The sequence below is a fragment of the Sprattus sprattus genome (genome assembly GCF_963457725.1).
Source record: "Sprattus sprattus genome assembly, chromosome: 8".
NCBI classification, from domain to species: Eukaryota; Metazoa; Chordata; class Actinopteri; order Clupeiformes; family Clupeidae; genus Sprattus; species Sprattus sprattus.
In genome coordinates this window covers 20132564-20204652 of record NC_137927.1, presented here as the reverse complement: position 1 = coordinate 20204652, position 72089 = coordinate 20132564, and the positions used below count along the sequence as shown (strand labels likewise).

Below are 72089 nucleotides of genomic sequence, written 5' to 3'. Positions count from 1 at the left end.
GGCTTATCACTCAAAAGGCGTCTTGTCATAACACCTTCTTTTTGGCACCAATTATAATTGGAAGGATACTTTCCACCAGTTTCATATATTAGTCCTCTTTCCAGACTGGCCTGACTTCCACAGCTTCCACTTCGACAGGAGCTCCAGGACAAATGATTCTGGCTGCAAGAATCAAAAATGCTCTTGTAGCGGAAATCAACCTAAAGTAAAATGGGATGTTATCTCTGTCAGTGAAAGGCACACATTTATTGTTACATGTGTTTACAGATACATATTTTAAAACACAAAATTATTATTTGCAAAACAAGTAAGGCTAAAATGCATGCTTCTAACCTATGCGTAGACTATTTGTATTTGGCAGAGAAAGTGAGACAAGCTCAGATTAGCTACTACCTGTTCCCTCCATTGCTACAAATAGACATTGCGGTTAAAGGGTGTCAGAGTGGTATTGTTCTTTGTAGTTCCTATATATATAATTTCTGCTTGCTTGTTCATCTTGCCACTCGCCATTTTCAGGCCAGTGCCCCCAACCAGTTTCTCTAACAGCACAGGTTCACCAGCCTACATCCTGTGTATGCACAGTTAAAAGTGATCTAGTGACAGAAGGACTAGCTACTTTCTTTTCCTTATTTTAAAAGGAAGCAACTCGATGTCGGAAATGTAAGGAATACATATAGACTGGATTTGAAACTACATTTAAAAGAAATTATGTAGCTGCATTTAAATCAATGGAGAGGGTGAATGGGTACGGTTAAAACTCTTAATATTCCTCTACTCTATTGAAAAAATGTATGCAGATATGCACAAGGAACTACTACCAATAGCAAATTACATGAACTCTCTCCTTTAACCTAAACAAAGCTTTAACCGCTTGGTTTGATTAAAACAAAAAACAATAAGCAACAACAACAAAAAAGTTAACTAATTAATATTAAATAAATACAAATTACTTAACAAATACATTTGATATAGAATTAGAAATGCAATAGAGGTTAGAATAAGTACATGCAAGGAGCTATAGTTTACGGATGTAGCAGCTGTACACTAATATGGTTTTGGGTGTTGAGACCTGTCTAGTGAATATGAGGATGAGTGAGACTTAACAGATATATTCTCTTGCAAAATTTGAGCATTTTATGAAATCGACTGGTATACCGGTAAGCAACAATACATGAATCTTCATTGTATAACTGTTTTGAAAACTATGTATGTACATTTAATACAATAAATAAATACAATACTAAATGAAGAGTATATGCCACATATAGGCCTACAAGTATTGACCATTTAGAACTGGAATGGTGAGTATACACTACACTAAGTATTGTAAGATTGAATGATTTGAAAGCTTCAGCATGTAAAAGAGGACCATTTGAATTTTGTAAATAATACATTATGAATGAGCCTACAAAATTCCTTTAAGATTTGCCATTCACACAAGCATGTATTTGCTGGTGAATTTGTATTGGCCATTGGCTGCCATTTTGTTGAGAGAGACTAATTTAACTGTACAGCAAATGTAGCCACGTATAAGCATACCAAATTTAAAATATAGCTGCAAGCAGCGATGGCGGTTTCCTCCTCCAGACATTGCGAACCAGGGAAAAATGTATTTTTGTGACAATTTGTCACTGTATAGAAAAATCCATGCTGCAGACTTGCCAATGGGATATTACATTTCAAATGCATTACTTTGAAGATCCTCAAGGGCCATGGCTTCAAGCTAAGAGTGAGAAGGGGTGTGGTCATCCCTAAATCTCCTTAAATGATGTGTGTGTGTGCTTGCGCGTGTCAAAGGAGCCTGTCCCTGTCCCTGTGTGTGTGTGTGTGTGTGTGTGTGTGTGTGTGTGTGTGAGAGAATCTGGAGCTCACACGCGCGCAAGACCAGAGGGGCAGGGGCAGAGAGGCAGACTTGAGAAACACCCTAGCAATTAGCCAAGCATGCGTATTTCAAATATTCACCAAAAATCTACTTTTCATCTTACAGTCAAATTTTGTTCAGATTTGTGTTCTAAACATTCTCAAGTGTCTTCACATGAACTTGTGATTCAATCAGAGTATCACTTTTTGACCTGTTGATGTGTAAAGCATTGTTTTAGCGTTAACAATCTATCCAATTTGCTTTATATCAATCATTTTTCAAGATATAAAGTTGCCTTTGCACATGGCAACATGTTGTAGTGTCTTCCAGTGACATATCAAGTTTGGTGTTGATTTGTCAAAGATTTGCCATGATATGACCTCACTTCATGTTTGGCGACTTTTCTGCTGAATTTGAGTGGCTGTACCGGACAAACGGTTGTGAGGATCAAAATTCTAAAAAGTACAAACAGGAAGTGAGGTCATATGTCAGCAAATATTTGAGTGAAATTTACGCCACATGGTGTGTTTAATTCGTCTTGATCCAGGGAATCCAATGGTACCTCATTTTTGAAAATCGGTCATACGGTTCAAAAGTTGCGTGTGTTACAAAAGTCCAACTTTGACCTGTTGGTGGCGCTAGAGTGGTCTAATGAGAGCCATGAAAATTGGTGTGAATGAAGAAGGGACTGTCCTTAATGAGTGTGCCAAATTTCACAAAAAGTTACCATATGGTTCTAGGGGCTGCCATTGACTCCCATTGCAGCAACATAAGAAAGGCTACAATAACAATAGGTTACCTCCTACCGGAGGAAACCTAAATATAGCTGCAAGCAGCGATGGCGGTTTCCTCCTCCAAACATTGCGAACCAGGGGAAAATGTAATTTTGTGACAATTTGTCACTGTATAGAAAAATCCATGCTGCAGACTTGCCAATGGGATATTACATTTCAAATCCAACATTTACAATGCTTTTGCCCTGAAGTTTAGACTGAGTGGAGGTTGTGTGTGTGCGCTTACCCTGTGTGTCTGTGAGAATGTATGTGTGTGACACCAAGCTGTGTCTGTGAGAATGTGTGTGCGTAAAACAAAGCCTGCGCGTGTGTTAAGGGGAGACTGAGTGTGTGAGATTTAGGAGCCGCGCGGATGAGGAGACAGAGAGACATTCTATAGAGAACCACCCTAGCAAGTGGTCAAGCATGCATGTTTCAAATATTCACCAAAAATCTACTTTTCATCTTACAGTCAACTTTTTTTCAGATTTGTGTACTAAACACTCTCAAGTGTCTTCATATGAACTTGTGATTGAATCAGAGTTTCACTTTTTGACCTGCAGATGTGTAAAGCATTATTTTAGCATTAACAATGTATCCAATTTGCTTTATATCAATCATTTTTCAAGATATGAAGTTGCCTTTGCACATGGGAACATGTTGTAGTGTCTTCCAAGTGACATACCAGTTTGGTGTCGATATCTCAAAGATTAGCTGAGATATGACTTCACTTCCTGTTTGTCTGCTTTTCTGCTGAATTTGAGTGGCTGTACCGGACAAACCATATGGTAACTTTTTGTGAAATTCGGCACAAATATTAAGGACAGCCCCTTCTTTATTCATACAAAGTTTCATGTCTCTCATTATACCACTCTAGCGCCACCAACGGGTCAAAGTTGGACTTGTGTTAACACACACAACTTTTGAACCGCATGACCGATTTTCAAAAATGAGGTACCATTGGATTCCCTGGATCAAGACGAATTAAACACACCATGTGGCGTAAATGTCACTCAAATATTTGCTGACATATGACCTCACTTCCTGTTTGTCTGCTTTTCTGCTGAATTTGAGTGGCTGTACTGGACAAACGGTTGTGAGGATCAAAATTCTAAATCGTAACTTTTGTGAGGCTATGTCTGAAGATCATCTCTGGTGATTTTGAAGAAGATTTGCCAAAAATTGTAGGAGGAGTAGGCTTTCAAAGGTTTTTGATAAAACATGAAATAGCGGGAAATCTATATAACCGGAAATTGACTCCATAGGGTCTGTTAAATTCGTCTTGATCCAGGGAATCCAATGGTACCTCATTTTTGAAAATCGGTCATACGGTTCAAAAGTTGCGTGTGTTACAAAAGTCCAACTTTGACCTGTTGGTGGCGCTAGAGTGGTGTAATGAGAGCCATGAAACTTGGTGTGAATGAAGAAGGGACTGTCCTTAATGAGTGTGCCAAATTTCACAAAAAGTTACCATATGGTTCTAGGGGCTGCCATTGACTCCCATGGTACTAACATAATAAGAAAGCCTACAATAACAATAGGTTACCTCCTACCGGAGGAAACCTAATAATAAGAAAGCCTACAATAACAATAGGTTACCTCCTACCGGAGGAAACCTAAAATGTTGCTTTGAACAGTTCTTGAGATATTGAAATATCTCAGTTGCAGCGCCCCCCTATGGATGACATTTAAGTTGCCATAAATGTGGTACTGATGAGGTGTGTCAAATTTCGTGACTATTGAACCTTTACATCACAGGATATTGGTAAGTGAAGTGCCATTAATAATTATTCACTAGGTGGCGCCATTCCACAAATGAATCATAATGAGCTAGGCTAAAGTGTCTCCGTTTTGTCACACCTTGGGATGCAAACCTTATATTCCATATCAGAAATGTGGGACTGCAAGCATACTAAGTTTCATGTGGACTGGTGAGGTCTAAGTATATAAAACCAAACCAAAAAAATGTGTCAACAAAACCCCCAAAACAATATGCCTGTGTGCATACTGATCCACAAAGAAGTAAATCTAAAATAAATATTATTTAAACTGATTTAGAAGAATGAACTATTTTAGATTTAGAATTGAATGAACTTAAACTGTAAGTATATGTATACAAAACGAAATTCTACATCCATTTTTGTTGATATTATTTTATATTTATTACTATGAGTATTGGCTGTACATTGCAATGCAAACTGTCTGTTAATAGTTTGACAAAGAATGAGTGTTCAAAACTATATGAAAAATATAATTTTGCTGTATGTAAATGACTACTTGTTTTTTCCTAAAAACATATTAAAAGAAACGTCTTGCTAACGTTGAATGGATCAGTCTTTGCAGGATAAGTTATACATGTATAAATAGAGATATTATTCTGAATTTGTATATGTTTTTCAACACCTAATTTCACCTCACTCTAAATTTATGCGGCAGACATATTACACACGTCTAAGTGGATATATGTGTTTATGCATGTATATTACTATACTATAGTACTAGCAAAATTACACAGCAAACTGATAGCTGATAGCAGATTATTAAATACATATACTTTATACTGATGTGGAATTTAATTAACTAATAATGCAAGTGCATGTATACAAAACTGAATTCTACATCCATCATTGTTGATATTATTTCATGTATTCCCTGTACAGTTTAAACTGTCTGTTTTGTTACAATTATATGGTTAGCAGAAAGGATCTGATTCAATTCTACAGAAATGGCAGATATCTCACTGCTCTTACTGACCAACCAGAGTCATGTATTTGACATATTGTCATATAAATGAGCTTGTAGTCAATAATAAATGTCACAGAGAAGTATTCCTGGATTTTTCTATTGTAACCACTCAAAATAAGCAGCTCACATAAAACAATATTGTCAAAAACAGCAAGAGTCCTACCCTACCCTATGTGATCCATCTGGGTTCCTTCCTTTTGGGGTGAATGAGATTGTGCCTCCCCAGAAGTGGCTCGCTGAAGTGATAGACACCAGGAGCATCAGCGGCAGCAGCAGTGTGCAGAGAGACATGATGCCTGATGTCTCTGGATGGGAACTAGACTGCTGAATAACAACCCTCTCCTTTTATACAGGAAGATGGTGAACATTTTCCAGTAAGCCATCTAAAAACAAGATTACGTGCATTCAAAGGGGTGACTTTTGTAGGCGTGAAACATACTTCTTTTCTGAAACTTGGTCAACTGGTTTTTCCCACGTGACATGCACCTTTGTAGCATGATGGAGCAAATGACACTATAACAATTTTGGTCTACGATATCATATACTTACACTTCAGCAATCCACATGGATCTTGGCATGAGAGTCCCCCCCCCCCCCCCCCCCTGCTACTGCAAGGTCAGCATGCAGGTCACAGAAATACACCAATTCTCAACAAACCCTATCAAACTCAGATTGACACTGGTTTAAGCATAATAAGCAAATCTCAATCTATACCTATGAAAAAAAAACTAAACTATACCTTTCTAGTCTAGGTGGTGTACCGTGCTTGAGGCGGCTTTGAACGCTGAACTCACGAGTAGACAGCAGACCGCAGTTATAGTCCACTGCCTAACTCCGAGGCATACCCTCACCCGGGATTACCACCCAACTCAATAAACAAAAACAACAAAGCAAAGTGCTTTGATGGAAGGGCAGCACAGCCACCCAGCTGAAGCACTCTAAATATGACTAACACAGTAGGGTCTCACTCACCCTATACTTTTGTAGTGCACAGTGCCGTCTCCACAAAAAGGTCCAAAAGATCTCGGACGAGACCCCATTGATGTTACAACCCGGCTCGTGAGCCGCAACATAAATTGGAGACAGCCACAGAGTATACAAAAGAAGGAGTTTATTGGTAACAGAATATAGTTTGGAAATAAACTGGAACTGGGAGTCAAAGTTGACTTGAGAAACCTGTCAGATTTAGATATTTACAATGTAATACCACTGCTGAAGGCAATTGTTCTCTACGTTCACACCATCTGTCATCCATTTTATAATGTAGGAAGGCTAGTTGTCAATTTCCTTTCTATTGTCTTGTTATAATTTTTCTTATTCATGGGCAAAATGTTAAACCCTTGTCAAAGATCGAGGTTCTCCTCAGCCCTCCAGTACCTATTGAGGCAGGCCACAACAACATGTGCTTTTGATCTTGGACAGCAAAGTCTAACAACGGTTCAGACTTTCAGATAGCTTTAGTTTCAGAAAAGTACTCCATCCATGAAAATAAACCATAATTTGACATAAAGAGACTGCTGTGTACCTGTAAGCTGATCTTCACGGTTGAAGTGGTGTAGCACCTGGTGAAAGGTGTGATACTTGTGAGCAGTTATAGATATATCTGGTGAAAGGTGTGATTCTATTGAGCAGTTATAGATATATCTGGTGAAAGGTGTGATTCTAGTGAGCTGGTATAGATATATCTGGTGAAAGGTGTGATTCTATTGAGCAGATATAGCTGCTCTAAGCTGCACAGTAGGACTTTTGATTTTGGACATAAATTAAATATAGTAACTATCTACGTTGGTGAAAATGCCATTTATATGTGGGGGAAATACTTTTTCAAGAAATGTCTTATTTCAAAATCTTTCTTTTATATTTTATTACCATAATTATTTAGATTGCAAAATGCCCAAAAAAATGCAAGTGTATTGATGTTATGAGAATTGACAAACTTCTTGGATGTTGAAAAAACTTTCCTGTAACCATGGACATGCTTTTCAATGTATACACCTACAGAAAAGTTTGCGTGTGTTGCATGCCAATGAACCTTTTGGAGCAAGGTTCTCCTCCTTTTCTGAGAAATGCTATTGTACATGCCACACGTGGGTTTCACTTTTAGAAGAATGGTGTGTGTCATACATGAACTACTTTAGTTTTGCTACCCAACATGATGCATGGTATGAAACAGGTTTGACTTAAGATTAAGGTTGCAAGGGTTAAACAAAGGGGATGAAAATGGATTTAAGAGTTCTAAGTGTGGTATTACAATATGAGGTGTTTTCGTTGCCATGCTTGGGTTCATTTGAATGGTCTCAGTTTGAGTGGTACAGTGGTCTCAGTCCTGCAGCTGAATATATTAGAATCTAATTAGATTCAACATGGATCTCAGAAACATGTGGGTTGAAGGTAACCCCCCTCTGGAGGACTCAAACACCCCTCTGTAGGTGACAAACCCCTCCATTTGTCTGTTTGACTGTTGTGATCCCCATCATAAACACCACAGTCAGTGTGAATAATTATTATACCATATGTAGGACTAAATGAAATGGGTATTTAAATGGAAGTTAGTCAAAGGATCTGTAGCCATCATCCTCTGAGCAGCCAGGTATGTTCTTACTCTCTTTATGTTTGGATGTTTCATATGTCCTTAGATTGCAAAGATGTGTGAAGTGTACTGATTGTATGTGAATTGAGAAACTTGTTGGATGTTGAGCAAACCTTCCTGTAACCATGGACATATTTGCAACTGTAACGTTTTCAGGGACAGACAGATTGGAACCCAAAAGCACGACAACAGACACAGTTGGTAGCAAGTGTAGTTAACTTTGTGTATGTTCAAAGAGGGTCAAAACCAGGAAATCCGTCAGGAGCAGGCAGGGTATTCAGAATCAGATGGACAGGCAAGCAGGGTCAGAACCGGGAGATCAATCAATCAAGCAGATAAATCCGAAGAGGGGCAGGCAGGGTATCCAAAATCCAATGTATGGGCAAACAGCATCAAAAACAGGCTAATCAGGAAATAGCAAGGAAACAAATGCGGGATAGCTTGGCAAAACACACAAGACAATCTGGCAGGTAACAAGTCAAAGTGGACAGGTATATATATAAAGATGCTAATGAGGAGATGAGCTGCAGGTTAGGAAATACCAGGTGAGAGGAATGAGGAGATTGCCAGGCATGTGGGAGTGGCCAGATCGGAAATGGCAGGAGGTGGTGATAAGACATGAAAGCAAAACCACATGAAAGCAAACTAGAATTGAGGGGAATTTGTGACACCAACCATAGATCTCTTGGGTTGCATGCCATTTTCCAGTAAGCCATCTAAAAACAAGATTACGTGCATTAAAAGGGGTGACTTTTGTAGGCGTGAAACATACTTTGTGTCTTAAACTTGGTGAACTGTTTTTTTGCACGTCACATGCACCTTTGTAGCATGATGGAGCAAATTACACTATGACAATTTTGGTCGACGATATCATATACTTAGACTTCAGCAATCAACATGAATCTTTGCATGATGTTTTTGTCCCTAGGTGAATGTTACGACCCGGCTAGTAGGCCGAAACATACAGTATATTGGAGAGAGACCACAAAGTATACCAAAAACATGTGATTCACAATAACACTTCTGTCACCGAACACAAAACTCCCCTCATGAACATTCACATCTAGGCTACCATAAAGCCGATCTAGATACACAAAGTGGGCATGTCCACACACACACAAAGCTGCAACACTCAAAACACCACAGGGTTGCTCGCCAAAGGTTTATAGCCTACCTGCAATAATACACTATAAAGGGCTTACCACAAGCCAGACGAAAACATCAGCTACTGAAAGGTCAGCATGCAGGTCAAAGAAATACACCAATTCTCAACAAACCCTATCAAACTCAGAGTGTCACTGGTTTTAGCATAATGAGCAACTCTCAATCTATACCTATAAAAAAAACTAAACTATACCTTTCTAGGCTTTGGTGGTATACTATGGCCTGTTACAACGGGCTTGTGGCGACTTTGAACGCTGAACTCACGAGTAGACAGCAAACCGCAGATATAGTCCACTGCCTAACTTCGAGGTGTACCCTCACCCGGGATTACCACCCAACTCAATAAACAAAAGCAACAACGCAAAGTGCCATGATGGAAGGGCAGCACAGCCACGCAGCTGAAGCACTCTAACTATGAGAGTTTGCTCAACACAGTTCCTCTTCACTCACTGTCAGGGAATTTTCCACCCTTTACCAGGACTGTATTACCTCAGAAATGAGACTCACACAAACCAGAATATAGTCAATCACAGACATTTACTCTGGCCCAGAGGAGTGTAGTGACTTGGACTTCTCCAGAATCATACACTGCCTCCCAACTAGAAATGCCTGGTCTTTATTCAAAATTAGGTACACAGTTTAAACATGAAGACACTCCCCTGTCCCAAACGATTTTGCCACCTGGCTTTTCCCTCCAATAATGAGAATTTAACCTAAGACCTCTTAGCCCATAACCTGGGCAACTTCCTGAGTTCAAACACAGCAATAGAGAAGAATTCACAAAACACATGGCATCCTCAATCACTATTTCAGTCTATCTCTAAACATCTTATGGCGCGTCTAAATCTTAACATCCCTCTTTCTCTTAGACACGGCATTCCTCTCAAGAGAACAAACAAACAGATGGAGAATCCATTTAAAGACTTAAAAACACACTCATGATAAAAACTAATACAGAATATCTTTCACATTTCCCTCCTGTTTATCATGATCATAATCCTAGTATAGACCATCAACCATATACATCTCCTTTGGTTTTCTGCATAGGCATCATTACACTAAAGAATCATCTTCTTGATGAAACAGCAAGGCATCCAATTCCTGTGACAACATTACATTCTGCATAGAATTACGTACTACACTAGAAATGAGAACTTTAATACATGTAGAAATACAAATCATAAAAATACAAAAAAGTATAAAGATTGCCACAAGAGGTAACAGACTTTTCAACACAATTTGCCACCATGCACCAGAAATAAGCCAAGCAAAAGGATTCCACCAAGGAGTATCCACCACTTTCTCACGTGTTATAGCATCACGAACAGCCTTCATTTGCTGTAAGGCTTCAGAAACAGAGATGCTTTGTACGTTATCTGGGATCCAGGTGCAGCAGGTGTCATTCAGCAAAACACAAACCCCTCCGCTAGCCGCAGTAAGCAGGTCTAAGACTAATCTATTTTGTAGTACCATTAATCTAATTTGTGATACTTCATCATTAAGGCTTTCCACGCTGACTAAGGTAGCATTAACGAACAATCCCAACCTATAGTTCAGAGTCTCCATCCTCAACAAAAGTTTACCTACTCCTACCCATGGAAACAGAGACAAAGTTACCTTGTGTCCTTCAGTCCAAATCTTTTGGTCCTCGGGAACGTCCGTCCCCCATATGCTGTCGTGATCCTTAACAACAAATCTCTTTTTACGAGATAACTCTGGCTGTGAGGTAGCACTAACAACATAGGTGTGGTCCGTGACCTGGGCGGGGGCGCAAACGCCTCCCCAGTGTGGAGGAAGGTGACTGTACAAACGACTTCCACATACCCACAGTACATCTCTCAATGTAGGGGTACCTTTGTCTGAGGGGCAGTGCCTCCCATTCCAGCGCCTACATAAGGAAACATTTCCCCATGGACAGGGTACAGACCTTGTTGAGGTAATAGGAGTGATAGTTCGTTTACACTGTTTCTGTCTTAGAGAGCCTACATTTGTTGTTCCATTATTAACAAAACATACTGGAAATATGGAGTCGACTGTCACATAAGGTGAAAGCAAGGGTGTAGCATTTTGTATTTCTTCTAGGGGGTGTGTATTGCTGCATGCATCGTGCATCTGGGTACCGTTTGGATAGTAAGATGGCGTTTCGTAGCCCCAGCTGTCTGGGGCACACCTCTCTCCAACACAAATAGTGGCTTGGTATGAAAGTGATCTAGCTTCAAGTCTAGGGTGAGAGGAGGAAGTTGGCATTAAAGAACATACATAACAATTTGTCCTATTACGTCTGCTAGCTTGCAAAGATGCATATCTGTACCATGAATTAGTAGAATATGGATGAGTAACGTTTCCCATGGCCTCATGTTCCCCATATGAAATCCATCTCTTATGGATTCTCTCCATTAAATTTGTAGAGGAGCATAAACCCAACATTACTCCTGAAGTAATCATTAATAGTAACAGCTTATACATTGTTATAAGGGAGTTATACGATGTGTACCGAAAAACAATAAACAATTAACACAATAAACAATAAAATAATAAACACAGATGCACCAAATCTACTATGTTGAGCAGAATCTACAACTGGGGCACTACCTCCCAAGCTGAGTGACGTTCAGACGGAAAAGATCTAAATTTCTCAACCCCCTCAGGGAGCCACTAAATGCTACTCAACGTTAGTGGTGCATCCTAAAATAATGAACGAAGTTTACAGTGTGACAGATGTATCCAGGTGGAGCGTTCTGCGATCTTAACAGCAGTGGGTGTGGCAAGTAGCACTTGGTATGGTCCCTCCCATCTGTCGTCAGACCAAGTCTTTCGTTTGATGACTTTGATGAACACCCAGTCTCCCACCTTCACCTGTCCTTGTACCTGTGGGGACACAGAGAAAACTGGAACAGTATTCGGTTCTTTGCATTCTCTAGTCAGTAAAGTTTTTTTCATATAATCTGCTAGTGTGGGAATGTCATCTGGGTTGGCTCTTACAGTTGGAGTGAGATCTGGTATTCTGTATGGTCTACCGTACAGTATTTCAAAAGGTGATAAGAGTTGACCCTGAGCTGGGGTAATGTGCATGCTTAAAGACACTAAATCTAAACAATCAGGCCATTGTCTACCTGTTTCTGCCATAGCCTTACGAAGTTTAGATTTTACAGTACCATTCGTTCTTTCAACAAGTCCAGCACTCTGTGGGTGATATGCACAATGTCTTTTCAAATCAATTTTTAATTGTTGTCCCACTCTGTCCAGCACATCATTCACAAAATGTGAACCATTGTCTGACCTTATGATTTGTGGTACACCAAAAGTTGGTATTATTCTTTTACATAATGCTTTTGCTACTGTAAGTGCATCTGGTGTTGAACTAGGGAATACCTCTACCCATTTAGAAAACACATCAATTATAACTAAACAGTACTCCAGCCCTCTGGCTTTACTCAATTGGATATAATCCATGTGTATAACCTGAAAAGGATAGTCAGGCTTGGGGAAAACGCCCCTCTTAGGCCTGAGGTTCCCTTGTGAATTATGCCGAATACATATCACACATTGCAAACAAAAATTTTTTGAATAGGTTATGAATCCATATGTTGTATAATGCTTATGTACTAGACTAACCATCCCTCCACTTGATACATGAGTATCACCATGACTCAAAATTGCTGCCCATTTATATAAAGATCGTGGCAGGATGGGTTTTTTATCTGGACTGGCATAAACCTCATCTTTCAGCGTCGCCCCGTGTTTTATCCATATTTCCTGTTCACTTTTGGGTGCTTGTTGTTGCATGTTAATCAAAAAGTCATCCTTTGTGTCTTGTGTCAGATACAGACCAGCTGCCTGCTTGGCTGCCTTATCTGCCAAAGCATTTCCTTTTGAGATGTCATCATTTCTATTTGTGTGTGCCTCACATTTGCATATAGATAATTTACTAGGTAATTGTATTGCTTCAAGTAGCTCTTGTAGCAACTTCTTGTGTTTAACTTCTTTTCCTGTAGAAGTTAAATAACCTCTCCTTTTCCAATGTGCACAGAAAATGTGTGAAGCAGCAAAAGCATATTGGCTGTCTGTAAATACTGTCATTTCCTGACCTCTGTACAACTGACATGCCCTGGTTAATGCAATTATTTCTGCTGCTTGTGCAGATAAGTTAGAAGGTAATTTCTTTGCTTCCACTATGTCAGTGAGGCTAGTGACTGCATAAGCTACTAAGTTCCTCCCTCTCTCATCCTTGCCTGCAGAGCCGTCAACGTAAATCACACGTCCCCCCAGTAGGGGTGTGTCCTGCAGATCAATCCTAGGTTTCAAAATCTTTTGAGTTTCTTCCTGACATATGTGTGGCGTGCCATCAATAGGTATTGGCAATAATGTGGATGGATTCAGTGTATTACACCTCTCCAATGTTATGTGTGGTTGTGAGAGAAGAAGAGTCATGCATGATAAGTGTCGAGCAGGGGAAAGGAAAGTCATGTTAGTTTGTAGTAAAAGTATTGACACTGCATGGGGTACTTTTACGACGAGTTTATGAAACAGCACAATCTCTGCTGAAACTTGTACGGCTAATGCAGCTGCGAGCACTGCCTGCACACATACTGGAGTAGCACGAGCTACCGGATCTAGCTGCGTCGAATAAAAAGCAATAGGCCTCATTTTGCTTCCCCATACTTGAAGCAAAACAGATGTCATGAATCCATGTCTGGAATCAACCATGAGAACGAAAGGTTTCGCATAATTAGGAAGAGCCAGTACTGTCGAGCTGGCTATTTTTTCTTTTGTTAATTGAAACGCTTCTGAACCCTCTTCAGTCCACGTAACCTTATCGTGGGGCGCCATTGGTTCAGAGAAAATCATATTATGCAAAGGCCTTACTAATGCTGCATAATTGGGTACCCATTGTCGACAATAATTACACAATCCTAAAAATGACATCATTTGTTTTTTAGTCATAGGTTTAGGAGCTTCCAATATAGCTTTCTTTCTTTCCGTATTTACAGTTCTTCCATTTCCAGACAGCGTATGACCAAGATATCTTACTTCCGTTGCCCAAAGTTGCAATTTATTTTTGCTGACTTTGTTCCCTGTTTTTGCCAAATAATGTAACAGAGATAAAGTATCTTTTTTACACTGCTCTTGTGTTTTAGAGGATACTAATAAATCATCTACATAAGATAAGACTTGACTACCTTGTGGTGGATGAAAATCAGCTAAACAATTACGTATGGCATCTGCAAATATTGTGGGTGACTCGCAATAGCCCTGACTTAAACGGTTAAACGTGTATCTCTTACCCTTAAAAGTAAACGCAAACCAAAACTGACTTGCTTCGTCTACTGGTATTGACCAAAATGCATTACTTAAATCAATTACAGAAAAATATTTTGCTTCAGGGTCCAATTGGTTCAATAATGTGTGAGGATCCGGGACATTAGCCGCTCGTGCAACAACATTTTCATTGACCTGTCTCAAATCCTGCACAACTCGCCAACCACTAGAGGGCGCTGCTTTCTTTACTGGGAATATAGGCGTGTTACACGGTGAATCAACACATGGTCGAATAATCTTAGCTTTTAACAACTCTTGTATAAGTGGCTCGATGCCTGCCTGGGCGTCTGGTTTCAGAGGGTACTGTTTTACGCGAGGATAGTATTCCGTTTTGCCTTTAATTTTTACGGGCTCGACACCAGTCATTTTTCCCACATCTGTAGAATGTTTGGACCACAGCTTATCAGTTATTTCACTTAACGCCGCCTCTTCTTCCGAAGTTAACAACATGTCTCATTTAGTTTCATTCGGATCACTCATTCTTGTCTCTGGTGTGGTAATCACAACGAAATTTAACGTTTTCCTCCACCAACCGGTACTTGGACTATATTGAGAATAACCCATGTCTTTCCAGTCACTCGCTCTGTTAATTTCCCACATATGCTTTTTATTATCTTGCCATTCCTCGTCGGGAGCTTTAGACAATAGTATGTTTGGGGTCAATGAGCGCACCAGATTGTCAGCCTGCGGTGTTAGAGTGACAGTGCACATACACGCATTTTCCCTCCAACAGAGTGCCGTGATTACAATTTTCTGTGGGCCCAGATTTTGTACTGATTCGTCATATTGAGGGTCTGGGCCAGGTCTCCCGTCATTTGAATAACGTAAAATGACCTGTATGTCATTTTTGTGTTTAAAAACTGACTGAGGAGACACTACCTTTTTCGCTTCATATAACAAGGCACTCGCTGTGTTACACGGAGATTTATCTGGTACACCTAGTCCCCAATAATAGAAAGGAACGCCCCTCCCTTCCACTATTAATATATCAGCATTGTTGCAGCGCCTAGCCTCCATACCGCCTTGTTTCGTTGGGTAAATGGCTAAACCTAGTTTTGTCATAACGTCACGTCCGAGTAAATTAAATGGACACGAGGGTGAAACAATCAAGGGTGCTTTCACAGATTCTCCTGTTATTGGATTCTTTATCCAAATAGGTTTAGTGAGAGCTTGCCTCTGCGTGTGTCCGTTCGCGGAACGTACTAAAACATATTCGCCTGATTCGTCAAATTTTTTCCCATCCATTATCGCAGTTCTACATGCCCCTGAATCACAGAGAAAATTGACTGGCCTTCCATCCACTAACAGAGTAATTTCGGGTTTTCCACTAGTAGACAAGCAGATGTCTTCCAAATCTAAAAATTCATCACATGTAATTTCATCTCCTTCATCTGCTTGTTTATTACTGTTGGTTTCTGTGGCTAGTCATGAATCTTCCCTATTGGGACAATCTCTCGCCCAATGCCCCCTTTCTCCGCAAGCATAACACTTATCCCTGTCCTCTCTCTCTTCTTCTTCCTCTTCTCCTTCTCTGTCCCTATTTCTAGGTGCATATCCATCTTTTCTCCTATCCTGACTTTTTCCTCTACTTCCAAACCTAGTCTGTCCTCGACCACGCCCTCTTCCTCTGTTCTTTCCTCGACCCCTTCCCATCGGACTGCTTCCTATCACAGCCTGAACGGCAACAATGAAGACTTCAGCACTTTTCTGGTCTTCCCTGATTTTTTTCCTTGCAAGAGTGACTTTCTCAGCATGTCTAGCCTGTGTCATAAAAGCTGGAAGAGTAGATGTAGGAAGTTCAACAAAATTTCTATTAAGCCATTCTCTGACCTCAGACCTGAAACCCCCCAATAATGCCTGTTTCAAATGCGCATTAAATATCGCAATTTCGGCTCCGTTTGCATCTCCTAACCCACTATAATTTCTGAAGGCATGCTCGAACCTTTCTCTGAACTCATAGACAGTTTCGCCGTCTTTTTGTTTTATTTCTCCTAATTTAGTGTAATTAGGCTGACCCGCAAACGTCGCACGAATTCTTGCTTGCAACGCATTAACCTGAGCGTTCAGCTCTGGGCTGCCAGCTGCGTGTGGAGCTGCGCCTGCGCCGGCTGGAGCGACTTGAAATTCATTTTTCACGCGTGCCCAATCAATTTTCATTTTTGACCGATAAATCCACTCAACCTCTCTTGCATTTAAATTATACATATCCCGTAATGCCTCCATGCCTTGGAGAAAATCCGTTAATCTTTCTTTGTGTTCCGGGACACTTTTTACCGCATTATCAACTTCTTTCTGGTTCCAAGGGCGATAAACCAGCATTGTTCTAGGATTGTCTGGTCCTACCTGGTCGGCAGGAATGAAAGCAGGATTGGGCAATTCAATTAACGGGAACTGATGTGTCTCTAGCCCTTTTGGTATTTCTGATTGAACATATATTTCTCCCGCATCCATGTGATAATCACGATATTTAATGGGAGTATGGCGTGTGCGTTTTGGATGTTCATAAGGCGGAGGTACGCTAGGTGGAGTATCTGGCAACGGTGGATACAAAGCAACACCTAATGTGTTTGTGCGAGTTGGAGTTACTGGAAGTTCTGGTAGTGAAAACGGTGGTGGAGCTGGTGGCACTACTACTTGTTGCTGTGGTAATAAAATGGGTGGCGGATTTTGTTGCGCTGGTGGCATTTGAGCTAATTCCTGTTGCTGCTGCTGCTGGACGGGTGCCTGTAAGAATCTAGATCTACTGATCACTAACGTATCGTCCTCTTTCGATAGAGCAGATATTAATAGATTCTCTTTTCGTCGCTTAATACCATTAAGTCTTTCTCTCGCCTCTGTTAACCAGACGCCAGCACATGCGAGTTCGTCTTTGTGATGCGTTTTTAACGTTTTCTTTTCCCTGTGATGTTTATTTATGTCTTTGCATAATTTATCACAATCTTCTACAACTAGTTTCCCACTGAAACTATGTTTTTTAATCCAACGATCTACATACTTCGTGTGACTATCAGTATGTTTCTTCTCTATATACTTCTTGTCTCCAGTACAACCTTGCGGTTTTGACGCATTTTTACCCATAATTATGGTGAGTTTTTTTGGATTAAGCAGAATATCTCATGGATCAACAAAATCTCCAGGGACAGGACCTTCTAGGCTGACATAGACGTCAGTCCGCTGCCACAGAGATTTTACTGTTTTAATTCTGCTCAATCACTTACTCCATACACACACAACATTCATACAGACGTCCATGCACACCCCTTAATCCCTGATTAAAGGCAGAAATTTCTGTGTGAGATCCCCGATCTCACGAGATCTCCTAATAGCTATAGTCTGTATATTCAGTAAACCCCCGGCTACTTACTTAATATTCTGTTGTGAGTCACATCTGGATTTGGATCTCGTCAGGGTAGTTTTCGGCGGGGGCAGAAGACATCAACCGGCCCAACATGAATTCAACACGCAGGGTCTTTGCTGTCCAAGCTATTGGGCAGCGCGATGCATCGACTTGCGGCTTCCGTAGTTCTGCTCCCGTCGGCTCCAGGCCCGTCTTGAGATCCGGCTCGATGGACAAAAACTGTCAGGGAATTTTCCACCCTTTACCAGGACTGTATTACCTCAGAAATGAGACTCACACAAACCAGAATATAGTCAATCACAGACATTTACTCTGGCCCAGAGGAGTGTAGTGACTTGGACTTCTCCAGAATCATACACTGCCTCCCAACTAGAAATGCCTGGTCTTTATTCAAAATTAGGTACACAGTTTAAACATGAAGACACTCCCCTGTCCCAAACGATTTTGCCACCTGGCTTTTCCCTCCAATAATGAGAATTTAACCTAAGACCTCTTAGCCCATAACCTGGGCAACTTCCTGAGTTCAAACACAGCAATAGAGAAGAATTCACAAAACACATGGCATCCTCAATCACTATTTCAGTCTATCTCTAAACATCTTATGGCGCGTCTAAATCTTAACATCCCTCTTTCTCTTAGACACGGCATTCCTCTCAAGAGAACAAACAAACAGATGGAGAATCCATTTAAAGACTTAAAAACACACTCATGATAAAAACTAATACAGAATATCTTTCACACTCACCCTATAAAGAACTCTGCAGTGCAGTCTCCAAAAAAAGGTAAAAAAGATCCTGGGTGAGATTAACTCGGCATGTGAGCCGCAACATAAATTAGAGACAGCCACAGAGTATACAAAAGTAGGCGTTTATTTCAATAAAACACAAATACGGGATAAAATAGTAAATGCCAAGCACCAAAAACCTACAGTGTGCACCAGCATTAAAAGCATGGTGAAAATGTAAGGCCCCGTCCACACAAAGCCGTGTCAAGAAAAATCCACAAGGCGTCCAAATGGAGACTCTGGAGGGAGCGGAGTGTTTGAACACGCTGTTAAGACGACATAGAGCATGCGCATAAAGTGACAGAAGACAGAAATCGAGATCCAACTAGCAATCTTCCGATTGCTGAACTGACTTCTCTACCACCTGAAATCATTGTTACCACAGCACTGAAACAGGACTAGTCAGAATCGTGCACTTCGCCATAACCCTCGTTTGTGTTAAGTTACCGTTTTGAAACTTATAATAAAAATCTTTTCTCGCAGATTTGCTCATATGGGCTAACAGTGGACGTGCCCCTTTGTGCTGGTTAAGCCAAATGTATGGGCGTCCATTTACGCAGACACGCAAAGCACTCTCCCTCCCACCCTCTCCTAGCACCTCTCCCGTGGCCTGATGTGCACCTCCCAAATTTTGTAACTATCCGTAGGAATGACAGAGAGCCCGCAGAGACCCCAAGGCTGTGATTGGTCCAACCCATGCTGTTTACCTTGTAGGTAGTAGCATGCTAACATTAGACACCTTGCAAATTCTCTCAGACGTATTTTTCTGTTATAATAAAGTTCCTTGTCGTAGAACCTACGACATTACCAGATGGGAAGTGACGCAGTCACGCATCCAACTTCGAATACACTATTCATTCACGCCTGGAAGGCTGAGATGCGTCAATCATCTCCTGAGCCCGCCCCCTCAGGAGCACATAAATACGAGCGCTTGACGCATCTCAGTCTCTTTTCAACTTTCGACGTTAGGTATTCGTACCTAAAATCACACTTCTCGTTACGCTCAAGAAAAAATGTGCTACTTGCTAATTTATCTCTTGTGCTTAATACTCTTGTAGCCGGTGAGTCGGGTTTATCCCTTCACTAGCTCTGAGTGCCTCGAGTTTATTGGCTTGTTTTATTCTGTAGTCGAGGCACTGTATTGTAACTGTTACTAGCCAGTCGCTGACTAGCTTGCTAACCACCAGTTAACGTGCTTTGTTACAATTACTTTCACTCGCACTAATTCATTTACAGAATTTGTATTTACAGATATTTCTACCAGACAGGCATACCCGGACTGCGGGCACGCCAGAGAGAAAGGGGACCGTCACCTCCTGTGCCTGGTCTGCTTAGGCAAAGACCATGCGGCTGCTGCCCTCGGCGAGGACGACCCCTCGTGTGAACTCTGTGCCAAGATGGAGTTGGCCAGAGTCAGGAAGCGCCTGGCATTCTGGGAACGCAGGGGCTCAGGGACGTGTACGCCAGCGCCGGCTGGGGGAGCTCCCCCAGTCGGTCTGCGTGCTCCAGCTCCCCCAGTTGGTCTGCGGAGGGCTTCCAGCAGCGTGGTGTCTGGCATCCGCCCTCCGGCTGTAGCCTCACCCGCTAGCCCTTTCCCCTCTCCCATCCCTCCCCCCGCCCCGTTGGTCACCACGGAACGTGAGGCGGTGGAGCTACCCTCTAGCTTCTAGGAGATGCCGGCCCTCAAACTAGACTTCGGTCTGGACACGGAGAGCCTGCCCGAATCCGAAGAGCTCTCGTCGGAGAGTGAGGATATGGATGTAGCCGAGCAGCCACCCGTCACTTCCAGGACCCTGGGCCAACAGCTGCATGAGGTGCCGCTGAGGGCTGCGACCCACCTCGGTCTCCCTCTCCCTCTCCCTCCACCTCCTGTCGTGCAGTCTTCCCTGCTGGACGGGGAATTCCACGGCGGCTCTCTAGCCATGGCTCCCAGCCCCCTCCCTTTCTTCGCAGAAGTGCATAGGGAGCACACAGCGACCTGGTCCACGCCCTACTCAGGACGTGCCCCGGTTCCAGGCTTCGCCGCCTACCTCCACCTCGACCAGGCGAAAGAGAGCGGCTACCTCTCCGTCCCTCCGGTGGAAGACGCAGTGGCGGGTTACCTCTCACCCTCTGCTCCCCTGGCGTGTCTCGGCCAAAAGCCTGGTGACGGGAAATGCATGAGGGCAGACCAGGCTTCTGGCCGAGACACGCCGGGGGAGCAGAGGGTGAGAGGTAACCTGCCACTGCGTCTTCCACCGGAGGGACGGAGAGGTAGCCGCTCTCTTTCGCCTTCATTGGCGGAGAAGGCATACCTGACGGCTGGGCAAGCCGCCTGTTCCAACAACACCTCTGCTCTCCTGCAGCGTTACCAGGCGAATCTGCTAACGGAGTTAGCCGCGTCCATCAGGTGGTGGCTGAGCTGCGCAGGGCGACGGATCTCTCTCTCCGTCTCACTCGCTGCACGGCGCAGGCTCAAGGGAGAGTCATGGGCGCCTCCGTCGCGACTCTGCGGTCGCTTTGGCTGTCACTGGCAAAGCTCAGTGACAAAGAGAAGGCTCCTCTACTAGACTCGCCACTCACCGTCCACGGGGTCTTCGGTGAGTCTGTGGGTACGATGGCCGCCCAGTTCGAGGCAGAGAAAAAGAGTCGCGAGGCGTTTCAAGCCTGGATGCCCCGCTCCATCTTTGACCAGCGCTCTTCTGCTCAGGCGACTCCAGCCACAGGAGTCAAGCGCAGCGGATTCCGTTCGCCAGCACCTCCGCCAGCTAAGGTCCCAGCGCGCCATGGATGGCACAGGCACCCCTTCCGCCTTCCGGAGCAACCCGACTCGCATCAGCCTGCTCCACGCCAGACGCAGAGCGCACCCCGCGGAGCACACCAGCATGCTGTCAGGCGGGGGAGAGGTCGCGGAAACTCTTCAGCCTCCTGATCTGCGGCTGAAAAAGAGGAGAGGGGGAGAGGTGGAATCCTCACCACCAGGGTGTTGGCCCGCTTCTCCCATGTAAAAATCATGCCAGCTACGGTTTGTCAAGCTACACCAAACACACTAAATGTATTTGTCCCAACTGTCCCTTAAGGCGCAGCGTTTCGACATGCTTGTGTAACTCCCCCCGCAGTGTCCCCAACAAAGCTCTCATGACGATGAAATTCAGAATGCTGACCCCTTGTCTGCTAGTTCAATACATAAGACCGGGAGATTGGTTCACCCCCATCGATCTAAAAGACGCATATTTTCAAATCCCGATTCACCCCAGACACCAACAGTTTCTGAGGTTTGCGTTCGGAGGGAAGGCTTATCAGTTCTGCGCGCTCCCTTTCGGTCTAGCTTTGGCTCCAAGGGTGTTCACAAAATGCGTAGAAGCCGCCATCGCCATCGTGGCGCCAGGGCTTGCGAATTTACAATTACTTAGACGACTGGCTTATTTGCTCGAAGTCGAAAGAAGCGGAGTAACAAGAGTGACATCTAGTGGTGTTGCACCTACATCGTCTAGGCTTCGTGGTGAACAAACTAAAAAGCATTCTAATTCCCAGTCAGTCCGCTCTCTTCCTGGGCATGATATTAAATTCCACCTCTATGGAAGTGGGCTTATCTCAAGGAAGAATAGAAGCAATCAGATCGTGTGTAAGTCAGTTCAAACTGAAAAAGAAAGTTTCATCCCTTCTCTGCCAAAGGTTGATAGGAATGATGGCTTCGGCTGCTATAGCGTTACCTCTCGGAATGCTACACACACGCCCCTTTCAAACGTGGTATCTCTCTTTAAAACTCAGTTCCACCAGGGACAGGTGCAAGAGGGTGACAGTGGATGCCAGGTGCCTGAAAGCTCTGGCGATCTGGAAAACGCCACACTTCCTCACATCGGCAGCTCCGATGGTGTCGTGACTTTGAGCTTCTGTCGTCACGACTTTTGTCATTGGGCGACACCTAGTGGCCTAAAGACTTGTTTTATTATTTTCCTTTGTCCTCCTCTGCCACACCTGATCTATATTATTGTTATTGATCAATTACCCTTGCAGCAAGAGTATAAAAGCCCTGTATTGGCTTGTCATGTCATCGCGACGTTTGCTCAGAAACTCCTGTCCTGTGTGCAAACACAACGCTCAAGTAGAAATCTCCTGTACTGGTCTCGCGTGGTTCTCGGCCGCGTTTCGCTGTTTTTCTTATCAGCGGTCTCTGGAACGCCTTATTATTTTTCTCCCGTGGGTGAGCTAGAGCTACACTTTCGTTAGCTTCCTTTGTTAGGCCTTTTGCCATTCTGACTGTTCTGTTGTGCATTGGATTACTACCTTTTGTAAACTACTTTTTCGTTTGGATTGCCCTTGTGTGGACTACTACCTTTTTGGAAATTACTTTTTCGTTTGGACTATTCCCTGTCTGGAGATCTTCTGTGCTTTGTGTTCCACTTCTCATTTTTGCTGTCGACTTCTTGCCTTTTTGTTATTGACCCTGTTTGACGGAAAACTAATAAATCAAAGTTTCGAATTGACTTCTGCATCTGGGTCCTCACTAGCCTTCTGGGTTAGTCACTGGTTACCACGCCAGCGACCCGAGTTCGCATCCCAATCCCGCTAACCTATCAGAACGTCGTCATCAATATGGACCTAGCAGAGCAAATGTCCAGAATCGAGCAGATGTTCCAGGCTTTAACTTTAGACCTACAGTCAAGCCACACACGTCTGGACCAGCACGAGCAAGCACTAGTGCATCACAAGGAAGCAGCGGCTCGCCAGCAGGAGGAGGTCAATCGTCAGCAGGCAGAGCTGGCGACTCAGCGTGAGAATATGGCCCACCAGCAGGAACTGCTTACGTCCCGGCAGGACAACATGACTCGCCAGCAGGAGGACCTTGCCCGCCAAAGGGCAGATATTGCTTGCCAGCAGGAGGGTTTACTACGCCACAACCAGCACCTGCAACAACTGGACCAGAGAGGCGCTGCACAGCATCTACCTGATGCTCCTGTCCCACATTCCTCTGCAGACCCCCGGGTTTCCCAGCCGCACCGCTATGACGGCGAAAAGGGGGGTTGTCGAGGCTTCCTTACCCAATTTGATCTGATCTTCGAGCTGCAGCCCCAGGCTTTTTCCTCTGACCGGCTCCGTGTGGCTTACATTATCACTCTCCTCACAGGCAAGGCCATGAAATGGGCTACTGCAGTCTGGGCAAAGCAGGGCTCAATCTGCTCGTCCTTTGGGGATTTCCAGCAGGAGATGTTAATGGTCTTCGACCAATCAACGACTGGGCCAGACACTGCCAAGCAGCTGATGACCATTCGGCAGGGGAGGCGTTCGGTGTCGGACTACGCCATAGAGTTCCGCACTCTCACAGAGGAGAGTGGATGGAACGAGAAGTCTCTGGCAACAGCCTTCCACCACGAGTTGTCGGACGCCCTGAAGGATGGCTTGGCCTCAATCGGGTGCCCCACTGAGCTAGAACCTCTGATTACCCACGCTGTGCGTTTGGACAACCGTATGAGCGAGCGCCGTGGGGACCAGGGGGTCTCTTGGGTTCTACCGGCAGGCTCTTGGAGGTCCAAGTCGAGTGAGGGTCCCGAGCCTATGCAATTGGGAGGGACCAGACTGTCAGCCCGAGAGAAGGAACGGCGGATGCGTGAGGGTCTCTGCCTGTACTGTGGCGAAACAGGTCATCTCCGATCCTCATGTCCCGAGCTCTCGGGAAAAGGGGTTGTCCGTCCAACCAGGGGAGGGTTGTGACGGGCGCAACCCTTTCCTCCCAGTCTCCTGACCAAGCGGTGTATCTCCCCATCTCCATCTCCTGGAGGGAGAATGAACATTCATGCAGGGCTCTGATAGACTCCGGGGCGGCAGGTAACTTCATTGACCGGGGCCTCGCACAGAGGCTTAAGATCCCTCTGGTTCCCCTTGAAATGCCGATTGCCGTCACTGCCCTTGATGGGCGAGCACTGGGGGATGGAGATGTGACTCGGGTCACATCAAAGGTGAGGCTACATTTGGGAGACCATCGTGAGGAGATCTCCTTGAACCTGATCCGTTCCCCGGATTTTCCAGTGGTCTTGGGGTTCCCGTGGCTCAACTGCCACAACCCCCATCTTGACTGGGTGACGGGCCGCATCCTCGAGTGGGGTCCTACCTGCCACGCCACCTGCCTCTTCAGTGATTCTCCTCATTGCCTTCCCGAGCCTCCTGATCCTGCTGAACTGTCTCTGGTGCCGGCGGAGTACCTGGATCTGCAAGAGGTCTTCAGCAAGAGTCGGGCCTCGTCACTTCCCCCTCACCGGCCATACGACTGCTCAATCGAGCTGCAACCCGACACAAGTCCAACCAAGGGGCGGATTTTCTCCCTTTCCCGTCCAGAAAGGAGGGCCATGGACGAGTACATCAGGGACGCCCTAGCATCGGGGTTCATCCGTCCGTCCACTTCCCCTGCTGGAGCGGGGTTTTTCTTCGTGGGCAAGAAGGATGGATCTCTGAGGCCCTGTATCGATTACCGGAGCCTAAACAAGATAACCATCCGTAACAGCTACCCCCTGCCACTGATGTCCACAGCGTTTGACCTCCTTCAGGGTGCTAGGATTTTTACTAAACTGGACCTGCGAAGCGCCTACGACCTGATCCGCATCCGGAAAGGGGACTAGTGGAAGACGGCATTCAACACCCCGACGGGGCACTACGAGTACCAGGTGATGCCCTTTGGCCTTACTAATGCCCCGGCCGTGTTCCAGGCTCTTATCAATGACTGTCTCCGGGACATGATTAACCACTTTGTTTTTGTGTACCTGGATGATATCTTGATTTTTTCCAAGTCTCTGCAGGATCATCGCCTACACGTCCGACGAGTTCTCCAGAGACTCCTTCAGAACCACTTATTCGTTAAACCCCAGAAGTGCGAGTTCCACCGGCCTGAGGTCACCTTCCTGGGATACATCCTCAGAGAGGGCCAGATTGAGATGGACCAAAAGAAGACCAAGGCAGTGAGGGACTGGGAAGCCCCTAAGTCCGTTAAGGGTGTGCAGCAGTTTCTGGGGTTCGCTAATTTTTATAGGAGGTTCATCCGAGGTTTCAGCTCTATTGCAGAACCCATCTCCGCCCTTACCAAGAAGGGTCGGGGTCCTTTTGTCTGGGCCCCTAAGGCAGAGAAGGCGTTTTGCGAACTGAAGAGAAGGTTCTCTTCGGCCCCCATTCTCGTCCTTCCGGACCCATCCCTGCCGTTCATTGTGGAGGTGGATGCCTCTGAGGTAGGGGTTGGGGCAATACTCTCCCAGAGGGCTCAGGATGGCAAGATCCACCCCTGCGCCTTCTTCTCCCACCGGCTGAGTCCCGCGGAATCCCGGTACGACGTGGGGGACCGGGAGTTGCTGGCCGTCAAGCTGGCGCTCGAGGAGTGGAGGCACTGGCTGGAGGGTGCTCAACATCCGTTCCTGGTGTGGACGGATCACCGGAATCTCGAGTACCTCCAGGTCGCCAAGCACCTCAACCCCCGACAGTCTCGATGGTCCCTGTTCTTTGGGCGGTTCGACTTCACCCTCTCCTACCGCCCAGGCTCGAAGAACGCCAAACCTGACGCCTTGTCCCGGCAGTTCCCTTCCGCTAGCCAGGACGAAGAGGAGAGGTGCGTCATTCCTTCCTCCCGGATCGTGGCATCCATCCGCTGGGGAATTGAGGACAAGGTCCGACGGGCACAACGGGACAAACCCAGTCCGGGTCCAGAGAGGCCTGGACTCCTCTTTGTTCCGCGAGGCGTACGGTCTCAGGTACTCCAGTGGGGCCATGCTTCGCGCCTCACAGCACACCGACGGACTTTGGAGTTTGTGCAGAGACATTTCTGGTGGCCTGGCATGGCCGAGGATGTCAAGTCCTTTGTCGGGGCCTGTGCTGTCTGTGCACGAAGCAAGAACCCTCACCAGCGGCCTCAGGGGTTGCTTCACCCCCTCCCCATCCCACACCGGCCATGGTCACACATCTCCATGGATTTCGTGACGGGCCTTCCTGTGTCGGAGGGTAACACGTAATTCTTGTCATCGTAGACAGATTTTCTAAAGCCTGTCGCTTTGTGCCGTTACCCAAGCTACCATCGGCACTTGAAACGGCCAGACTCACTTTTAACTTTGTCGTTCGAGTGTTTGGTCTCCCACAGGATATTGTGTCCGACCGCGGTCCCCAGTTCTGCTCCAGGGTGTGGCGGGCCTTCTGCAAAATGATTGGGGCGACTGCCAGTCTCTCCTCGGGCTTTCATCCCCAGTCTAACGGACAGACGGAGAGGATGAACCAGGAGCTCGAGACCACCCTGAGGGCACTGGTGGCAGGCAACGCGTCCTCCTGGAGCTCTTTTCTTCCGTGGGCAGAATACGCACATAACACCCTCCAGTCTTCTGCTACTAACCTGTCTCCTTTTCAGTGCCAGTTCGGGTTCCAGCCTCCCTTGTTTGCAGAGCAGGAGGAGGACGTTGGGGTGCCCTCTGTCCAGCACTTCATGAGAAGGTGCAGGCGGACCTGGAGGAAGGCCCGGCAGAACCTGGTCCGCACCGCGAGGACCACTCAGTCCCAGGCCAACCGGCGCCGGAGACCTGCTCCATCCTTCCGTCCAGGGCAGAGGGTGTGGTTGTCTGCACGGGACATCCCCTTGCGAGTGGAGTCTCGCAAACTGGCTCCTAGGTTTAGGCACCTGAAAGGAGCAGGCTGATAGCTTCGGGGCTGTCTGATGCAGTGGTGTCCACAATACAGAGTGCTCGGGCTCTGTCGACACGATCCCTCTATACGCTGAAGTGGCGCAGATTTGATCAATGGTGTGTCGCGCGGCAGTGCGACCCTGTGTTAAATAATTATATCTTTAAGTCTATCTTTGCGTGCTGGTTTAAGGAGATGAGACACCGGACGAAGCTTCTTTTGTAGCAATGAATGAGTTTACTTGGTATTCAATAGATACAGTACAGCCGTCAATGCAATGCAGTCACAAGTGATACATTCAACACCTATGGCTGGAGAAGATCTTCTGACTATCACCCCTAAAGCTTTGGCTTTTAACCTCTAGTTCTGGCCCACTTTCTGTGATGTCATCCTCCTTGGTCAGCAACTAAAAAGCCCCCCTCCTCTCATCATGGGATGCAGTTTCATATCAATGTCTGGTGTTCTTTTGTGTTTGTGCACAGCGGAACACCCAGCAAATGTGGTTTGGGCTTGTGCCCATTTTAGCACATTTGCCCTAACTGTTTTTAACTGCAGTGTACCTCACGATCTCAAGTGCTTCTTCCTGTCATATTAATACCATCCTTTTCCTCCTATTCAATCAATACAGCCTTTTCCCTCCCTAGGCCAAGGCCTGTTTACATTATCTGTCAATATAGCCTCTGGGCCTTTTCTCACACTGTCTTAGCCACTGAGTTACAGCTTTGTTGTTCTGCTGAGTTACAGCGTTGTTGTTCTGCAACTGCCAGGTGTTTACCAGCTTCCTGTACTTACTTGCCATTTTGTCACGCTATGGGTATATGCTTAATTTTATCTTACACCTGTCAACTGCGCTCTGAGTGTCATTTTAGAATTCCTGCATCAGTTATTTGACGAGGGGAAGGCGGCTTCCACCCTCAAAGTTTACCTTGCGGCTATTTCGGCCTGCCATGCAGGCATTAATGGCAAAACTCCAGGTAATCACCCTCTAACGTCACGCTTTATGGCTGGCGTTAGGCGTCTCAGAGTGCCCGAAAGGCACTTAGTACCCTCATGGGATCTGCTGGTGGTTTTACGCGCTCTCACAGGTCCTCACAGGTCCACGCTGATATTTCAATAGCTCCCCAGAGCCTGTGAATGGTTATTGATATGAACGGTTGCCAGCTTTTACACGTTAAATGCTGACGTTCCGATACATGGGGAAATCATGTAGACAGACGATTGGAGATCGCTTAGTCTGCGTGAGAAGGTTATTGATAACGTATGTGTTCATTAGCTTTTATACTAATGCAGATGAACCGTTATGTGAGAAAATCATGTAGGCAGGTGATCAGAGATCACTCTGGCTACGTGAAAGGAAGGCATAGTAATGTATGTGTTCATCAGCTTTTATATGATAAATGCAAATGAACCGATATCAGGGGGAATCATGTAGGCTGGTGATCAGAGATCAGAGATGTAAAGAAGGGATTGCCCCGTGATGTTAACCGCCAGCTGTTGTGAGAACCTCTTGGGAGGTCTGAAGTACGAGGAGCTGGCTAAGGTTGATTGACACTGTATTTTTCACGCGTGAAGGGATACGGTCCCATTTGGTAATGTTGTAAGTTCTACGACAAGGAACGTCTCGGTTACTTACGTAACCTCGGTTCCTTCAGTGGAACCGCAGACATTACCAAGGTTTGCGTGTACAGTGTCCATTTGTTCTTGGAGTGGGTGTGTTTTGTGTTACGCTCAAGTTTCCAAGAGACCGAGATGCGTCAAGCGTTCATATTAATGCCCTCCTGAGGGGGCGGGCTCAGAAGATGATTGACGCATCTCAGCCTTCCAGGCGTGAATGAATAGTGTATTTGAAGTTGGATACGTGACTACGTCACTTCCCATCTGGTAATGTCTGCGGTTCCACTAAAGGAACCGAGGTTACGTAAGTAACCGAGACATTTTTTGTTTTACATTACAGTGTCTATTTCTTGGTAACTTTGAAAAAATGAAAGCAAAAAAAAGGAAGGCAAACAACTTTTATGTACAAATACAACCATCTACAGAGTTTGGTCGGCCATCTTTTTTTTTATTGCTTTGCGACACCCACCAACCGACAGAGAACTATAAATGTTCATGAGTCCGTCGAAGCAACTGCATGACCATGCACTAACGCAGTTGTAGAAGCATAATGGCACCTTTACCCCTGAAGTGGGGAATAGCTTGATAACTGTTTCATCAAAAAGGATGGCAAGTAAGCGTCTATAGTAGGCACATGACCTTAGCTAGGGTAACAATGTGTCACTAGCCAATATCTTATGATATAAATATTCAAAGTGAACTAAATGTGACACAGTTTACAATATCACATCATTTGGATGCAAACCAAACTTGATTCGTTTTGAAACAGCTTAAGAACAAAAACAGATTAAGGTAAAGTTTTGAAATTTGGTATGCTTATACTTCACTACATTCTTTGGATGTACACCACATTTCAAGATCTAAGGCTATTTACACAATTTTAAATGAATCAGCGATAAGATGTTACACCATGTTTTCCCTCTTCCTTTGACATGATTTGCTAGGTCTCTGGCAGTGAAATCTTTGCCAATTTTGTATACTGTATACTCATTTCACTGAAGGCTCTGAAGGCTACCGGTGTCTTGTCTTGTGTGCAGAAATGGTAAAGGCATGAGCAAGTTTACAAGCCATTTAGCATGAGCAATTTACAAGTCCTAATATTCAACAATTAAGGGAAAGATAGAGGTGCACTGCATGTTCTTAAAACAGATTCGTATCTGTTACTCAGCAAATAAACACACCTACCATCCATCAAAACTGAAACACTGTTATATAATGGCCCAATCAAATGAACAGTCTTGAGCAAAAGAAATGCTTAGAATTCTGGACTTGCCAGTTCCGCAGAAGCAGTATTCCGTGAAAGAGCACAAAGGCATGACACCAAATGTCAAGAAGATTTATTTTCTGATTTGATTTGCACACTACTGGAATGTGGCACCTCATCTATACTGAGCAACACCTTTTAATTAGATGTGATTCAAGAAAGACAGAGCTGGCATAAAGGTGCCAAAAAGATAAACGCCACAGAATATGGTTTGGAAATAAACTGGAACTGGGAGTCAAAGTTGACTCATATCTGTTAAGTGAGAAACCTGTCAGATTTAGATATTTGCAATGTAATACCACTGCTGAAGGCAATTGTTCTCTCAATCACACCATCTGTCATCCAAAAAAATGCAAGTGTATTGATGTTATGAGAATTGAGAAACTTCTTGGATGTTGAAAAAACGTTCCTGTAATGTAACCATGGACATGCTTTTCAATGTATACACCTACAGAAAAGTGTGCGTGTGTTGCATGCCAATTAACCTTTTTGAAGCAAGGTCCTCCTCCTTTTCTGTGAAATGCTATTGCACATGCCACACGTGGGTTTCACTTTTAGAATGGTATGAAACAGGTTTGACTTAAGATTAAGGTTGCAAGGGTTAAACAAATGGGAGGAAAATGGATTTAAGAGTTCTAAGTGTGGTATTACAATACGAGGTGTTTTCATTGCCATGCTTGGGTTCGTTTGAATGGTCTCAGTTTGAGTGGTACAGTGGTCTCAGTCCTGCAGCTGAAAAGATTAGTTTCAACATGGATCTCAGAAAAATGATAATTCTGGTCTCTGTGGATTGTAGGTAACCCCCCTCTGGAGGACTCAAACCCCCCTCTGTAGGTGACAAACCCTCCATTTGTCTGTTTGACTGTGTGATCCCCATCATAAACACCACAGTCAGTGTGAATAATTATTATACCAGATGTAGGACTCAATGAAATGGGTATTTAAATGGAAGTTAGTCAAAGGATTTGTAGTGTTCTGTAGCCAGAGACTCCCGCACATTATGTGTGTAGCCAACATCCTCTGAGCAGCCAGGAATGTTCTCTGAATGTTTGGATGTTTCATATGTCTTCTGTTATGTATTTTTAACTTTAGATTATCCACATTAGTCTAGTTTGAATGTGTAACTGAATAAGTAACTTGCACCTGACAAATACATTGTGATGCTCTGAACCACTGTGGCCTCTCAAGAAATTCTTAACAAGAGAAGTATTACTTTGCAACAGTGTTGCCACAACAACCGGCTAGGATTAGTTTCAAACCAATAAAACATTGATGTAAGTATTGAGTGATGGATTGCCGTCCAGCTTTTCAACTGGACCAAATGGTCATACTGAGATTGTGCAGCCTGGCACGCTGTCCCTTAACCACTTCGGTCCAACATGCTGGTAAGCCCCATAGCAGCACTGTAGCCTCTGAGCTATTCTCCAGAACTAGTAACAGGTTGTGTCCGTGGAATATGCCAAAATATAGAAAACAGTAAGAGGTGATATTTTTGTTATAATAGATTGTAGGCATCTAAAGAAATGACCATAGGTCAGCCTACACAACTGGTAGCAATATAACATTAAAATAACAGGAACTAAGGCTGAGTTCATGATATGCAGTCTATGCAGTTCTATGCTAATATGCAATTCTATGCCAGGAACTGCCACACTTAGCTAGAATAGATGCTGCTTGACAGGACAAGCTAGACCTCTTTGTAATCAGGCAGGCCAATACATCTATCTAGATTCCCTAACCTCTCCCCATGCAAGGGAGGACAGAGTCTATCCTGACAGCCCTCTGCAGTGCAGCACCCAACCACACCCAGTGCACAAAGGGTATTCAAGGTCAGCATGCTGATGGTTACATCAAGGTAAACATGCATCGAACTGGGTTTGGTCACAAATGAATGCAGCCACCTGTGCCCAGAGCCTAGGGTGCTATCACATAGTGTGACAGGTAAATCATTCCACCCAGTTTAAAAAAAATTCTGGAATGGAGATGCATATCTGTTGCCAACACCATTTAATTTGTCCTCTCTAGCCCTATCTATTTGTTTTTGCACCATTGTCCCCTATAATGTCATCACATGCAATAAAATCTACCTTCATGTTAAATGTGTAAGGCACAGACGTGACTCAGACGTGTGCGTTGCAATGTGTTATAAACAAGTTATGTTTGTGTCCTCCAGAGTGGTTTTACCTACAACCCTCATAGATCAGAATTCTCATGTTTCTGAGATCCATGTTAAAATTAATCTATTCAGCTGCAGGACTGAGAACACTGTACCACTCAAACTGAGACCATTCAAATTTACCCAAACATGACAACAAAATCACCTCATAATGTAATACCACACTAAGTACTCTTAAATCTATTTTCCTGCCCTTAGTCTAACCCTTGCAACTTTAATATTTAGGTCAAACCTTTAGTTTTATACCATGCACCAAGCGGGGTAGCAAAACAAAAGTATTTTGTGCTTGACACAAACACTTTGTTTTGTTTTTGCTCCATTGTTCTAAAAGTGAAACCCAGGTGTGGCATGTACAATAGCATTTCTCAGAAAAGGAGGACAACCTTGCTTCAAAAGGTGCAATGGCATGCAGTGAACTATGGTTGGTGGCACGATCTCCCCTGAATTCTAGTTTGTTTTCATCTGGTTTCATGTCTTATCACCATCTCTTGTCATTTCAGATCAACCCAATCCCACATGTCTGGCAATCTCCTCATCCCTCTCACCTGGTATTCCCTGTCCATCTCTTCACCTGCAGCTCATATCCAAATTAGTATCTTTGTATTTATACCTGTCCACTTTCACTTGTTCCCTGCCAGATTGTCTTGTGTGTTTTGCCAAGCTATCCCGGGTTTGTTTCCTTGCTATTGCCTGATTACCCTGTTTTGACGCTGTTTGCCTGTATACTGGATTTCAGATACCCTGACACAGACACAGTGGATAGCGAAAGTACAGTTTACTTTGTGTTAGTTCAAACAGGGTCAAAACCAGGAAATGCGTCAGGAGCAGGCAGGGTATTCAGAATCAGATGGACAGGCAAGCAGGGTCAGAACTGGGAGATCAATCAATCAAGCAGACAAATCCGAAGAGGAGCAGGCAGGGTATCTGAAATCCAGTATACACGCAAGCAGCATCAAAACAGGGTAATCAGGCAATAGCAAGGAAACAAACGCGGGATAGCTTGGCAAAACACACAAGACAATCTGGCAGGGAACAAGTGAAAGTGTACAGGTATAAAAACAAAGATACTAATTTGGATATGAGCTGCAGGTGAAGAGATGGAGAGACATGTGGGATTGGGTTGATCTGAAATGACAGGAGATGGTGATAAGACATGAAAGCATGAAAACAAACTAAAATTCAGGGGAGATCGTGACACCAACCATAGTTCACTGAGTGCAATTGAACCTTTGGAAGCAAGGTTGTCCTCCTTTTTTGAGAAATGCTATTGTACATGCCACACCTGGGTTTCACTTTTAGAACAATGGAGCAAAAACAAAACAAAGTGTTTGTGTCAAGCACTAAATACTTTTGTTTTGCTACCCCGCTTGGTGCATGGTATGAAACAGGTTTGACCTAAATATTGAAGTTGCAAGTGTAACACCCTCAAAGACTGAGAGTTGGTCTAGATGCCACATATATTTATTTATTAATGTTGTCTGTAAAACATGCAAAAGACACTCATCAGGATCACAGCGCAAAACACATGTCTTTCTCCTGCTGAGAACTGTAATAATCCACTTATCTCTATACATTTCCAAGGATATCGAACTGTCAAATACCTCCTCTGTGGTAACGTGACCGAACACTGAGGGATTAGAATAGAATAGAATTAAGGCTAATCTCACTTGAACACACATGACTAGTAAGCGAACATGTTAGTGAACATACAGATCACCTTTATTTATCAACCATCGCATCAAAGTTCACATTCTACACCACATGACATGTTATTTTAACACACTTATTATTACAACTCACAACAGCTCACCTGTAAAACATGCAAAATACACTCATCAGGATCACAGCGCAAAAAGTCTTTCTCCTGCTGAGAACTGAAATAATCAACTTCCTGCAAGAGCTATCTTGGATTTAGCCACCACCGTTTCTAGCGCGCTGCTGCCACCTAGTGGTAAAACTGGTGTATCGATTCATGCATTAAACCTGAACACTTCAGAAAAAAAAACTAAATGCATTTCTCTCTTCAGGCCATTATCTTGCGAGGACGCTACACAAGGGTTTAACTAAGGGCAGGGAAATGGATTTAAGAGTGCTAAGTGTGGTATTAAAGTGATTTCATTGTCATGTTTTGGTTGATTTGAATGGTCTCAGTTTGAGTGGTACAGTGTTCTTAGTCCTGCAGCTGAATAGATTAGTTTTAACATGGATCTCAGAAACATGAGAATTCTGATCTATGTGGGTTATAGGTAAAACCCCTCTGGAGAACACAAACATAACGTGTTAATAATTGTTTTCAACCTAATAACCCCATTATAAACCATTTATAAATCCTTTATAAGGAAGCGTTATTGTAAAGTGGTACCATTACTTCCAGGGATACAGATCGTCTACCCTTCCACCCACCGTCTACCAATAGAAGGAGGTCTTATTAACCAGTTATTACATTACCAGGCAACAAAATCATTAAAAAGAGGTATTTAGAAGGAATGTCTTATCGTTTTGGCAGGTAATGGTATAATAAGTGGGCTCCTGCGCGTCTGGGTCCTGTTTGTCCCGCCAGGATTTATTTCCGATACTGACCGGCGACCTATACATTATCCCTTACACACTTTTTTAGTATTCATATACCAACTCTGTATGGAAACAAATTAATAGAATTGTCAGTTTTAAGCCAAAGCCAAAATTACACATTCACAATCACAATGCACATCAAAAATGGCAGGTAAAGCTTTGTGAAGGTAAGACACTGTTCAAAATAGTTTTAAAACATCAAATGCAAATTTATTTAAACCATGTACAAAAGAGACTCATGTATATGTTTGTAAATTGTAAACATAGGTTAAATTTATATAATGCCACAATTATTTGTCCACTCAGAGTTACAGAAGGAAAGCTATACCATTACGGTTATAAAGTATATTATCACCAGTACCACTTCAAAGTTTAAGTATGCATGCAATTAGCAGGTCTTATTATTGTTTTAAATAAATCAAGAAATATTCAAGCTAGAATTTAAATCATTTTATACACCTGAGTGTAAAACAGAAGTGTTATTTTCTGGCCTATATGATTTTACAAAACCTTTTCTTGTACATTATCTGCCATATAATCATGAAAAATGTGTAGGTCTCTAAAGCAAGTACAGTACTTGACCTGTGTCTAAAAACATTTTACATTACAACAAATAATGTACACTACTAAATATGTATTACGGCTTGTAAGCATATACTCTGTGGCTTAATTTATGCTTTGCTGTATGCTAGTCTGGAACTGATAATCAAGAAAAGAAAGATCTTAAAACAAGAGGTTCTGCTGGCTGAGGGTTCTGGTTCTTTGATGCTTGTAGAATACGAGTCCCACCAGCAGCACAATGGAAGCGATGAGAAGACCAGCCAGAACAAAAGTACTGACATTTGTTTGCTTGTTCGAACTGGAAACAGTCTCAGAGTCATCATTGAGCCTTTCACCTGTAAAAGACGATGCTAACATGAAGAGTCGTCCATGTGACACATCTTTCAGAGGATCGGTCATGTGTGTGCAAGCATGACTTACCTGTACGGCGTTGACCATCTCTCACCACACGAAATGGACCCTGAGTGAGGAAGTGGCTGGCTGTCTCAAGCCCGCTTTCTCGCTTACGCCTGCTAGAGGTATTGTTCACACAGCCCTGAGCACATCTGGAGTTTGGGTTGCTTGCCTCACATAGGATAACTGAACAGCTAATAAACACCTGCCCAGAAAACCCAAAAAAACAGAGGTTTGTGAGGTTGAGAGAAGCCTTTTATATTTAAAATTCTTACTTTGTTTTTCCTAGTGGTCTGCAATCATACCTCATCCAACTCTCCGGTAAACTTAAAGGCTTGGATCTCAAAATTAAAATCGGTAAGACTGCCTGGATATACCTTTATGGTTTCATCTACGTTACACCTTCAGGTAGGAACACATGAGGGATTTCATATTAGACACAATAGTGTAATGCAATGACTCAAAAGCATGAATGCTGTGCAGTCATCTTAGGAGAATTAATTGCAATAAGATTATTTAAGATGGTTGTATAAGCCTTACCCATGACTGATCAGGTCATAGTATTTAATACTCTTTGGGTTACCAGTAGGAGTGGCCCTGCAGGATTCTATAAACAGCCTTGTGTTTGAAAGTGTGGATTGAGCCTTGATGCCCATATAGATCATGTCTAGCAGCTGGTACTCCACTGGGTATGTTTCGGGGGCCACTGCAGTGGTGAAGTTGCTGCCCGTGAAAACTTCAAAGACGTAACCAAAGCTGCCAAAGTTGACCTCAGTGAAAATGTAGTCCGATTTTTTGTTCAGATAATGGCTATATACATCGACCACCTTGGGGTACTGACATGAGAACCCAATCTTGACTTGACCCCTCCTAGTAATGATTGCATCGGGGGCATCAAATGAGCTAATGCTATTTCTGAAAATAACAAAATCGCCTTCTTCCTGTGAAAAAAGGGAGGAGATTAATGTGGTTGGTAGATAGTTTGGCTTATATGTTCAAAGAAGAACAAAGTAAACTAGAAGAAGTAAATTAAACATAAGTAAACATACCCCCATCTCTGTACCACAGGTGTTGATTGATATTGTGCCCATGACATGGGTGTCGTTGGAGGTGAGGGAGCAGGACGGGTCGATCATATGTAGCCATCTATGATCTATACCTGGTATAGATGCTTTGCTCACAACAATGTTTATAATGTTCTCCTTGCAAGAAACCTCTCCTTCACCTGGAAATATGCAACATACATTTACACAGTTCGACATATTTCCAAATGTAAAAGTGTTCAGTTGTCAGCCACTACACAGAAAGGTGAAAACTCACCTGTCAGTGGCAATGATTGTGCTACCATCAGCACAACACATCTCATCTCTGACTGGCTACAAAGATAAATAGATGAAGAGCCACAATGTGAGATGGAAGCTGTTAAGTAAAGTGGGCAATAACAGAGATAAGTGATCAGGGTTACCGGTCATCACCTTGTCTCTGTGTCTGCGGTGAAACACACTGGAACGGAGCGATGGAGATCACTCTGTTGTGGTGTCCATTCCACTGTTGCCACAGTAATCCCATTATTCTCGCTCTGCAGTGATTTGGACATATTCCAAGGCCCACTGACCTGGAAGTCTAGCATTCTGTGAAGAGGACTGCAGTGTTAGCAGCATTTCTGCACACAGTGTGGATTGTTAAAAGATATGCCTTTAAATACTTTTTTTTTTTAAGTCAAAAGAAAGTGAATGTATCCTAAGAAAAATTATGTATAGAGAGCATGGGAATGTTGAGACACTTGTGCCCTGCCCTAATTTCAGAATTATATCATCACTGGAATTTTAATATTTTCAGCAATCAAATTTTCAATAATAATAAAACACCACATTTTTACCTGCTTTCTGTAGATTGGGCTCGTAGTTTCAGTTGGTGCCTATGGCCGACAGCTGTAATATAAACCTGTTCATGTGAAGGTGTTGGAGTCAGGAACTGTGGCCTTGTCGTCCCAGTTACACAGCTTTCCACTGAAGGAAGAACTGAGGCACAGAAACACACTCTCAGAAGTGACATACAATTTCACTTATACATACATCCTTGTAGGTGTCAGGATACCTGCCCCCGTTGGTCATGGCCGATTATTGCTCTGTCATTAGCTTAGCTGTGTTTTAGAGTTCTGTCATCAGCTTAGCTGTGTTTTAGAGTTCTGTCTTCAGCTTAGCTGTTTTTTAGAGTGCTACTGCTCTGTCATCAGCTTAACTGTGTTTGAGAGTGTTTAACTGGCGTGTGGCTTCAGCCCCATTGCTGTGTCATCAACACCTGTTTAGTTTTCAGTTGCAGTGTCTTCAAAAATTCTTTATAGGTCACTTTTTGGGTGTGTTAACTTACACCTGGTGTGCCGATGGTTTAAGGAGAGATTTATTTCCAGAATTAGACCAACACACCTCCACACGTATGTAGGCCGGTATCATCACTTAGGACTATTTTAACTGTGTGAATTAAATGTTAAAGGTATTTTATTTTACATAGACCTTTAATAATATGTAGGCTGGTTACTCTTTTCAACTCTTAGTCCTGACAGTAGGTTAAACATCCCCCCATATACAAGCATACACACACACACAGACAACCTTATTGTGACAACATCCTACATCCTCATGATGCGCTACAGATCATAATAAAAACACCATTACCCTCCACTGTAAATTGCAGGGGAATCTGGCTTATTGGGGATGGATTTGGCATTGTCTTATTGAGACTATACTTGATGGAAGATGTGCCATCTGTATACGTGATAGTAATGTCTTCTCTGGGGTAATCCTCCAAGACCATCTCAAACACATGTGTTCCAACAGCCAGTGAGCCATTCCCACGTAGAACGCAAAGCTCCTGTGAATACCCATGTTGTTATTTGGTTACCAATGTCCAATGATAAATGGCATGTGTGTTTTCAAACAATATCATATGCACATTTTTCTTTTACTCCAGTTATAATTGTTTGTTTACAACAAACCATTTAGACAATTACATTTACATTCAAATGTTCAAGCTCTATATGGATGTTTTTTGTACCAAGGTATGATGAATGCATTAATGAAGTGAGACAACTGCTGTATTTACAAAAAAATTCAAACTGTAGAAATTAGACCTGATTTAGGTTGATATTTGGATGCTGGTGGCATGATGAGCAGTCTCCCCCTGCCTCTGTAGAAAATCTGCATCGCACATCATCACCATCTGGGTCATCGGCCAGCAGCTCTATGTGCACAAGGCAATTCTGGGGGATTCTTCATAAGATAAAAAAAAAAGAAAACATGAGATTTCCGTATTTTGGCAAACGATGTAATGATATGACATGTAGACATTATCAAAGAGGACCTACCGCAGCCTCGGAACAGTTGCAGAGACGGGTGATCTGTTTGGCATGTGTGTATCTGTCCGTGTTCCGACATCAACCAGTGTGTTCAGTGCCCATCCATGGGCTCCATGCACATTAGAACCCCAGCAGCATCCGGAATTACTTTCAAAATATGTTATTTTAACGATTCGTGAATGTCAAATGTTGTACATCAATGTGGTCTTTCAATTAACCACACACAATAGATACAAATACATTTTCAGTAGGTTTCATTTCAATAGCTAAATTGGCCTCAGTAAAAATAAAACTTGATATACACTACTTTACATCTCTTTATCCGTAATAAATATTTAAAATATTTAGCATATGTGACATTATAATTTATATGTATTTATTTTTCATTAATATTGTATTGTTTGAGTTTTAAAATTAGGTATGAATTAGCAATCTGAAAAATTAAATGTGTGAATTAGCAGTGTGCACAACAAAAACTATTTTTTTTTCCCATCCCCAGCTCACAGAGAAGAATAGAATTTGTAATGCAATCCGCTACTTAAAGAATTTCAATTTACAATGGGGGGAAATACCCCACCACAATTTTTAAATTTAGAGATTAGGCCAAATGTGAGATTGCCTCTGGAACCGACTAAACCAGCTCCAGGACTATGGGAAGGTATAGAAGTGGAAGGGCAAGAACAGGTCTTTTAACAAGACACCTGCAACCAGTTTAACTTCATTTTTCTTCTTTTGGCGCTGATACTTTTCCCACATGCATTGAAGAAAACTGAAGATCAGATAAGAATTGAGATCAGTGGTATCTTCAAGCAGCACATCTGCATCTTGCCATTACATAGAAAAAGTTGTTTGTAGTTGTAATATACAGTACATCTTATCATAATAGTATGTGAAAAGGTTAGCTGCAGACAGTCAATCTAAACTGTAACCCCAAACAGTTCTACTAACTTATTTACATTATGTATTCAGTTCTTAAAACCTGGTGTTTAGTTGACCCAACTTTAAATGTATTAGTTTTCTGAGCAAGTGAAGATGTTTTTATTCTATTGGAATGTATTTGTTTGAGTAAACATTGCCTGATAACTCATATTTTTTAGTATCTGACGTCTTCAACGTCGTTGAGAACACCATTGCAGAGATCTTGTGATCAGAGACAGAGACAGCAGACTTGAGGTAGAGGAGTCGTTTAGTAATCGAGAGGTTGTAAGGTTGCTAGTTCGATTCCCCACTCCTCATTACTAAGTGTATAAGTGTGAACACCTAAACTCCTTGTAAATCGCTTTGGATAAAAGCGTCTGCTAAATCACAGATGTAAATGTAAATGTACATCTGGCAACACTGGGAAGGCGGTCGACCAATGACAGTTCTCTCTACAGAGAGCTTGCGCAAGAAGTTGGAACGTAAGGGAGATACCCTTTCAAAAACTTGTAAGGGCGTAATAACTAGATTGTGAAATACCCAGAGAAACACAAATATCTGACGAGGCAAAATCCTGGACGATTTTGGAATAATATTTGTTCAGAGAACTTAAAAATTATGAAAAAAAATGATAACAAAATAAAACAGTATAGGCGATGTATAATTTTTAAGTTAAGTTACTTATAAAAATTATATATGTACTCAAATTTGATTATGTAATCTGTAACATCAAAAATTTAAAGTACTCTGAACTTGTTCAGGTTTACAGTGTACTCTCAAACTGAGCTGTCCCATATCAATTGAATAAAACCTCTGATCTGTCCAGTCTTCTCAAAGATGAACCTGTTAGCAGTCAAAACATAGTTAGAAGTCATGGATTTTTTGACGGTGCATGGCAAATCATCATGCACTATGTCAAATAACTTCAACATGGATGCCACAATGTTTGAACCCAATCACAGGCCATAAGAAAAGGTCTCTTTATCACCTGCATGCCACATCATCTCAGCATAGTTAGAGTACCACTTGCCAAAACCCAGCGATGTGAAAACTCACCTTAAATTGAAAGGTAAATTCGTAGAGACATTCCTTGTCATGTAACCCTCATACTGGCACCAAGCCACAACACTTGAATTGGCTTCATTGATGATGATCTCTGACTGAATAAGGGTACCACAGTCGCCACTCTGGCATTGCCAGCTGAGCTGATCCTCACAACTTTCATTTCTGTACCCCCTGTTATAGAAGTTGATCTGCCAATACACCACCACATTAATAACACTATTATTACACAAACCAAACATGTACAATAACAAAGCCAAATACACTTTCCCATACAGGATGTAACATCGCAGATTTTATAGCATACTCTGAAGTCAGGTGCATATTTTAGTGAAATATATTTTTAGTATTTTGGTCAAACAACATGAATCTAGGGTAATGAACAACATATCACATATACCTCAAAGGATCCGTCACGGTTGTCTTGTCCAAGAGAGAAACTGATTGAGCTTCCTAAGAAGCTATTGGCTTTAATTTGGGTGACAGCAAAACTAAATAACACCAACCCCAACGAGCGTGCCATGATGACTGGTTAGCTGTATCACCTATTCTTGCTCACAGAAATGTAGGTGGAGGCGGTGCTCTTCAACAGGTCTGACAAGATTTCTGGTAAATTGCTTTTCAAACCATTCAGGTAAGGAGATTACTGTGTGACCTAAACCATGTCTCACGTGCATGAAATCACTGAACAAAACAGAACAAACTATCTTTTTAGGTTGAGGGAAATAATGTTTACCAAAATGAACTTTATTTCATACAGAAATGTGTCACAAATATGTTGCTCAACAAATCTTTGCAGTTTACAATCCATAAAATGAGAGAATGATAAATTGTTTTTTATATATACTGTATATATATATATATGTATTTATGTTTTGGATTCCCATGGCACAAAGCTATATATCACAGACCTCAGTGACCTGAATTTTTTTGTAAAATACTTCTATCAATAATTCATTCTAACAATTAATTTTCGTTCCATTAGGTTAGGATAATAATTGTGTTCATGTGGAGTATATGGAAAATTAAATATTTGTGTAAATGGCTCCTTAATTTCTCAGTTTAACGATAAGAACACTGAGACATCTAGTCAGCTATTTCCCCACTACTCTATTTGATGAAAGGATAAACAGGTGTGATTCTTTTTTGTGAAAGTATCCAAACAGAAAAACATGCAGAACAGCAGAACACTCTCCTGTTCGTCCCTGACCAAGACGGATCACTTGACTTGGTCCCCAGGTGCCTCAAGGCTGCCCACTGCTCCTGGCAGCCCTGGAGGAAGGACAGTCCAGGATTAGAAAATGCAGAGGAAAAATTCACTGCAACCTCTGCCTATGTGTGTGTGTGTGTCCTAAATGCACCCGTGTGTAACTTGCTGTGTGTCGTTTATGTCAAAATAAACTGACTTTGACTTTGATGTAATCCCTTCTCCCCCATTTTAGGGCCAGACATGTACTTGTCTGCCAACGTGGACATATATGGATATATTACATTATTTAATTTTGATGGAAGTTTAAAGAAATAGACCTTAGAGCTTTTACTCTTTTAGTTAACATATATAGAATAGAGGGGCCATCATCTGACCAAATTAGTCACATTTAGCACAGCTGCCTGCTTTCAGTGTTTGATTGGTTGACGATGGTGTTGTGCATCACCCCCTTTAAAAAAGGTAAAATGTTCATATTTGCATATGTGCTTGAAAGAAATGTGAATAAGCACTTATAGTTTTTAATCAAAAGAGCAAATCAAAAGGGATAGGGAATAGGGTACAAGAAACACTGAATACAATTGTTTCCAGATAAAATAAAATAAAAAAAAACTTTCTAAAATTGGGGGCCAACAGTGGAGTCAAAGATGCTTTATTTTCCCTTAAATCACATTTTTTGAATAATCTTTATGAACCATTGTCATTAAATTTGCATATTATGGAAATGGCTGTCAATTAGGTCAAATAAGAACAATTGCAGTATATTTGCAGTTATATTTCCTTAACTCATTGATGACATGTAATCTATCCGAACACTTACATCACGAGACAAAGGTTATTTCCAACGCAGTTCTAACTCTTTGACAATTTGACTAAAGACTATTTTAGTTGTTCTCACTTCTTGTCTTGAGAGGTGGTTCAGGTTTAGGAGCTGCGTTTCATTCTAAACTGTTTGTGTTAAATTAATAAGTATATTTTACAGTAGGAATGAAGTGCCCAATATTATTTTGACAGTTGCTTCTTAATGTACCTGTTGCTGTTGACACCTATTGGCCCTGGAATATTTGGAGGATAAGGGCTCTACATTAAAATGTGTGTGACGTAAACACTGGACCCTAATAAACCAGAGAAGAAACCTGTTCATATACTTTGACATACACGGGCTTCCGTAGCCTACTTCCTTCTAGTAAAGAGGTGGCAAGATGGCGGCGGATCCCAATAAGACCGAAATCCTCACCATCTTTAAAAGATTGAGATCAATTGCAACTAATAAGGTAATGTACTTTGGATTTGTATGCCAACATTGTGCGTTTCCTCTGTATACACACGTCCATGTATAGACTCTTTGTTTTGTTTATCTGTATAGTATGGAGGTAGTTTAACAAGCCGGTTGCGTTGGCTAGCTACGCTATGTGACTGGGCCTTGGTCGTCCGATGTTGGCGATAGCTCAGGTAGCTACATAGTTAGCCAGTTGGCTAACCTGAAAGACGGATTTACACCGTTGATTTCAGGGCGAATAGTGGTTCCTGTGTTTGCTAGCTAGCAAGGTTAGCTTCCTCTGTGTCTGGGAGAATGCCAAATGCTATGCCAGAGCCACGTATGCTTTCCTTAAGTTAAGCCTGTATTGTTGGCTAGCGGTACTTAGCGATAGCTAACTAGAGTTAGTAAGACAGCGGGGTTTGTTCTCTAGATACATATTCATTGAAATGTTACAACGTTGTAATCTAACGTACACACCGTAAACAACGTATTATTTACAACACAGAAATGTGTCATCCCAGCGTTTGTAGATTACGTTAGATGCCAGTGTAACGTTAGCCACTATATGTGGCTTGATTCATGGTGTCTTCATGTGTCATTAATGATCACTCATGTTATTGAAGATTCAGACAAGGTCTAAAGTTTGCTAGTCATCTAAATTGGAATTCCTCCTATTTCCTCATAAAATGCTAGCTAACGTTACCTCAGTAAGCGTATAGACGGTGACGTTAACGGAATCGTTGTGTTTTTTCCCAAGGTAAAGTTGGTAGTAAACGTTAAGCAACACCGATTAAAACTACTGTTGACATTTTGTATTGAATTTAACCACGGTTAACCAACTTCACCGGCAAACAAGAAAAAGTGTGCGTACGCGGTAGCTAGCATTGACACTGGGATGCCAACGTTAACTGTACATTTGTCTCTAGGCTGAATATATTAACAATATGTCACAAATATGTTGATTGGCTTAATTGTGCTTTCTCCAGCTGACTGTTTTGTGATGACATAAATGTTAGAGGGCTACACAATCACGAGCTTACATTACAATGGTTGTTGACTAGCTATTTAGCAAAGTTGCATCGTATCATGTGTTATGTAAGCTAGCTAGTGCAACGTTGACATAGCCTAATGGGTCTTCTGTTTACACTTTGCAAAATCGCCTTAATATTTGATTCTTTCCATAGGCAAACTCAATTTGGATTTGCCCAAAAATTATTAATAACAAGTTTGAGAGGACGGTTGTCGAGAAATGTATAACTTTGGAAGTAACGTTGTAGCATAAGCAAATATATACACACTGTTTTTGTACCACTGTCTGAGTTTTTGTGTCTCTTGTTGTAATTGTACTTAGGCCTGTTTTGATTGTGCTGCCAAAAACCCAAGTTGGGCAAGTATTACATATGGAGTGTTCCTTTGCATTGACTGCTCTGGCATCCACCGGTCATTAGGAGTCCATCTCAGCTTCATAAGGTACTGCTGCCCTTAGGTTGAACGTCAGTTTTGGTCAATGAGGCTAACTAGTAAAACCTTTTAGTGTTTTCATTTTCCAATTTCAATTGATCATGATCAAGACAAAAGCTCATTGTGAATTTCAGATCCACTGAACTGGACTCCAACTGGAACTGGTTTCAGCTGCGATCTATGCAGGTTGGAGGAAATGCCAATGCTGTGAGTATTCACATGTCTTTATTTCAGACCCCTCTGGACTTGCATAATAAACTTTACTATCTACTGGGCCCTTATTGTTTGCCTGGTTACTCTGTTCACGCTGAATTATATTAATGTTTTTTTGGCGCAGAACGCTTTTTTCCGCCAACATGGCTGCACCACTAATGACACCAATGCCAAGTACAACAGTCGTGCCGCACAGATGTATCGAGAGAAGGTCCGTCAGCAGTCCAATGCTGCTCTCTCAAAATATGGCAGTGAGGTAAGGGTCCGATTCCAGCATGTTCCCAAAATCTAAAAACATGCTATATTGGTAACACTGTTACTGTATTTTCCCAACTATTAACTGCACCGTAAATAAACTGAACTACAGTATTTTATGCAACGGGAAACAAAAAACCCTATGTATTGGCCACGGTTTATTCTGTGTTACATCATCGTGTCACATAAAGCTAAATGTAATGTAGTTGTGGTTAAGGCTACTAGCCATTAAAATATTGTATAAAGCCAATACACACATACACCTCATGCCCACTCACAGTGAAAACCATTCATTGAGCGTTTTATTTACTGTTATGGTGTCATGGGGATCATAAATGTCGAATCATTCATGGATACAGTGACGACCAAGTACCGTAAACGGTAATCTTCTGACATACTTGCAGTTGAAATCGCAACCACTAATCCATTTGCTTGAAATGATAGCTAGTCGTCTAGCTGACGTTAGTCTTTTCTCAATTTCAAATTATAATTGGAAAAGGTAGAAACCCTGTGCATCTTCATGTTAACAGGAGTTCATATTAACACGGGCTTGCAGCTGCCAACTGTTAATGGTTCCCTAAGCTAGAGATAACTAGGATGGTTAAAAAGCCATGATGGGTAGAAACCCTCTGGGTCTCTGTGCTATTTTGTATTAATGCAAATTAATGTTCACTTCACATTAAAATCCGTTAATATTACACACACATGTTATCAATGATCAACTGTTAAGATGGTTCCCTAACCTAGAGAGAGTGAGGATGGTTAATTGCTGGGTTTAATTGGCAGAAGATCTCACATGTATTACAAATCTTCCCAGGGTTTGCCCTCCGTAGCAACCTGTTAAATACTGACGGGAGTACACAGCACCTGTTACTTTATCGTAATGGAATTTCTAGTATATCCATTGTTGTTTTTACCCAATACATTAATGGGATTTGAATGTGAAAGAGGGGGGGAGAGAGAGCGCGAGCGAGAGACTCATTAGTGCTTTACCTGGCAGTGAGTAACTAATACCGGGTAAAAAAATAAAATAAATCAATTTCCTTTTATAGGCCGCACTCGCCAATTTGACCGAATGAATGTGTAAACCGCGGGTAGCAGTTGGCGAAGTTGCAGTTTAAGTAATTTTGATCTCATGTTCTATGAGCAACTTTCTACTAAAAAAGAAATTCTATCAATAGAAATTTGTACACATTCATGATTGTACCCTTTAAGAGATGCGCCAAGTCATGGCTGACTTTGACCTTATGAGTTGTTGAGCAAGGGGCAAACTTCACCTCATGTCAGTACTACATGTTAACAACTGTTTAAGTGATAACGGGTTGCATAATTATACAAAGGCAGTTATTTTATGCTGGAACCCTGAACAGCCCTGTTTGTTTTCTAAACACCTGTGGATATCCGAGACCAGTTTATATGCAAAATTCCTGTGTTTACATTTTTGTTGTAGCTGTGGATTGATGCATCAGGGAGCACACAGACTCCTGCCCCAGAAAAGAAAGAGGCTGATTTCTTTGAAGAACATACTCAGGTACACACAAACATTTGAATGTGTAGGAGTAATACAGTCCTCGATGTTAAAATAGACTTTTCATAAGCACACCAGTGGTAGCTTCAGAATAATAATGGAACTAGAAGGGTAATGCTCTGGGTTGTGTTTTGCAGTAAAGACAGTCTGTACATTTGTATTTGTGTGTTGCAGCCTACAAATACCTGGGAAATGGCCACTCCTACATTGTCAGAGCAGAATGGAGCCGACATAGTCAGCCCCTCATTGGACCAAGAGAGCTCTAAAGAACCAGAAAGAACCAATATCCGTACGTCGAGCAGCCCTTTATCATTTATTACAATATAGAGAGCCATTCAATGAAGCGTGAGGAATCAGCTTTTTAAAATTATTATTTATATTTTTTTTCTTTAAAGAATCAGACGTTGGTCCAAGCATTGATGGTCTAACAGATCTCAAAGCAACTATGGGTAAGTGTTTCATCTAGTTCTGGAACAAAGCACAAAATTAAGGTAATTAAAAGAATGGAAGGTTATTGTTTGAACAAGAAATTGTACAGAGATACAACTGTGTATATATAAATATATATCAGCACTTGGTCTGGGCTAACTCCATACTGAATCCCCTTAAGAGAAGAGACCTTTGATCAACTCAAGTAGTCATTGAGTCTCAATAACATAGATTCCCAACTCACTAGTTATAATTGGTTGTCTTGTTTTACCATGTAGATGACTCTATGCGTTTGACGTCTGATGAGCCACACAAGTCCAAAGGTGATTGATATATCTGAGCCTGTTATTGCAGCTCATTGGCTGGCCAGATATCAGTGGCATGGCTCTACTCTTGACTGACACTACACCTGAGTGCTACTTGCCTGCTTTGACCCGTACTAAATACACATCCTTGCATATAGGCCCTAATCAAAGTGCTTGATGCCCATTGAAGTTCAGTGGGTCTCCCTTTTTGACGCTGAATTCCTTGTGTAGATAGGAATGTAACTTTGCATAATGTCACTACCCTGTACAACCATGGGTCAAAGTCAATGAGTGCTGTGTTTCAGCCCTGTCTTAGTTGTGTTGTCTATTTATGTGATGTGATGAAAGACTTTACCTGATTGATGACACCTGTTTGACTTGTCTGCCAACCTGTCATGGGTATTCCTGTGAAGTGAACCTCTAATACTTTAGCCATGACGTGGTTTGGAGCAAAGCGCATCTATGCGATGAATGTGTAAAAGGTTTCCCTCGAGGCATTTTGAAGAGAAAATTACCTTTTAGTTTAGGGTGAGGTACACAATTTCAGAGGGTGTGTTTTTTGTTGTTGTTGTTGAAATGTATTGTATTATTATTGAAAAATAAATGATATACTCCATCCATAAACCATCCATCATTTTGTGTATATAGAGGTAAAGCCATCCATCATTGGAAAGAAGAAGCCCACAACAACAAAGAAGGGGGTAAGCCACAGTATTGTTCATGTCTGACAAAGCTATTGCACTATGCAGCCTTTTGGCCATTAGGTGTCATGCTAACTTCACATTAGTTGGAAAATTGCTCTTAAGCTCATAGTAAATCTGCATCAGTAGTAGAGAAGTGTTTTTGCTGATCATGATAGACTAATTCTTCTGTAGACTTGTCAGTACTTATACATTGTTGAGGATAATTTTCTATTGGAAATAATGTGTTTGTCAGCTGGGAACCAGAAAAGGCCTTGGTGCCCAGAAGGTGAGCAGCAAGAGCTTCACAGAGGTGGAGAAACAAGCCCAGGTGGCTGAAAAACTGAGAGAGGAGCAAGTGGCTGAGACCAAGAAGCAGGCAGACGAATCCATGTAAGTAAAGCTGTCATCTTAACAGTTTTATATGTGAGAGTGATAAAAGAAGTGCTACAAATGTTGCTTACACAAAGTTCTTCTACAGGATGTCATTTTAGTGCTCATTTGGTTCTTTTTGGCTGCTAGGTCAAACCGATATTGTGCCAGTACAGACAAATGCTCACAGATTTCATTTTTCCATCTTAAGTAAAGCAGGACTTTTAACCTAGAGATATAAAACAATTGTGCAAACAGAAGTACTAAGTGAGTGATTTGTTCAGTGTTTGACATGTCGAATGGTATTGGTTGAATGAGTCAATGAGGCAGGCAACTATGACCACACTTGATTGTCACTGTCCTCTATACCAGCCCTGCTGTACTGTTTAACCATGCAGAGAAAATCCTCTTGGTTATGGGCTGAACAATACTTTGGTGAAAATCTCAGTGGGTAATACCCAAACACTGTGCGTAGTTAATCTGATGTTGAGCAATAGAGCCGTTTGCACTTAAAAGAATGTTCTGACTCATCCCCCTTCATCTCTGCAGTGTGGCCTCCATGCGCTTGGCCTACAAGGAAATGGAGATTGACAGGAAAATGGAGGAGAAGAAAATCCAAAACATGGGAGGAAAGAAGAAGGAGCAGGCTGAAAGGCTGGGCATGGGCTTTGGCCACAGAAGGTAGCAGCATACGGGCCTTCACACAATATGCCAAAAACCTTCTTGTCTATGAGAATATGTGACTGATAAAAAACCCATCCTCTTCTCTTTTGTGTTGTCCAGCGCTGTGTCCCATTCTGTGATGTCGGACATGCAGGTGATCGAGCAGGAGACCCCGGTTGGAGCAAAGTCCTCTCCACGTTCCAAGCTTGACATGTTTGATGAGCCAGGGTTCACCTCTGGACCTCCCAAGTACGCCTGAAAAACCTGAGTAGATGTTCAGACTAAGAAGGTATTCAAAAAAAAAACCTCACATGCTAATGTAATGAATTGTTGTGTGCCCTGTCTAAGATACAAAGACAACCCCTTCACTGCGGGTGATTCATTCGCCTCACGGTGGGACTCGGATACAGCCTCCTCTTTCACCTCTTCCTGGGCTCTAGAGAAGGAGGAGCCAAAAGAGAGTGAAGTCACCATATCAAGCATCCAACCTATCGGAGAGAGGTTTGTCCATGACATTTACATCACATATATTAATAAACACTTTTGTCCTCAGCTGCATATATTACAGGTAGGGAATAATTGGTGATCTCTATGTGGGGAAATCAAATCTTGGTGGGGTGCTTGAGAAACCTTAATATCCTGCACATTGCCAGGTTGCCCAGTCGACGGAAGCATGAGGCAGCTGCCCCAGTGGCAGAATCCAGTGAGGCCCGGGACAAGTTTGCCAATGCCAAGGCCATCTCCTCTGACATGTTCTTCGGACGGGAGGCCAGTGCTGAGGTTTGTCCAATATGTTTGCTGTTATGAAACAGCTCGGGTCTCCTGCAGATGAAAGGTGGTTGTATTTCCCTAATGTGAAAATTGTATCTCTTTCAGTATGAAGTGAAAACACGGCTGGAAGGCATGTCCAGCAGCACCTCCATCAGCTCGGCTGAGCTGTTTGGAGACGGGAGTTCCCGTCCAGCTGGTAAGCTAGATTCATGGGATTTGTGGTAGCCTTCTGTGTAGTATAGTGATGCCCACAGGACTAACGTGTGTGTGTGTGTGGTGTGTGTGTGTGTGTGTGTCTGTGTGTGTGTCTGTGTGTGTGTCTGTGTGTCCTCAGCAGGTGCAGCAGGCTATGACAGTGTGCTACCCTCTGGACCTGACATTGCCCAGTTTAAACAGGGTGTGAAGACTGTTGCTGGAAAGATGGCTGTTCTGGCCAATGGAGTCATGAACACCATACAGGTGAGACGTGATAGTCGATCATTTTTGTGATTGTGTTCAAATCTTATTGGCTCCGAAGTTTTACTAGGGACCGATTTCGATCGTTAATTGTCCTTAGTAAAAGTTCAGACCCAAAAAGATGGGGGGAAAAAAGGGCCCAGGTTGAAGAATCTCAAATGTTCCCTTTAAGGTTCTCTTCTGCTAAAGGTTCTTAAAGCTGACATTTTTTAAGGTAAAGACAAGGAAACCCTTGGAGAGTGCCATACTTGAATCATGTTCAAGCAACTTAATTCTGTGATTTTATTGCAGGATCGTTACGGAGCCTACTGAAAACCCCCCCAACAACACCAAGAGCTGAAAGGAGAGAACTTTTGCTGAAGGCCCCACGATGCTGACTGACAACTCTCATGTGTTCATTCAGACAGAGGGAGCAAGAGCCATTAAAGAGTAACAGGCATGGGATGACTTTATTTCTTCCCCCCGGTCTGCCTATCCTGACCTCTGTAGACATTAACAGACATTCAGACAGTATTTTCCTTTCTCTTGGAGACTTTATTTTGCAGCAAGAAGCACTGTAATGTGGGGGACTTACGTTTACCAAACCGCATAATTTAACCTCGTGCCCCCCAAATACCCTTTTTATTTTTGGTCTCTATTTCAAACATTCTTTTTAAATGTTCTGTAAGAAATTTATAACCAAACCTCTGTTTAGCAGCACCATTTTCTCATGGGTGTCTCGTTTTTTTTTTATGGCATCATGGTCTTAATGGACAGAGCAGTACTACACTATGACTCGCTAGGAAAGGGAACTGCAATCCACTTTTTTGTTATTTACACATATTTATAGATTTTCCTGTTTGTCAATCTGCCATTTTAATGGTATGACTGACTTTAATCCCAGATTGTTGAATAGTACATCAGAGATCTTGGTAAGTGATCAGTTGCAATTATGGATTTACAGTGATCAATATTGGGGACAGGTCAGTTATTTAAAGACATGCAGTATGATACCTTGATGATAACTGGCCCAAATTGTCATTGAATGGAGAATATCTTGGCAGAATTTACTAGTGCTGACTTATAATTTTCTTTTTTTAAATGTACTTTGTGGTCTTCCTTCCTTCCTCCCTCGTAAGGAGGATGTTGTGTTGCTTGTTCAGGGTGAGTCCACTGTCTTGCTTCAGAGATTAGTGGGATGAAAGACATGGGGCTATATGGTCTGATGGAGAGCTCGTGTTCTGGAGATAACCTGCATTGTCATTGTAAACACACTCATTCCCCCTGGATCAGACCACTTTGTATTCATGCAACTGTAATGCTCTGTTTCTTGGAGCAACTCTTACACACACACACACACACACACACACACACGGACGCACGCACGCACACACATTAACATAAGTGAAAGAATAATGCAGACTGAACTACTAACTAGTGTGACACCCCAGTTATTGACTGGGAGATTTATTTTCTGCATCAAGCAAGCACACACATTTACAAAAACTGTTTTAATAGAAGAATACAAAATGACAATGACAAGTCCTCTGATTATTTTATGCATGTAAAATAATTACTGCTTTCAAAATGAAAGGTGTTTTTATTCTTTGCTTTTCACTAATACATCTATATTTTTCTTTGGATTCTGCCTGACTGTCACAGGGAAGGAAGTATTTACGTTTTAAAGTCCTCCTAATGTTCAAGACAGACATGCCTGTCTTTTTCTGCCACACAGATTAAAAATAAATTGACAATTCTCAGACTGCCCTTTAAAGATTTTAAATATTTATTCTAAGCAATCCAACAAAAAACAAACACGTAAGATTTGTGTCAATAAAGTTTTAAACCCTTCTCCACGAAATTCCACGTGTTTGTTGGTAACCTGAGTAAGCACTATACATGTGAGTGAAAGCAATCCACGGTATCTTAACCCGTATAAAAATACAAAACATTGAGTGGTAGCAAAATAATGAGCAGGATATTCAAGTGGTAATTCAACAGTTGGTCAAGCCAAACCTGCACTGACCTCACCACTGAGCAACAGAATAGATCGAATTATTAAAATCTGCTTTGATTTGAGTCAACTAAATGCTAATACCAAGTCAACTCTTTCATGTATATTTCTCTTCAGTGGAAACCTTTCATCCCGTTTTCTGCTCAAAGGGAGCCCAGGGCAACTTTACTTGTTTCCATTCCACCTCTAATAGGCAGCATAAGTAAGAGTGGAGATCTGAGGGGGGACTGAAGTGTAGACACAGCTGGGGAGACTCAGAGCTTTGGTAACATTCTATTCCAAATATCAGCCTGTATGATGATTGAGTCGAACCCTTTCATCACCTGGTATACGAAGTGCACAACAAACAAGGCATCACCATAAAAATATATACACTATGATATTTAAAAAAAATCCCATAAATCTGATAGACAACTAGTCCAATCAGTGGTTTCTTCAGTGGATTTAAAACGTTTACCTATGACCATAAACACAGATTGTCAGCAGAACTGACTTAATTACTTTGCAAACACACCTATTATAGAAATAATAGGAATAATCCCTTCTTAATCCTTCTCTATATACATATTGACAGTCACTCATCACTCCTTACACTTAATTTCCAACCTAGTGCAAACAAACAATTGGCTTACTCCCCAGCACACTCAAAGACATTCATTGTAACTTCCTTCTTACTGACTTTTTTTTTTTTTTTTTTTTTACAAAATCATAAACTCTCCTCCGAAATACTTCGGTCTTCAATCAGTTGATCCAGGCATAAGGATAGAAGTCATAGTCCTCCCATAATTTGCAGCGGTCAGCAGAGTGATTTTGAGCCAGAGAAAAGTTTCGGTCCAGCAGAGCGGTGCCTCTGGGATACTCTGTCCATTCTTCAGGCATCTTGCCTAAGAGGTAAGAGAGGGAGCGTTTAAAAATGACATCTAAATGAAAAATATCTACTTCAGGCCCGTGTGTTTTTTTAAATTGAAAAACAGTTCAGTTTAAAGGTAATATGATATTCTAAATGTCAAGCTTACATTGAACCATGACATAACATCTTGCCTACCTTCTCTGGCAAAATGAAGGAAGTACTGAGTAACCACTTCCTGAAAGGCTATGTCTGATGGCGCTAGGACCCCAAGAGAGTCTTTCAGTCCGCCAAAAAATGCCAGGCTGTCCAACATATGAAAAGAGAAACGAGCGTGGAAGGGAAAACCAGAAATGTTGGCTTGTTGAGATGGCGTGTAGGTCACCAGGTAGCGATACACGGGACTCTTCAGTGTCTCTATAAACCCAAAGAAGTATGAATTAATATATTGAGTAATGCTAAATGTTTTGGTTCTTGATACTTCAAGTGTATGCTTTGAATCGGTGACATTTTAATTAACATATTAACATTAATTTGGCATCTATTTTGTAGTCAGTGACAGCTCGATGTACCTGCGGCCCTCTTGGTAAGGTCATTATTAGGACAGGTGACCCTCATGTCTGACACCATGGTGGTGTATAGCCTCTCAGGACAGCGGTCTGAGCTGGGGCAGGGAGCAGAGCTGGGGTATAGGTTGAGGGCCTGGGCAGAGATGTTTTCTCCAAATGGGGTCAATTTCTCTAGAAGAGCAACAACAACACACAAATGCACAGAGGCATAAAGCAATAAGGACTCTTGACCGCTATCTGACTTTGATGAGGAGCATTGATATCAATGAGGAATGCTGGCAGGTCACAATCTACTGAAGATCAGTGTGTGAAAGTTAGTAGTACAGCACTTACGTGTTACATGCCACCTGTAATCTCCCCATGTCCACATACTGATGTTATCATAAGGAGGGCTGTGTTGAAGGAGACAACCGCATTATCAGATCTTTCAGGACTCCTGACAGCAAATTATAGGTTAACAGACAACTATAGGTGAAGCACGTTTCTGCAAAGGTACCTGAAATCTGTCTCCTGCTCTGTAGTCCCAACCAGAAATGGAACATCATTGAAGTCACTGCCACTCTCCCAAATCTCGAAGGGAGGGGCAGTTATGACGTGACCATCCACAACTGCGACTGGACCAATGAAATTCCCTTTGACTGGTAGATCTGTTAACTCGTCAGCAGCCCAGGAGGGGTACTCCTGCCATGGGATAGCCTATATGAAAAGGGAACAAGAGGGTATTTCCTTTTCACAAATTGTATGTCACTTTCAAAACATCAGCCTTATTTAAAAGCCATACAGGTTAGAAATATTATATTAGTAAAATATATGTTGTCTGAAGTAGAGAGCTTATTTCATGCTACTGATTAGACACAGGAACACATTTCTATGTGACCTATGTCACCATGAGCTCTACTTAACACAGACTGCATTGCAAGTTAACCTGGGAATGTTCAACACTTCACAAAAACAGCTTACATACAATGTGTATGTGCAGTGGTGTAGTCCAGGGTATACGCAGGTATACGGAGTATACCCACTTGTTTTTCAGTCAGCATTGCGTATACCCACTTCTCAAAGCAGGGCGTTTATCCTGTGCTGTATGGGCTGCTTAAAAAAAATTAAGAGTATGCCCACTTCTCCAGGGACCACTACACCACTGTGTACTTGTGTAATTTAAAGTTTTAGATACTGTCAATAGAATTCAATCAGATCAACATTCATGAGTGAGAATAATTTCTTAACGTTCTCACCTTGAGAACCTGACTTATAGTTAACCCTCTCAGACAGTCTGCATCTTTGCACCCTGTCTTCCTCAGGAATGCCAAGTTGTCCTTTTCTGCTGACTCCAGTGGGGCATTAAACACATATGAGCCGCTCATGTCAATGGCACGATGGAAGAGGCCCTTAGCTGACGGGGACACCATAAGAGCCCACACCGAAGTGCCACCTATCGGCATTGCAGCCAGGATGGTAAAAGATTTGTCATTGAAAAGTAATAAGAACTCTAGCTATACATACTGTTCCTCTGAGCATTTTAATATTCTACAGTTAATGTATTGTCTACAACATCTGTGCATTTTTTAACCTGAGCTTTGGCCAAATATGGTGACCTTCCCTGGGTCTCCTCCAAACACATGAATGTTTCTTTGAACCCATTTCAGTGCTGCAATCTGATCCATGAAGCCGTAGTTCCCTGTGACAGTAAGCACTCAGTCAGAAAAACAAAAACCTGATAATGAGAATGTCTGGGAAGAGTAAAAGACATATTTTTCCTCAGAGTGTCTAGATATTCAACATGATTTAGTGACTGGCAGTTGTTTCAAATCTTAAACAGACTGATATGATATTTGTGAGATGGGAGCATGAATGGAAAGGTTAGAAGACACTTTTACTTAGATGTACAGATTCCTCTAAAGAAGCTCTGTGATGAGAACTTTTTAGCGAGTTTTTGATTATTTAGTCTGCAACTGGTTAGGGTTATGAAGAGGCATCATAAGCCACAATTGACTAACCTGAAGTGTTGTAGGGGGAGCCTTCTCTGAGCATATCAAGGGCCATGAAGCCAAACGCATTGAGTCTGTAGTTCAAACTCACATAAACAGCTTGCGTTCGGGCAGCTAGCTCCTCTGTGGGAGAGTAGCCTTTCTCCTGACCACTTAGCATATGCAGGTATCCACCATGAATCCACACCAGGACAGGCAGAGGGGCAGGTGGGGTGAGACTGGGTGTCCACACACTCAAGTGGAGGCAGTCTTCCTGCCCCATGACCTGACCGTCCTTGTTCAGAGGCCTCACCTGTGCGCAGATACTACGGAAACGTGTGGCATCTTTGACCCCATTCCAACATAAGCCCTCCTCTTGGAGCTCAGCCGGTGGTTGCCAACGCCTTTTGCCAAGTGGTGGTGCTGCATACGGGATGCCTTTAAAAGAGAAAGCTTCATCCTTCCAACGCCCACGCAGCCAGCCGCACTCTGTATTTACCTCCACCAGGCCACGGGGTAGAGTCTGGGCCAAATTGGCTAGGTAGCCAGCCAATGTGAGCAGAAGGGCTACTCCAAGTGTGATCAGGAACATGCATTTTCGTGAGACTACAAGGAAAGGGCTGACATAATGCCTTCTACAGTACTGGATCTCCTCTTGTCCCTCTTCCTGTACCAGATAACGGTACTCATTCCCCTCTGGAACTTCAAATACGTATTCACTCATCTTCACTCTATGATAATACAGTTGGTAAAATGGAAATAGAATGGAATTTTGTAATAGTTTGGCAAAGAAATGGGGATTTGTTTTCTGATACGCTAGGAAGAAAACAAATTCACAGCAGGACGAAGCTAAAACGGAAATGTAGCCTGTAATGTTTTCATATTCTGTTACTTCCAGAGGAGACATAAAGATGTACAAACTATTTAGTTTAAATGAATATGTGATCATATTTTACCCATTGCTAAATATAGGCACAGTTTCAGGCAATTAAAAAATACTTAACATAAATTTGCGAACCAGCTAGCTAGCTAGACATGCCTAAAGGGAAAACATGCAGGACTGAGATAAAGTTACACCATAGTTCGCAGGATTGAGGTGTATGTGTGGAAAGTTGGAAAGTGTCAAACAAAACAACAAACCTGTAATGACTACAATAATATTAAATGAGTAACAAATTAATCCGTCAGAAATATGGGTTACTCACCATATAATTTCGTCAAATATGGTATGAAAACAGCATATCAGTTATGTCAACAACATTCCCTTAGAAAAATGTCTGACCTGCGTAGTACTTGGGAGAAAATTTAAAGGCACACATCCTCTGTGAAACTTTGTCTATTACACAACCGCGGATTTTTTTTATGCAAGACCGCAAATCAATGTTACAAGAAATAGACATGTTTATTGCTGGAATCGATGTTAGAACTAGGGATGCACCGAATCCAGATTTTTAGGGTTCTGCCGAATACCGAATCCACTGGTTAAGATTCTGCCGAATCCGAATCCGAATACCGAATCCTACATTAATGAAGTTAACAACGTCAACATCAGTGTATTTTTCGTTTTATTTAATTTTCACTGGGAAAAAATAGGCAACTTTCTGCAAAGTAAAGTGTTTTTCTTAAAAAAAAAATATATATATATGTTTGTAGACTTAACTGAAATGAATGTTATTGAACATTAATCAATACATGGATAATAGAATTTCTGTTAGGGAACCTGTTATCTATCTGCCGAGCAAATGTCAGGCTCATACAAAAACGTTAACGTGAATTAATTGATGCTAATACCTAGAGCGGTGTCTATGGGATTTCCCATATACGTTAGCATTAAGCTAACGTATTTTCTATCACAGTAAAACATGCAATACTATGTGATCGATTTTAGAAACGAATGTTAGGTGATGAGATTACTAAAATGTATTCTGCATGTCTGCTCAGTTTAACAGTGCTACCCAAGCCAAGGTTTGAAAAGAACTTCAAGTTTCAGACTTTCTGTTAGGGAAACAGTTTTCTATCTGCTGAGCAAATGACAGGCTCATATACGTGAATTAAACTTTGCTCCACCTATTGTTCTGGCGGTGAATTGCTTGGCAACACACGCAACCTTCAGGGAGCATAAATTGCTATGAGTAAACCAAGCGCCAGCCTCTAATAGATTCGGGTTCGGTTGAAAAAAATGCCAAGGTTCGGCAGAACCCGAACCCCTCAAAAAAGACCAATATTCGGCCGAATCCGAATCCGAATACTGGATTCGGTGCATCCCTAGTTAGAACCAACACATTTGACATTGGTTTAAAATTATATTTCAGGGGGATTTTTAATAATAATGTTAAATGTTCAAATTGTCCTTTTAATGTTTGTAGAAGAGCTGATTCCTTAACAATTAAAGGTAAGTACAGGAGATTCACGATTTGGTTTAGTATACTTTGAGTAAATACTGACTGAAGTTAAATGTACTTCCTAGGTAGCATGCCTTTATTTCATTTTTGACAAACTTCCTTTCTTACATAATGATGCTGTTTTAGTGCTTAGCTATTCATTTCGTATTTACACAGGAGACAGTAGAAACAAAGACAAGACAGGGAATTCAGTTGTTTTTTTTGCATTCACAGGGCAATGACAATTAAAGCCATCTTTTCAGGTGAAAGTACTCACACCAAGATTATGTGAAAAACAAGGTACCACAAAATAAGGCCAGAAAGGGTAAACAAAGTGATTAGTTCCTTCAAAATTACAAGATTTATTAATAATTAGCTATTTTTAATTGGTATTGATACAGACATTTAATCTAATGTCCGTGATAATGATTCATTTTGTAGATACATCTGTTGCAGGACAATTATAAAATACATTCACATTTTGCACTGGTAAACTGTTTAAAAAAACATAATTAAATCAGAAGCAATGTTAGGGACCATCATCTTATGTGACAAAACAAACACATCAAATAATGTGTCTGCTTTCTGCACTCATCCCCACACAGGTGCTTTGAAAAAGCCAATGCCTACATCCTACACTCATTGGAGAGTCCATAGAGAATGAAACAAACGATGATCTGGCACAGGTACTGTGTGGTGATGGAGACTTTGTGTGTCTCAGCAGCAATCTGCTTAGGGCTATCCCAGTCCATATGTGAGCAGGCCTTCATCTCCACTGCCTTCAGCCCCAGTTGTAAAAATAGATCTTCTGCCAAGTGGGGAGGTAGTCTATCAGAGGACCTGTTCGGGGAAAATTGGACATAAGAAGCAGTTGTGTGCATGGTAATATGACATCTCTTTTTGCAGGGCTATGTTTTACTTACGTGTAATCAGACCAACTCCAGGAATATAATCTGCCAGAAATCTCAGCAAAAATAAAATCTTCGTCCTGTAAAATTACAGAATGCTCAACATATTACTTTTACTACTACTACCAATGAATGCAATGTATATAGCCTTTTGCAATCACATGGTATCTTTACAAAACAATGGAGAGAGACATAATAACACAAGCTGTGTTAACAGTTGCCTATGATGAACGTTCGACACGTAATTGGAGAACTTACTGTGAGTATCTGTCGTAGAAAGGTGAGCGCAGCAAATAATAGAGCAGGAGAAAAGCTCTTCTTCTCAGCTCTCCCCGTTCCCTCCGGTTCAGTGTCTTCATCTCATTTAATAAACTAAAACTGTAGACAGTCCAGCCATTAGTACATAACCAGTGTATAAAGTTTATGCAGAACAAATAACTTTTTTAAAACCTCACCTGGTTATCTCAAGAATTCCAGAGATGAGCCATGGCTTCCATGAGCGTCTTCCGCACGCTCCCAGGCAGAGCACTGAGACAGACAGCATTAAGGACAAATAGGAAATCTCGGAATATCACATACAGAGACAGAGGACAAATAAGGACAACAATATACTCTCAGCCACCAAAGAGAACAAGAACATAACTTGCATTCAAAGTAGGTTGAATAGATGCTTGGCTATTTATGGTAGGGCAGGATACAGTGCACTAGTGGCCGTCCAATGTACATGGTCTCTGCTAGACTCTGCTGCAGACCAAGAGGGGTTGGCCTGGGGTTCAGTTCCTCCTTCACTTGGCAGCTCATCCACTCTTTCTGAGGAGCTCCCCACACACGAGCATGCATAGGCGGAGCTGAGGGGACGTGTAGGGATGGTGAAGGGAATGGTGAAATTGTCACAGAAAAAAAGGCACAGAAAATTGTTATGGTGAAATAAGTTGCTGGGAATGCATGAAAAAAAATAAGATGTGCATTTTTTTTTAGAAGGAAAAGAAATAAAAGGTAATAAAGGAGTAAAACTCAATAGAAATGAGATCTTACTCGTACTTAATGTTCGGATCACCCGCCCAGTACGCTGACCCACAAAGAATTGATCATTCCCACAGTCCTCTTCATCGTCCTCTTCTTCTATGAATGGATGATGGCATTTGTTACTCTATCAGTACAATTTATATCTAATAACAGTAGCCAATTAAGTAAAAAACATAATCCTGTTTGCCCACCTACCTCTTTTGCACAAGTCTGAGTCTCTGTCCAGAGGAATAATGGGAGGCGATGTCTGTATTCCTGATTTATACCAGAACAGTAACAGGAAGCGTAAGATAGCTCTGAAATGTAGGGAGGTAAAAACACAGACATTCATGGAACAAACAGGACACTGTTGCAAAATGTTTTGTTACTTTCACTACAGTGTCCTTACTTGGCGATTTGAATGAGAACAATGACCAGCCAGCGCCCCCCTTCTCCCCAGAGTTTGGTGGCACCCATCTCCGTGAAGACCTCCACATACTCAAGAACTGACAGCCAGGTCAGAAGCCGTCGTTGAGTTAGGGACTGAAGTATCATAATACATATTTTAGGCCAACATCCATGGTCAAATTAAAATGCAGAGGTTTCCTAATGCTTTATATTAGTACTGATAATGTGTTGCAGCCATTTTGCACATTTGCTTAGATTAAATTAACATGAATCACAGAATGCCTATGAATATTGTACCCCGGCCCAGTTTTTTACCTTTTACAATTAAAAAACTGAGTTTCTGAGCAACGTAAGAGTCGGAGTGAAATTGAGTACTTCTTTGATCTATTACTGAGCCTCACTTCTCCAAGAACAATTCAACTTAAACCTGATAACTCACCATAGGCAAATTTCGGCATAGTCCCTTTCTCAGAATCCCATCATTCAGTAGAACTAACAGGTTGGATGCAGAGTAAACTGGGAACAAATATGGTGGCATTACTAATACTGATGGTTACACCAACAAATACATCAGGTTGCATCATGATTGTGTAAGGAAAGCAAATCTGTTAATCATGTTCTTTTACAATGCACAATGGAATCCTTGCAAAAATGGACTAATGACCTCACCTAACTCCGATAGCTCATGGGAGTCTGCAAACCGCCCTGCAATGGCAAAGAAAAATGTACAACCAAGTCACTCGATCTAGAACCCACAGAGCTACAACGTCACCCTGAAAGGAGACAGTTATTTCCCATCTTTTATGCTAAAGAACTTGAAGATATACTTCAAGTTCTATGATAAAACATCCAAATTATATGATTAAATAAAGTAGTCACCTAAAAACACATTATTTGTTATGGCACAGGACATATTTAAATTTGGGCCAATAAGCATCATGTAAACAGAAATATTAACTTCTAAACTTATTTCTCACTAACCTGCAATCAGGTAAGACAGTGTTCGAACTGTGCTTTCCAGTTTTGCAGTGGCGGCAGGGTTCTTAGTGACATATTGTTGGTACCGTTCATAAAGACGGATCAGTTTGTCCAAATATAGTCTAGACATTTTGCTAACGACTTGCTTACTTATTCTCTAGTCATGATATAATCCATTTGAGTAAATCGCACACACGAAACCCAGCAACGGCAATTGTACTTCCTTGAGAATATACTCTTCCTGTGACTCTAGAAGTACTTCCGGATTCTGTACAACAAGTCCATGCGTTTCGAAGTCCCACCACCAGAGGCGGTCAATCTACACTCTACCGATGAAGCAGATCTCCTCTTGGACGAACACGCTCAAATCCATGGAGGCACAGAACGATGGATTATTGCGGTTCAACGAAGAATTCAGTGATAACAACACAAAACAGAAAAACACAAAATGCATAGAGGAAAATGTAGTGAAATAATATCTACCATTCTAGAAGGTAAAGTACATAGGCTATTCTAGCTGTTTTAAAAACCCAGTTCTCCAGATCAATATAAAATTAATAAAAAGGGTCTTGAGGTTTAATGTGCATAAACTAGCCTAAATGTGTACTGTTAATGAAGAATTATAACAGAGAAATAAACAAAACCAAATTCAAGGGAAGTTGGAACACCTTAAATAACTTAATTTACACCTTAATTTACACCTTAATAATTACACTTAGGGTAAGCATGATCTGCTATTTTTGCTCTGCACATGCTTAGTAACCTTCTATTTTATTAGTTAAACTGGGAAATGCTAGTGAAAACTAGCTTCAAGAGAATTCTTACCATTGAAAAACAAGATCCTGACCTGTGTATCACCAAAATAGTCATATTGATTGCAAAAATATTTTTATGTTCAGTACCCACAGGATGTCTGTAGCAGGATGGAAGACAGTCACCTACAGAACTGAACTGCCTGCTGGAAAACTGAACTCTGAATCTTATCTTCCTAATGTGGACTACCACCATTTGGCTCTGCAAGAAAGATATGGGATGCGGATACAGAAAAGGCTGTTTATGGAGGTGTGTGGCAAAATACTTTCAATTGTAGTCACCATAGCAAAATCATGTTTGTTGTGATAGCAAAATCATGTTTGTAGTTTGTTCCAAGCTACATTAGCTTGGTATGTGGTTCGGTAACCATACCCTTTGGATGCAACAGGCATTGTTATTCTTTTGTGTTATTTACTCCTGTCTTTATGAAGACACTGCCATTTCACTAAGTGTTGATGATAATGGAACCGTCTGCCTGGCCTGGGTGTCTGTCATTTACTAAATCTGATAGGGTTGTCGAAGACGGACGAGACCAAAATCTAGTGTTCTGAAGGATTGATCCTTTTGGAAAATTGATTTGGGTTCTCTTTCCATGGAGGAAGCAAACATCTCATGAAAAGCATTTGTGGGATAAATATAGATAATGCACTTTGCTATTGCAGGAGGCCATATTTGAAAACAGAGACCCTCTTTGTGCCAAAAGAAAGGGGTGTCGCTAGGGAGTTGATCTGTTTGCCTGGGGCTAGCAGATTTAAAGATGAAGGATAAAGTATGTTATTGAAGACAGCAGGTTGATGACATCTCAGTCCCACAAGCACTCTGTTTAGGTCATCTGTCAGACATGACTGAAGGTTATGATGGGAGGAAAGTATCCTTTAGTCATCTCTAGCCTCATGGATAGATTGAAGGGAAGTAGACCTTATCTTATTTCCTGGCTCCCTCTTTTTTATCCCTCACTTACTCGCTTTCTCTCTCCTGCCCTACTGTCTGTCTTTTTGTCTCTCTGTTTCTGTCTATTCTGCCATCCCTGTCTTTCTGTCTTCTTCCGTCTTCCTCAGTCTCCACTGACACTTTATCAACCCAGTGAAGGGTGTTTTAAAATAAGCACAAAGTCATGAAGTGGTGATAGGACTTTTCTTCCATCTAGTTTCTTCCATCTGAATGACTTGAACTCTCCTGGGACTTAACACCTGACTCCACAGTCAATAGAAAGATCCAGCATCTATCTGGGCATCTCACTTTATTGAATGCTCCCCTACACAAAACACACATACATACGCACACACACACACACACACACACACACACACACACACACACACACACACACACACACACACACACACACACACACACACACACACCACACACACACACACACACACACACACACAGACACACACACGGACGCCACTTGTGCACACACACTGAAACACACCTCAGTGTTATTCCACTGCCTTGTTTGAGAAGTTAAATGTTAATATATTCTGTAGTTTTATGTGAACATTAATAATAGATCTAATCTGCTATGAAATGATTGCTTAGTTAGACGAATTTAGATGAATAACCTTTTTGAATAGCTTACAAAAAGTTTCCAGTTCAGCCCACACAGGACAAAAAAAATACATTTGACGCCACCCCGTTCACCAGGGAAGATTCTGATGGACAGTAATCTTAATTGTATGTCTCATACTAAATTATTAAATTCAGTCTAAATGTGTGGAATCATGAATATTCATGGCCAGAAAATGGGTTTAATCTATTCTAAATCCATCTCAGCATATATAACAATTGTGTAAAAACACACTATCTAATTTCTAAATTGGTTTCACTACTCTTCCATAGCCTGGCTGTCCTGCAGACTCACTTTAGGGAGCTGAATTCAATGCTTGAGCCCCTTCTTCTGTAGCTGCTAGTTCTTGTTAGCGTTGGCTTTCCCCTCTGACTGACATTCTATGCATATAGAGGTGTTGTTGATCTGCTGCTGATTCTATTTCACATGGGAAATGGAGATGGAAAAGCATGTCACATCTTTAGGACAGCCTCAGACATGCATTTCCACCTCAGGCCATGCTGTGCGCGTGTGTGACGTGCGTCCGAAAAACCAATCTCACGGTAATGAAAGTGCCCACACACACACACATACACACACACACACATACCTGGCCAATCATGCTGTAATGAAAGCCAGCACACCTACAGCTGGGCCTGGATGCAGAGAAGATGGCTTGGAGAGAAAGATCCATCCATAGAGATGGGCTGCAGAGAAACAACTTTCCATTATAGTTTGGCACAAGTAGACAAGATCCAACTGTTACGTCTTTTTTCTCTCTTTTTCTTTCCCTCCAACAGTCAGGCATTTGGGGCATGATGTACACTGTAATTCTAAGCCAGTTTAAGAAAGACAAACAGGCTGCCTGTCATTTTCTCCAGTTAGCATTTATGAACATGAACTAATTAGCTGATTAAACCAGACCTGAGCCATGCAGTTAAACTGTAATCAATTACATAAGTACATAGGGCTGTAGTAGCTACCTTCAGGTGGCTTATAATACAATTTGTATTATGTTTCACATTCATTGAGTTCTGATATACTTAATCAAGGAAAGGGGGTGTAAAATTGGATCTTATTCAGTTTAGGAAACACCTTTTGTCAATCAAGTGAGGCATAAAACAACTTGAACTCCGAACTCCTCCTAACTATCTTCTATAGAAGTATAGTATGCATAATGGAATTCAAACTATTGCTATACTACATTGAAACGTGAATAATTATTCACTTATTTCATAAAGTGATGTAACAAAAATGACTGCAATGTAACCGCGATGTTTCCTACAGCAAATGTAGTCATGTAGGCAACAGTCACAACAGACCCTCACAAGATCCTAGCTGGCTGAGTTCTGGTTTCACTCTCTAGACTAGACTAACTACTTACTATAATATAACGCTGTCCACAGCCTTCACATATTCAAATACTTGAGATTACCTTCTCTTGACACCAACATTTGAGATATTCCAACATTTACCCCAGAGCAGCTGCACAAACACTAACTTGATAAGGTCATGCAAACATCTTGTGACACTTTTGTTATCTTGGCAGCAGAGAGAAATGTGTTTTTATCTGTGTTTCAAATCGATGACAGTTTCATAACAAGAATAAACATCTAGAGGGAGAGCCAGGTAAATGTCATAGTATTTTAGAATCAATAACATGTTTTCAGGAAGGAACAAACTCAACAGAATCAGTGGGAGGTAACCTGACTAGGCAATCTAAAGCTTACAATATTACCATAGAGGTCATGAGGTGGTGAATGAGTGAAGTGTACTTGTCACTTTTCCATCATTCTTTAATTCAAAACCTACACACAGCTTTAAAGATTATGCTTTTTTCAGTCTTGTTGAGCAAACCTTTGGACCAATGATGCTCCCTAGATCTCTACCCTGGCTATAGCAGATGAACAAACTCTCATTAAGACACCCTTTTAGATGAATTCCTGCTGTGTCCACCCCTCTGTCTGGAATATATCTCTATAAGTGTTTTGTGGGAGTTGCTTCTGAGGTGCAGAAAGCAAGAGAGAGCAAGGGTAATGTTAGCAGGATAGGTCACTGAGAGACTTTAGACTGGTAACTTGATTAAGCTTCAGCTGGCAGTATAGCCAGTGTCATATGTGGAGGTCTTTATGGTTTTAAGGACTTAATACATTTAAAGAGATGGGCCCCCCTGCACAATATATTTATGTCTATCAAGTTACTTCATATTAGGCTGACTGTAATATCATCATCCGATGGAAGCAAAGGCAGCACTCTTTGGTCAAAATGTTGCCCAGTAGTAAAATTGGCAGCATGTTGTGGCTACACAGTCAACATTTGCATTTTATGCAGTGGCGCTGTCAAAAATTATGTCAAGATAAGACGCAGATGTTCTCTGATATATGAAAAGTATTTGGAGCCAAGTTACTCAGATACAACATGAAAACGGATGAATAACCTAGCACTGTGTTCCTTCACAGCTCCTCCAGCACTGTATGACTCAATCATTACATTTTAAATATGCCGGCTCTTAAAATATTGTCTCTTGACAATAGCCTCTGCAAGTCTATGTGCAAAGTGTTTGCAGTTTAGTTTAGTAGCTATTTTGCATTTTCTTTTTAAAATGTAGACGTGACCCTTTCATTCTGACAGACTCAAGGCTACAGTATGTGCTTTGTGTGTACAGTTGGGAAAAAGAGTTGTGGGAGAAAAAGATGTGCGTGCCATTCTACACATAGTTCTAATAATTATTCCTTTGTTGCCATTCCATTACCCAGCAACAATAGACATCACAATCATCCCTGTGCTTCTTCTGATACATATCAGAGATTCGTCTTCCTTTCACACTATACACTATTTTGCATGTTATTATGATATTAGAATCCACCATTTCTTGGTGAGTAAGGGAGAGAAAAGGCTCAACTTGTGCCTGGTGGTGATAATGCTAGAAATGTGAGATTGTGTCTTGCAAATGGACATCACTGTCACCTACTGCCTTTATATTTGTGTTCCTTATTTCATTTACTATATTTGTATGAATTTACATTTGCAGGAGGAGGTCATTCCACCCAAACCACCCACATGACCATACGAAGAAACCAAATGGAATTGTCACAAAACTTCCCTTAGTTTAGGATACTAGTTAAACTTTTTATTCTCTTTGTCTGATGTTACCTCCAGCTACCTTTTGGGTCCAAGGTCAGCAACGCCTGTTGTAAATTGTTGAAGGAGTATTGGCACAGGCTTCAAATTGTTTTCAGGTAATAAGATCCCCAGCACCAATAGTCTTGGAAAAGGTTGAGCCGGTGTTCTCCCCTGGGTCCAGTACTTTAGTTATTGTGCAGCTCTACTCTGAAGCACTGAAATGAAGTCGGTTTGAGCTGCCAGGTTTGTGGGGGCAAGCGTCAGGAGGTGCAATGGATGTCAGAGTTGGCCTCTTTGTTAGGGGCAGTGTGACCCTTTGTTGTTATTAATCAAAGTGTCGTAGGAACAGTCTGTGGTTTGTTCACTTGCTGTGACATTTTCAGTCTGTTTAGGAACAAAGGAATCTTGTAGCCAGCCAATGTGAAAGTCTGCAAAGGCACTATACCACACAGAAGCATTTCAGTTGGAAGAATGAGTGGCCTGTAATTGGATAATGTTCCTCATTAAAGTGGATTTTCAGGAATCAATAAAACTTTATTATATCTGTGTAAACTCAGATGTTGTCAGTTACTTCATTGGTTCTGCCACAAAATGCATACTGGGTCTCTGCAGTGTGATAAGTTGTTATTTGTCTTTTTTGATAAAAGACTTAATGGAATTGAATGGGTATAATGGTGCTGCTGTTTAGTCATGATGATACAATAGTGCAGGTAATGTGATGTGAATATTGGTAGATGGCCTTTTCAGGAGCGTCTTGGCATGGTGGTTGTCCATTGAAAATAGTGGCTTGGTCTGGAAATGACAGCCGTAGGAAATAGACTGGAGATTTTATATACATTGCATGACAAATCCTTGCCTCTGTGTGTTTTATTTTGCATGTTGTATTCAAATGGAGATATTGGTTTGAGTCTGTGTACTCATGATTTATTTGTGTGTGTTCATGCATCCGTGTGTGTTAATAGCTCAGCTGCTGAAAGAATCATAGGGTCTCATTGCATTCCTCTCCTCCCCACTCACAGCTGGTGGGTAATATGGTGGGTAATATATTGCTTTCCTCCAGCAAGCCATTTAGGAGGGATCTCTCTCTCTCTCTCTCTCTCTCTCAGCATTATTTCTTCCCACTGCACTTGTTCTTTTGTTCTGTGTTTCCTTCTCCCATGCTCTCTCCCCACTCAACCCTTCCAGTGAGAAGTAGAGTTCAGCTTGCCCCGAGGTTTGGGGTCAGTCCCTCGTTGAAAAATCGAAGACCTGTGCCAAGGAAGCAAGACATCCTTAAATTGTGTTTCTGTGCGAGTGCATTCTTGCTGTGGCTGACCTCAGACCTGATTTTTAAGGGGTATTCCACCCCTTTTCCCCCCCAGCTTCCAATTAGGGAGGACGAGTGTAGACCACCTGGTCCTCCAGATGTTGGAAGAGTGAAGAGGAGAGAAGAGCGTTGTCTTTAAAAACAGGATTTCTCTGGGGCATGAGACTCACCTACCTGCCTGGTCAGAGTTTTCTATCCATGGAAGATGATGTGAAGCCTAGGTAAGTCCCTTAAAGGTGATGAATAAATAATAGTAAATGATCTTGTATTAAGAAGATAATAGCTGTAGTCATCATGGTGGTATGCAAACTATTAATAATACCAGTTTATAGTGTGATGAAAAGATTTTTAATTCAACCATGTTTTTGACAGAGAAGCTAGACCAGGGTTCTCAAATTGTATGGGGCCAGGGACTCCTCAAGGATCCTTTCATAATAGCTTTCCAAATTAAAACATAGGCTTATAGCTATTTTTAATGTTATATGCTTTTGGACTCTTTTACTCTAAAACATAAAGTACTTATATCACAAGAGTTTTAGATAGTAATTTTATTACATTTGGCATTACTTGGCAGTATGTAGGATAGATTTTTAAATTATTTTTTTTGTGAAATGTGCTGAGAAGCTAAATAAAGTTTACCTTACATAAAAACATATTGATGGAATACATCAGATTGTAGGGTTTTCCAATAAAACTCAGATTGTAGAGTTTTCCAACGGAGATGATTCTGAAGATTTATTTTTAACAGACATTAAAAACCTGTAGTCGTTAATAACGGATCTCCTAAAAAGCAAATGTGTAAGATAGCATAATATGCTTACGAAGGCCTACTGCATGCTAACGTTTTATACAAGTAGGAACAGGCTAAGGCTATCTAGCAAGCTATCAGTTTGGAATTGTGTGAAACTACTATTGAATATACAAATTAAATGACCAGTATTTGAATTAGCTAAGTTACATTTCTGACATTTAGGCCGTTAGAGGTCTGTAATGTTATATTTAAGGGCCAGATGCACATTATGATGCAGCGCATCAGTGTCCACGCAGTGCTCCATGGCTTGTCAAGGCGCTGTTTTAGTATCTCTATAGTGTTTGCACACCTCATTAGGTAAAAGGTAGAAGGCCTTTTTTTTTTAAGTAATATCGCAACACGTCATGCACATTTTGTAGACAACTTGAAGAATATGGCAGTTCAAGATATTTGTTGATTCAGGACAAAGCTGCAAATGTTACCCGTATTTTGGAAGAAAATTTGAGACGCCTCACAAAGCAAATAGCAATTTCGCTGTTTTTGGAGCCATGAAACTGAAGCTTACAATAGCAAGTTGACAACAACTACCTAAGCCCTCAGAAAGTAATGTTATTCATTGATAATCCTGTCAATCCTTGCTGTTGTATTAACGTTTTGTCACTTTATCCAGTGTCAATCGGTTGATCACCTTAGCTGACAGCTGACATTTGCATTCTGTGCCGTACAATGTACCTTAGGCATATTGCAACAGTTTTCTTGGAGGCACACTACCGATAAAAAGTTTGGAGACTAAAATTAATCTGATAACTCGTATTACTTTTTTTTGTTTTACTCAGTAAACTTTTTACATTTTTTTTATTAAAAAATTTAAAAACCTTTGGAAGCCAGACTTTTTCACAGACCCCAAGGCAATATGTTGCAGACCCCCAGGGTTCTGCGGACCCCTCTTTGAGAACCTCTGAGCTAGACAACTACACACCAATGAACCTATGGAGGAGTCTAGAGAAGGTTTTAACAGAACACTGTCCAAAAGGGGCGGCCTTCTGCATCTGGTCAGTCAAACTAATTGGGTTGTGCAGAACATGAAAGACAGAGACGCAGCAAAAGATGGAGAATGGAGAATGGAATGAGTGCAGGAGTCATTTCCGAATCAGCCAAGGCAGAAAGATTCTCAGGGGGAAAAAATACACTGTAGAACATCTTAAAAAAGGGCACTGTTATTAACATTTAAAGAGTGACTATAGTGATGTTTCTTTCCCACTGACTCATTCTTTTTGTCAGACAATATAATGTGCGCCATTGCTTTTTGGTCAGACACTTCCCCATCATACATGAGAGTGTGGAAACTGAGTTGATACCGGAGGGAGCTTGTTTTCATGACTGCTGGAGTGCTGACTGTGAGCTGGTAGGTGATGAGTATGGAGGCCTGTTTTTTATTTCCTGCATGTCCTCTCTAATTATTGTTAGATATCAAATCTCTGCCGATCTGTCAGCCATCAGAAAGAGGTTGAACGTCGCTGTAAACCACAGAGTGATTGCCACAAAGTCTTCCAGGCCCTTAACGCAACATGTTAACAAAGATCTATTTCAGCTCAGCTAAGAGAAGGTCATGTCATGTCTCACAACCTTCAGTGTGGCCATGCGATTAGAAGTCATATAAAAATATAGTGTCTGGCTTTATTTCTGCCATTGTGGATTGTACTTGTGTCTTGATTGAGTGATTAACATGCATGCTCTACTGAACCTTCCGTTGGTGTTCCTCATTTAGTTCCCCATGTTTTAGTTGGGCCATTTTACCTCTCAAAAAACTCTAAGGCCTATTTTCTCTGTCTATGCTTCATCACCCTTTAAGCCACAGTCTGCTTTTTTGACATTGTCTGGAACTGGCTTATCCATTTCATTATTTATAAAGTTATCCTTATTTTTTTCTTTTTCATCATCCATCAATGTACATTTGAGACAGTCTGATCCTTTACCCCTGAAAGAGTGTCCGTGCAGTGTAAGTGTCTGGTAGTGGTGACACAGGCAACCCTCATGGGGGTGTGCAGATTTTAAACAGAGGTGCTCTGAACTCTAATCCTCAGACTGTGATTTTTAATGGAGGGTTTAATGGAAAGCTATTTTAATGGAGAGCCGTACAAAAGTGTGTGTGTGTGTGTCTGTCCTGGGCATCACTTTCCCAGGACAGACACTGCTTCTGTTTGGCTAGAGGATTGCTTTTATGCACATATGATACAGAAATCCAAATGCATTATGAGCTGAAATACAGTACCAATTTTGCCTTGAGTAATGCGTTTATAAATCATAAGTAGGGCTGGCAAGTCTTCAGTTTAGCACAATTTGAGATTGAGTCATGCAAGGTAATAACAACATAGAGTTCATAAGTTCAATATCCAGGAGACACAGTTGCTGATGGAAATGTACTTCTGTGCTGTTTGGACAAAAGCATCTGCATTTATGATAAATGTTTGTCTGAAATCTTAACATTAGATGCACTGCTATCAATGAAAAAAAAACACAAGGTAAATGAGTGAGACAACCTTATACATCCTGCAGAAGCATGACTCTAACAGCAACCAACGGGAAGGGCAATCTCTCTAAACTCCGTGCTCTCACAAGGATACACACACATTTAAGCCCCTCTCTCTATGTCAGTCTCTGACTAAGCAAGCAACATACCCGCAGCAGACCCGTCCCATTCAGCATCCGTATTAGCACTATGGCTTTGGTCTCATTAACATGCCTGTCTCTATCAGT

General features: G+C 41.8%; 3 protein-coding genes across 6 annotated transcripts; 1 reads left to right on the top strand and 2 right to left on the bottom strand.

Moving 5' to 3' along the window:
* The first annotated feature begins 43494 nt into the window (after window positions 1–43494).
* Window positions 43495–53404, top strand: arfgap2 (ADP-ribosylation factor GTPase activating protein 2). Of its 3 annotated transcripts, XM_080843703.1 has the most exons (17): window positions 43495–43611; window positions 44950–45068; window positions 45194–45266; window positions 45397–45528; window positions 46978–47058; window positions 47230–47344; window positions 47451–47504; window positions 47763–47807; window positions 48438–48490; window positions 48726–48862; window positions 49391–49522; window positions 49625–49753; window positions 49853–50005; window positions 50158–50284; window positions 50381–50471; window positions 50610–50734; window positions 51023–53404. In XM_080843703.1, the coding sequence occupies exons 1-17, from the start codon at window positions 43540–43542 to the stop codon at window positions 51041–51043; spliced, it is 1659 nt and encodes a 552-aa protein (XP_080699829.1). In that variant the 5' UTR covers window positions 43495–43539; the 3' UTR covers window positions 51044–53404. The 3 variants fall into 3 exon arrangements, with proteins under 3 accessions (XP_080699829.1, XP_080699831.1, XP_080699830.1); XM_080843705.1 differs by lacking the exon at window positions 45397–45528; XM_080843704.1 differs by lacking the exon at window positions 47763–47807.
* A 22-nt stretch (window positions 53405–53426) lies between these two features.
* Window positions 53427–57393, bottom strand: LOC308369317 (para-nitrobenzyl esterase). Its single transcript, XM_080843702.1, has 9 exons — window positions 57313–57393; window positions 56138–56838; window positions 55711–55818; window positions 55376–55572; window positions 54637–54836; window positions 54474–54532; window positions 54144–54311; window positions 53770–53988; window positions 53427–53608 (listed from the first exon to the last, which is right to left on the bottom strand). Exons 2-9 carry the CDS (start codon window positions 56829–56831, stop codon window positions 53466–53468), a joined length of 1788 nt encoding a protein of 595 aa, XP_080699828.1. The 5' UTR covers window positions 56832–56838; window positions 57313–57393; the 3' UTR covers window positions 53427–53465.
* A 1333-nt stretch (window positions 57394–58726) lies between these two features.
* Window positions 58727–61984, bottom strand: pex16 (peroxisomal biogenesis factor 16). 2 transcript variants are annotated; one of them, XM_080843640.1, is made up of 11 exons: window positions 61791–61984; window positions 61479–61514; window positions 61249–61325; window positions 60811–60944; window positions 60618–60718; window positions 60432–60518; window positions 60095–60244; window positions 59852–59924; window positions 59655–59774; window positions 59412–59476; window positions 58727–59328 (listed from the first exon to the last, which is right to left on the bottom strand). In XM_080843640.1, the coding sequence occupies exons 1-11, from the start codon at window positions 61915–61917 to the stop codon at window positions 59270–59272; spliced, it is 1029 nt and encodes a 342-aa protein (XP_080699766.1). In that variant the 5' UTR covers window positions 61918–61984; the 3' UTR covers window positions 58727–59269. The 2 variants fall into 2 exon arrangements, with proteins under 2 accessions (XP_080699766.1, XP_080699767.1); XM_080843641.1 differs by having other exon boundaries at window positions 60438–60518.
* Window positions 61985–72089: the final 10105 nt, after the last annotated feature.

Coding starts and splice junctions, on each gene's coding strand:
- LOC308369317 (XM_080843702.1), bottom strand. CDS start 56,831: ATGAGTGAATACGTATTTGAAGTTCCAGAGGGGAATGAGTACCGTTAT. Junction 54,837..55,375: donor CTATAAGTCAGGTTCTCAAG/GTGAGAACGTTA, acceptor CTTTTCATATAG/GCTATCCCATGGCAGGAGTA. Junction 54,312..54,473: donor TTACAGGTGGCATGTAACAC/GTAAGTGCTGTA, acceptor TTGCTCTTCTAG/AGAAATTGACCCCATTTGGA.
- pex16 (XM_080843640.1), bottom strand. CDS start 61,917: ATGTCTAGACTATATTTGGACAAACTGATCCGTCTTTATGAACGGTAC. Junction 60,245..60,431: donor GATCCGAACATTAAGTACGA/GTAAGATCTCAT, acceptor ACGTCCCCTCAG/CTCCGCCTATGCATGCTCGT. Junction 59,329..59,411: donor TGGAGTTGGTCTGATTACAC/GTAAGTAAAACA, acceptor TTCCCCGAACAG/GTCCTCTGATAGACTACCTC.
- arfgap2 (XM_080843703.1), top strand. CDS start 43,540: ATGGCGGCGGATCCCAATAAGACCGAAATCCTCACCATCTTTAAAAGA. Junction 45,267..45,396: donor TTGGAGGAAATGCCAATGCT/GTGAGTATTCAC, acceptor TTTTTGGCGCAG/AACGCTTTTTTCCGCCAACA. Junction 48,863..49,390: donor AAGCAGGCAGACGAATCCAT/GTAAGTAAAGCT, acceptor TCATCTCTGCAG/TGTGGCCTCCATGCGCTTGG.